The following is a 72,089-nucleotide window of genomic DNA, read 5'->3' on the forward strand; positions in this document are numbered from 1 at the left end:
GAGCACCAAGTCACCTTCTTGAAAGGTTCCAGACTTAACCCGACAGCTGTGATAACGGCATAAGTCCTGTTGGTAAATCGCTGAGCGGGATGCTGCCAAGTCACGCTTTTCATCTAACAGGTCAAGTGCATCCTGACGGGCTTGTTCGTTATTAGCTTCAACGTAAGCCGCCACACGGGGCGAGTCATGACGGATGTCACTTGGTAGAACCACCTCTGCTCCGTAAACCATGAAAAAAGGCGTATACCCCGTAGACCTGTTTAGAGTAGTATTGATGCTCCATATCATAGAGGGTAACTCCTCCACCCAACAACCCTGCGTCTGTTGTAAAGGAACCAGAAGCCGGGGCTTGATGCCTTTCAAGATTTCCTGATTAGCTCTTTCCGCTTGACCATTCGATTGGGGATGAGCTACTGATGAAACATCAAGCCGAATATGCTCACGTTGACAGAACTCCTCCATAGCGCCTTTGGACAGATTAGTACCGTAGTCAGTTATGATGCTGTGTGGAAAGCTAAAACAAAAGATCACCTTTTTCATGAATTGAACCGCCGTGGCTGCGTCACACTTACTAACCGGCTCTGCCTCAACCCACTTTGTGAATTTATCAACTGCCACTAGAAGGTGTGTCTTTTTATCTTTGGACCTTTTGAAAGGCCCAACCATGTCAAGTCCCCAGACTGAAAATAGCCAAGTAATTGGAATCATTCTCAATTCTTGAGCCGACACATGAGCCCGTCATGAGAACTTCTGGCAACCATCACATTTACTGACTAGATCCTCCGCATCAGCGTGAGTCGTCAGCCAATAAAAACTGTGACGGAATGCTTTTGCCACAAGAGACTTTGAACCGGTGTGATGGCCGCAATCTCCTTCATGGATCTCATGAATAACTTCTTGACCTTCCTCAAGAGAGACACATCGTTGAAACGCCCCAGTGACACTGCGATGATGCAACTCACCATTGGCAATTGTCATTGACTTAGACCGTCGGGTTATCAGTCTAGCCAAGGTTTCATCCTCAGGCAACTCGCCCGGGTCATATAAGCCAAATATGGCACTGTCCAATCTGGGATGACGTGAAGAGCCGCCACCAATTGAGCCTCTGGGTCTCGAACAGCCAAATCTTCCTCCGTGGGTAACTTGACAGAAGGGTTATGCAGAATATCTAAGAAAGTGTTAGGTGGCACCGGCTTACGCTGAGAACCCAGCCGACTTAAAGCATCCGCCGCCTCATTCTTTCTGCGATCAATGTGCTCCACTTGGTAGCCCTTGAAATGTCCAGCAATGGTATCAACTTCACGACGATAAGCCGCCATGAGAGGATCCTTGGAATCCCACTTGCCTGATACTTGTTGAGCCACCAAATCTGAATCGCCAAAGCACCTTAGTCGGCTTAAGTTCATCTCCTTAGCCATCCGAAGACCATGGAGTAAGGCTTCATACTCAGCTGCATTGTTAGTACAGGGAAACATCAACCGTAGCACATAACAAAATTTGTCACCTCGAGGGGAAGCTAAAACAACTCCAGCCCCCAAGCCCTCCAATTGCCTGGATCCATCAAAATGAATAGTCCAATATGTATTGCCCGGCTTCTCTTCAGGCATCTGCAGCTCTGTCCAATCGTTGATGAAGTCCACCAATGCTTGAGACTTGATAGCGGTGCATGGCACATACTTCAAACCATGAGGCCCAAGTTCAATGGCCCACTTGGCGACTCGTCCTGTGGCTTCTCTATTTTGAATGATATCTCCTAAAGGAGCAGAACTAACCACAGTGATGGGATGACCCTGGAAGTATTGCTTAAGATTCCGGCTTGCCATGAATACCCCATAAACGAGCTTCTGCCAATGTGGATATCTTTGCTTGGACTCAATAAGCACCTCACTGACGTAGTAAACCGGCCGTTGAACCGGATATTCTTTGCCCGCCTCCTTGCGCTCTATGACGATGGCCAGACTAACGACACGTGCGTTAGCAGCCACATATAACAATAATGGCTCCTTATTCAATAGGAGCAGCAAGGACTGATGGCTCAGCAAGCCGTCTCTTCAAATCTTCAGAGGCAGCGTTAGCAGCATCACTGCAGACAAAGTCATCTATCTCTTTCATCATCTGATACAACGGTATAGCCTTCTCACATAACCGGCTTATGAACCATCTTAAAGCAGCAATGTGACCCGCCAAACGCTGAACATCATTGATACATGCCGGCTTAGCCAAAGAAGTGATTGCCTTGATCTTCTCCGGGTTAGCCTCGATGCCTTTGTTAGGAACCAGAAAACCCAAAAGCTTGCCCGCTGGCATCCAAAAACACATTTGGCCGGGTTAAGCATCATCTTGTAGACCTGGAGGTTATCAAAGGTTTCCTTTAGATCATCTATTAAGGTCTCCTTCTCTCTGGACTTCACCACAATGTCGTCCACATAAGCATGGACATTGCACCCAATCTGACTGTGTAGACAGTTCTGCACACAGCGCTGATAAGTCGCCTGGGCACTCTTAAGCCCAAAAGGCATAGACACATAGCAGAAGGCTCCAAACGAAGTAATAAAAGCCGTCTTCTCCTGGTCCTTAACTGCCATCTTGATCTGATGATAACCAGAATAAGCATCCAAAAAGCTCAAACGCTCACAACCCGCTATAGCATCAATGATTTGATCAATACGATGGAGAGCGAAAGGATCAGCCGGACAAGCCTTGTTTAAGTCCGTGTAATCCACACACATACGCCAGGTGCCATTCTTTTTAAGCACAAGCACCGGGTTAGCCAACCACTCTGGATGAAAAACTTCAATAATGAACCTGGCCGCCAAGAGCCGGGCCACTTCCTCACCAGTGGCCTTATGCCTCTCCTCATTAAACCGCCGAAGAAACTGTCTGACCAGCTTAAACATCGGATCAATATTGAGAGTGTGCTCAGCGAGTTCTCTTAGTACACCCGGCATGTCAAAGGTTTCCATGCAAAGATGTCCCGGTTCTCACGTATGAACTCGATGAGCGTGCTTTCCTATTTGGGATCCAGATTAGCGCTGATACTGAACTGCTTAGATGAATCGCCTGGAACAAAATCAACAAGATTGGTTTCATCAGCCGATTTAAACTTTAGCACCGGCTCATGTTCTGTGGTTGGCTTCTTCAAAGACGTCATGTTCGCCGAGTCAACATTGTCCTTATAGAACTTCAACTCCTTTGTTGCACACACAAATTTAGCGTAAGCAGCATCGCCTTCCTCACATTTCAAGGCTATCTTCCGACTCCCATGCACTATGATGGTGCCCTTATAACCCGAAATCTTGAGCTGCAAATAAACATAACACGGTCGCGCCATGAAATTGTCATAAGCCGGCCGTCCAAACAGGGCGTGATATGGGCTGTTGATTTTGACCACTTCAAAAGTTAACTTCTCAGCCCTAGAATCATGCTCATCTCCAAAGGCTACTTCTAGTTCATTCTTACCCACTGGGTATGCTAATTTACCAGGCACCACTCCATGGAAAACGGTGTTGGACGTCTTAAGATTCTTATCAATCAACCCCATACGACGGAAAGTCTCATAATACATGATGTTGATGCTACTGCCTCCGTCCATGAGCACTTTAGTGAATTTATATCCACCAACCTGGGATGCCACCACCAAGGCCAAGTGACCCGGATTGTCAACCCGGGGAGGGTGATCTTCCCTACTCCATAGAATAGGCTGCTCCGACCATCTCAAATAACGAGGAACTGCCGGCTCAATGGCGTTCACAACCCTTTTATGAAGCTTCTAGCATCGTTTGCACAAACTAGTGGTGAACACATGATATTGTCCACTATTCAGCTGCTTTGGATTGCTCTAATAACCAGATTGCTGCTGCTGACCTCCCTGGCCAGATTGCTGATTACAACCACCTTGACTTCCTTGAGAGCCTTGAGAGTCGGAATTTGAACCGCCACCCGGGCCGTGAAAACCGCCGCCACCCGAGCCGCTGCCCGGCCCATGGTTGCCATCGAACATGTTAGAGTTCTTGAAAGACTTAATGATCGTACAATCCTTCCATAGGGGAGTGGCCGGTTTCTGCTGAGTATCATGCCTTGGACAGTGCTCATTGAGCAACTGTTCAAGAGTGGGACTTGACCCGCCGGACCGAGGAGGTGGTCTCCCCTTACGTCGTTGATTGTTACCCTGTGCATTGGTGTTAGCAACAAACTCCGGGCTACCGTCAGCCTTACATTTATTGCCTCCCTAATTCGCCGGGTTATGCTGATGACCATTGGCATTGTCATTCTTCTTTCCCTTCCCTGTCTTATCATCGTCAGACTTGGGATCCTTGGTATTATCAGAGTCGGCGTACTTGACCAAAGCCGCCATTAGCTGGCCCATGTTGTTACAATCGCGCTTGAGCCGCCCCAGCTTCTGTTTCAGAGGCGTAAAACGACAATTCTTCTCCAACATTAAGACTGTAGAGCCGACATCCATCTTATCAGATGAATGTATTATGGCCTTGACCCGGTTCACCCAATGGGTCATGGACTCACCTTCCTCTTGCTTGCAATTAGTCAAATCCACAATTGACATGGGCTGCTTGTATGTGTCTTTGAAGTTCTGAATAAACCAGTCCTTTAACTCTGCCCATGAACCAATGGAATTAGGCGGCAGCCCCTTCAATCAAGTGCGGGCCGTTCCATCCAACATCATGGTGAAGTACTTGGCCATTGCCACGTTACTGACCTCCGATAGCTCCATGGCCATCTCATAGCTTTCAATCCATGCTCCAGGCTGCAAGTCGGCTGTGTAATTAGGCACCTTTTGAGGCCCCTTGGAATCCTTAGGTAAACGTTCGTTATGCAGAGCTGACACCAAGCAAGGGACACCTCCAGTCCTCGTGGTCACGCCTGCCTCAAGAGAAGTCGTCGGATAAACTGGAAAAGACTGGTAAGCTTCTCGCTGAGCCGCCCGCTCAGCCTCTTGGCGTATCCTGTCCGGGTCAACAAAGTTAGGAGCTCCAACACGCGCCGGGTCATGCCCGCACGGCTGGTCACGGCGCCGGGTGTTGCTTGAAACGACTGTCGAATGTATATGCCTGCTATAACTCGGGCTCCGGCTTGGGCGAGGGGTCGAATGAATCCTGTCTCGACTATAAGAATATGCCTCCTGTTGTGCCAGAGCCATCTGAAGAAGTTCCCTGACCCTTCGTGTTTCAATTGCCGTCGGAGAGTCTCCCTCCACCAGGAGAGCCACCAATCGTGCCGACGCAGCGATCAGGTTCTCCAAAGGGTTAGAAAAATCACCCGGTGGTGTTGGTACATAATGAGGTGGAGAAGTATTCATGCGAGGAGGATCCATTACCCGGGGCTGCACCAGCATCCCAACCCTGGGGGTTGTAACCCGATTCACCTCCGGCGGGTTACTAGGGCTAGCACCGAGTGTGCAGAAGAGGTTTCGAGGATCATAAGTCGGAGGCAGACGGGATTGAGCCTTCTGGTGCCTTCTCCTCATTACCTCATTTGATGCGTTCAGATTCATCGTAAGTTGGAAAGCCTCTGATTGAATCTGTTGAGATCGAGCATCCAAAGCCGCCCGCTCTGCGGCCATCCTGACGTCCTCCGCTGCTTGGCTTGCGCTACCTCCTCGCGTAACCGTGCCATCTCTGCATCATGTTGATCCTGATCCGCCGGATTGACCATGGCGGTTAACAGGGCTGTCATCCTATCCATGAGATCAATCAGCACCTGAGCTGGCGGGCACGCGGGGCCTCCTGCCCCATCTGCCGCTGACCCAGAGGTTATCGCCGCCGCAGCCGTAAAGTTTTGAACGGGTTGCGTGCCAGTCATGAAGATCCCTGCTCTGCTTGGCGGCTCAAAGGGGTCTGGAATACTGCTGCCATCGGAACAGCCCCCAAGTCCACCTTCTTGCAATTGATACAATGAATCTGTCCCACCTGTGGATGACTCACCATCAGAGTTAATGGTCGTCTCACCGCCAGATATAGATCTTTCAGAAAATTCTCCTCCATGGATGCATCCCACAAAGACACGCTTCATGGCGGGCTGAGTTCGGGCGGGTCTTGCACGCTGAGCCGTCTCGACGATGTCGGTGCAGATGTCCGGCTCAGGGCCCGTCTCGCCAATCTGGCCGATGAAGACGTGGATTCCGCCGAAGGGGACCCGGTATCCGTACTCAATTGAACAAACGTCGGGGCCCCAGCCTGCGTCGTCGATGTAGAGCTTGCTGCGACGACTCTTGATCATCCGGCCCACAACGTATCCCTTGAGCCCCGCGAAGCTGCCCTTCAAGAACTCAAATCCACCGTGGGCAGGCCCCACGGTGGGCGCCAACTGTCGTGGAATTGTCACGGTAGATGTCCTAGTGGAAGGACTTAATCGTGGAGCCATCGCAACTAGGAATCTTAAAGGGGTTAAAACGGGACAAAGGACACGAGGGTTTATACTGGTTCAGCCCCTTGCGGTGAAGGTAAAAGCCTAATCCAGTTTGAGGTGATATTGCTAGGGTTTCGATGACCAGGGAGCGAATACGCTAAGTCTGGCTCTTGATCTGTTGTTCTTGTCCCTAAACCATCGCCGGGTCGTCCCTTTATATACATAGGTTGACGCCCGGCGGTTTACAGAATCCCGACCGGCTCATCAACGTGTCCGGCTCGGTTTCTACCCTTTCTTATCTTACAACACAAGTTACACATATATGGCGGTTTATACTTATGGGCCTTGAGCCTCCTTCGGGTCTGGGCCCTCTAGTAAGCCTATATGTGAACCGCCGTACAATCTTGGGCTTCATTATGGTGAACCATCGTAGGGATGACCCGGCCCCTCCTGGGCGCGTCATGCCTAATAGTCATATCCCCAACATTAGGCCCCAGGTTGATTTGAACTTGTTCATGTCAATCTTCAAGACTTAGAAAAAAAATCCTTTCTCATCTGTTGTGAAAGCCTTATAACCCGCCATGGACTATGGAACCCCCTAAGATTCCATAACATTCCATGGAAAAACCACTTTGAACATGGGCAAAAACAGAAAAAGAAAAAACCAGTGAAAACAAAAAACTTCAGAGAATAGAAAAAAATAGTAGCTATATCCCACTACATGTCAATTGCAGTAAGCAGATTCTGGTCAGAAGTAACCTCTTCATACCGTGGCTCTGTTTGTCCCATGAAGTCATACACAACTTGTGCTTAGATCCTAGCTTAATCTCTGTACCAGCATCAACATTCAAGTCGACCAATTCATGCTATCCCTGTGAGTGAAGAGTAAGGCTGCGAGTTTGTTTGGCACTTGGCCGTTTTAGTATCAATCCTGATGGGCATGGGGATAATTTGTACAAATCATCATCGGTTTTGATCAAATTTGAATATTATAAAGGCTAGACAGTCTTGTGGAAAAGAACCATCAAACTGTAATGGATTTCGGCAAATCCATGTTTTTTCAGTGTCCTGTGGCAAAAGCCAAGTTTTAATGGTGTCTAGGGTCCAATTCTGCCAATTTGTTATGGCATGGGATCCTTGTGTTTTGCCTTTGTTAGGAACATGGTACAACGACAACGCATAAATATTTTGCATCCCATGTAGTCATGTCTCTCCATGATCAAGGAGGAAAAAGGACGTAGCATTACAGTTTGGGCTAATCTAATATTTTAAAACACCAGAGACAAGCATATAAGGCTATAGATTATGACATTAAACAATAGCAAGAGCAAGCACCAAACTTGTGACAAAAACCACCTTCATGCCATGTTCTTCACATAACTATCAAACACACATGTTGTATCAATCTGAATAATATCACACATCACCACAATACCTGGCAGATCCTATTAGAACACCCTTATGTGCTGCAAATATTCCTGACAAAAGAACATTAATATGATTAAATTGTTGTACATATAGCATTGAATTACACCGATGGTTGTTATTGAATGTATATGCATGTACCTGAAAAGAGGTTTTAAATGGCCTTATAGACAACCTCTGTCTGAATCCATAGAAAAACAATACCATGTCAATAACCTTCTATATGCCTTGGTATTTGTGTGCATTAGTTTTGGGCTAGCAAGTTAAAGCTTTCTTTTTCCGTTACCAAACTAACATGGTAAGCTTATTTAATATTGTACATCATGTTCTTATAAAGGATAGGGCTCTTCGATAAACTGGTTTCTTAGGTACAGAGTATAAACACATATACTTTCCAATTATTATCAAGGTTCTCACACTTGAGATATTACAAACTCAAGGCACTTTGGAGAATTTCTCATTTGATCGAACAACTAGATACAAATGATCTAATAAATCCTCTTATATAGTTCAATTTAAATGGCTATTTGCATTCATCCATTTGAGAACCATGGTACCGCAAGAAAGGTGATGAAAAATACTTACTAAATAGGAAGAATATGTATGGGTATTACGGATCTTGATCGGCTGGGGCCAGCCTTGATTGATGGTCTCTATCTACATACATGGGAGCTGCACATTAAAGAAGAGTAGAAATGGTTAAGCAGAGTAGGAAAAGATGACCAAAGATAGCGCTGCACAATATTTAAAAGCTGAAGCTCTACATTACTACTTAACCTCAAGATTTTCTATGTTGTGACCAATCAAAATTGTTGTACAAAGTCTGTTAGTGTTATAGTGTGTCATCTCCATCACTACAATACCTCTAGTACTATCGTTTGATACAAAAGGGTATGCCCCATTTACTTAACTGTGTGCTTCCCCTGTTCTTTTCTATAAAAGAAACTATGGACAGGAAGATGGGCAGATTGTTTAGGTACCTATGCTTGCCACAGAGAAATGAATATCTTCTGTACATTACTTCAAAAGAACAAAGAAAAGCTATCAAAAGATAAATATAGAAAATTACTAGTGTACCTTCGCTGAGGTTGTAATCATCACCAATGTACTTCACACCTTGCAAAACTAGACATTCACAAATTGTTCCGGTGGAGGTGTCCTACATGTGCACAAAATAGCATACATGAAGCTAAATAGAACAAGTATTTAAAACATGAAGTAGCATAATCTGGAGAAAATAGACCAGTAGAACATGTACCTTGCACGCTGATACGTCTCCAACGTATCTATAATTTTTGATTGCTCCATGCTATATTATCTACTGTTTTGGACATTATTGGGCTTTATTATCCACTTTTATATTATTTTTGGGACTAACCTATTAACCAGAGGCCCAACCCAGAATTGCTGTTTTTTTGCCTGTTTTAGGGTTTCGAAGAAAAGGAATATCAAACAGAGTCCAAACAGAATGAAACCTTCGGGAACGTGATTTTCTCAACAAACAAGATCCGGGAGACTTGGACCCTATGTCAAGACACAAAAGAGGAGGCCACGAGGTAGGGGGCGCGCCTACCCCCCCAGGCGCGCCCTCCACCCTCATGGGCCCCCTGTTGCTCCACCGACATACTCCTTCCTCCTATATATACCTACGTACCCCCAAACGATCAGATACGGAGCCAAAAACCTAATTCCACCGCCGCAACTTTCTGTATCCATGAGATCCCATCTTGGGGCCTGTTCCAAAGCTCCGCCGGAGGGGGCATCGATCACGGAGGGCTTCTACATCAACACCATAGCCTCTCCGATGAAGTTTGGGTAGTTTACTTCAGACCTACAGGTCCATAGTTCGTAGCTAGATGGCTTCTTCTCTCTTTTTGGATCTCAATACAATGTTCTCCCCCTCTCTTGTGGAGAACTATTCGATGTAATCTTCTTTTTTGCAGTGTGTTTGTTGAGACCGATGAATTGTGGTTTATGATCAAGTTTATCTATGAACAATATTTGAATCTCCTCTAAATTCTTTTATGTATGATTGGTTATCTTTGCAAGTCTCTTCGAAATATCAGTTTGGTTTGGCCTACTAGATTGATCTTTCTTGCAATGGGAGAAGTGCTTAGCTTTGGGTTCAATCTTGCGGTGTCCTTTCCCAGTGACAGTAGGGGCAGCAAGGCACATATTGTATTGTTGCCATCGAGGATAACAAGATGCGGTTTTCATCATATTGCATGAGTCTATCCCTCTACATCATGTCATCTTGCTTAAGGCGTTACTCTGTTTTTAACTTAATACTCTAGATGCATGCTGGATAGCGGTCGATGAGTGGAGTAATAGTAGTAGATGCAGGCAGGAGTCGGTCTACTTGTCTCGGACTTGATGCCTATATACATGATCATACCTAGATATTCTCATAACTATGCTCAGTTCTGTCAATTGCTCAGCAGTAATTTGTTCACCCACCGTATAATACTTATGCTCTCGAGGGAAGCCACTAGTGAAACCTATGGCCCCCGGGTCTATCTTCATCATATTAATCTCCTACTACTTAGTTATTTCCTTGCTTTTTTTACTTTGCCTTTATTTTACTTTGCATCTTTATCACAAAAATACCAAAAATATTATCTTATCATATCTATCAGATATCACTCTCGTAAGTGGCCGTGTAGGGATTGACAACCCCTATTCGCGTTGGTTGCGAGGATTTATTTGTTTTGTGCAGGTACGAGGGACTCACGCGTAGCCTCCTACTGGATTGATACCTTGGTTCTCAAAAACTAAGGGAAATACTTACGCTACTTTGCTCCATCATCCCTTCCTCTTCGGGGAAAACCAACGCAGTGCTCAAGAGGTATCAAGAAGGATTTCTGGCGCCGTTGCCAGGGAGGTCTACGCAAAAGTCAACATACCAAGTACCCATCACATACCCTTATCTCCCGCATTACATTATTTGCCATTTGCCTATCGTTTTCCTCTCCCCCACTTCAGCCTTGCCGTTTTATTCGCCCTCTCTCTATCCTCCCTCTCTTTCTCTATTTGCCTCTTTTTGCCCACTTGCTTTTTGTTTGCTTGTGTGTTAGTTTGTTTGCTTGTCGTTATGGCTAGTCCCTTATCTTCTCCGTTGTCTCCCGAGAATGAAATTCTAAATTTTAAGCAACGGGAGGGAGAAAATCTAAAAGATGCTTGATATAGAATTTGCAATGCTCAAAATAGATCTATTAGGAAGCAATCTACTTCCGTTCTTCTTCGCAATTTTTATGTAGGCATTACTCCTTGGCACAGATATGTTCTTGATACTATTACCGGAGGGAACTTCTTGGGTAGCCATACCTTTGATTCTTATAATGCTATGATAGATTTATTTGGCTCACCCCCTCTTTTGGTTAATGGAACTGTATTAACTTTGGAGCATGTAATGCAAAGGCTTGAAATTATTGAAAATAAGGTTGCTACCGTAGAGTTAATTGAAAATTTGGATAAAAAGATCCACAGCCGTATCTCTCAATATGGATCTAAAGTAGGAGTTACTTTGAAAAATATTAAAGAAAAAGAACCCATAGTTAATGAGAAAATAAATCACGATTCCACTAGGATCGATAAACTTGAGGATATTATTACCAACTTGGGAACCGCCTTTTCTTCCGTAAAGAATACTCCAAGTCCTCCCACTAAAATTTGCAAGTTTATGTATGTTCCTAAAAATAAGGGTGAATCATCTAGTAAGGAAAACTGCGGATCTCAAATATATAAGTGTTCATCCCAATCGTTTTGCTATCATTAAGGAACCATTTGTTACAAATGAATTTTTCGATCTTGTGCCTAAAAGTTTTATAATTAATAAAAATAAAGAAATTCATAAAGATGGTAGATGCCTCATTGAAGAATTGCCAACCAATGATGGCAATACCTAGATCTATCCTTGTTATGCCTAGCTAGGGGTGTTAAACGATAGCGCTTGTTGGGAGGCAACCCAATTTTATTTTTATTCCTTACTTTTTGCTCCTGTTTAGTAATAAATAATTTATCTATCCTCTGTTTTGGTTGTGTTTTTTGTGTTTAATTAGTGTTTGTGCCAAGTAGAACCGTTGGGAAGACTTGGGGAAAGTCTTGTTACACTTGCTGTAAAAAACAGAAACTTTAGCGCTCACGTGAACTGCTGCCATTTTTATTTGGAGAGTGCTATTTTGTTAATTATTTTTGCATATGATTCCTAGGTAAATTAATCACGTCCATAAATTTATTTTAGAATTTTTGGGGTTACAGATCTTGTGCTAGCTACAGATTACTACAGACTGTTCTGTTTTTGACAGATTCTGTTTTTCGTGTGTTGTTTGCTTATTTTGATGAATCTATGGCTAGTAAAATAGTTTATAAACCATAGAGAAGTTGGAATACAGTAGGTATAGCACCAATATAAATAAATAATGAGTTCATTACAGTACCTTAAAGTGGTCTTTTATTTTCTTTCGCTAACGGAGCTCACGAGATTTTCTACTTTAAGTTTTGTGTTGTGAAGTTTTCAAGTTTTGGGTAAAGATTTGATGGATTATGGAACAAGGAGTGGCAAGAGCCTAATATTGGGGATGCCCATGGAACCCCAAAGATAATCTAAGGACACCTAAAAGCCAACCTCGGGGATGCCCCGGAAGGCATCCCCTCTTTCGTCTACTTTTATCGATAACTTTACTTGGAGCTATATTTTTATTCACCACATGATATGTGTTTTGCTTGGAGCGTCTTGTATGATTTGATTCTTTAATTTTTAGTTTACCACAATCATCCTTTCTGTACACACCTTTTGAGAGAGCCATACATGATTTGGAATTTGTTAGAATACTCTATGTGCTTCGCTTATATCTTTCGAGTTATGTAGTTTTGCTCTAGTACTTCACTTATATGTTTTAGAGCACGGTGGTGGATTTGTTTTATAGAAACTATTGATCTCTCATGCTTCACTTAGATTATTTTGAGAGTCTTAAATAGCATGGTAATTTGCTTAAAATCCTAATATGCTTGGTATACAAGATTAATAATAAAACTTTCTTATGAGTGTGTTGAATACTATGAGAAGTTTGATACTTGATAATTGTTTTGAGATATAAAGATGGTGATATTAAAGTTGTGCTAGTTGAGTAGTTGTGAATTTGAGAAATACTTCTGTTAAAGTTTGTGATTCCCGTAGCATGCACGTATGGTGAACCGTTATGTGATGAAGTCAGAGCATGATTTATTTATTGATTGTCTTCCTTATGAGTGGCGGTCGGGGACGAGCGATGGTCTTTTACTACCAATCTAACCCCCTAGGAGCATGCGCGTAATACTTTGCTTTGATAACTTGTAGATTTTTGCAATAAGTATATGAGTTCTTTATGACTAATGTTGAGTCCATGGATTATACGCACTTCACCCTTCCACCTTTGCTAGCCTCTCTAATACCGCACACCTTTCGCCGGTATCATACACCCACCATATACCTTCCTCAAAACAACCACCATACCTACCTATTATGGCATTTCCATAGCCATTCCGAGATATATTGCCATGCAACTTTCCACCGTTCCATTTATTATGACACACTCCATCATTGTCATATTGGTTAGCATGATCATGTAGTTGACATCGTATTTGTGGCAAAGCCACCATTCATAATTCTTTCATACGTGTCACTCTTGATTCATTGCTTATCCCTGTACACCGCCGGAGGCATTCATATAGAGTCATATTTTGTTCTAAGTATCAAGTTGTAATTGTTGAGTTGTAAGAAAAATAAAAGTGTGATGATCATCATTATTAGAGCATTGTCCCAGTGAGGAAAGGATATAATGATGGAGACTATGATTCCCCCACAAGTCGGGATGAGACTCCGCACGAAAAAAGAAGAGAAAGAAAATAGGCCATAAAAAAGGAAAAGTCCCAAATAAAAAAATGAGAGAAAAAAGAGAGAAGGGACAATGTTACTATCCTTTTACCACACTTGTTCTTCAAAGTAGCACCATGATATTCATAGTAGAGAGTTTCTCATGTTATCACTTTCATATACTAGTCGGAATTTTTCATTATAGAACTTGGCTTGTATATTCCAATGATGGGCTTCCTCAAAATGCCCTAGGTCTTCATGAGCAAGCAAGTTGGATGCACACCCACTTAGTTTCTTTTTGAGCTTTCATATACTTATAGCTCTAGTGCATCCGTTGCATGGCAATCCCTACTCACTCACATTGATATCTATTGATGGGCATCTCCATAGCCCGTTGATACGCCTAGTTGATGTGAGACTATCTTCTCCCTTTTTGTCTTCTCCACAACCACCATTCTATTCCATCTATAGAGCTATATCCATGGCTCACGCTCATGTATTGCGTGAAGATTGAAAAAGATAGAGAATGTCAAAAGTATGAAACAATTGCTTGGCTTGTCATCGGGGTTGTGCATGATTTAAATATTTTGTGTGGTGAAGATGGAGCATAGCCAGACTATATGATTTTGTAGGGATAACTTTCTTTGGCCATGTTATTTTGAGAAGACATAATTGCTTTGTTAGTATGCTTGAAGTATTATTATTTTTATGTCAATATTAAACTTTTGTCTTGAATCTTTCGGATCTGAATATTCATACCACAATTAAGAAGAATTATATTAAAATTATGACAAGTAGCACTCCGCATCAAAAATTCTGTTTTTATCATTTACCTACTCGAGGACGAGCAGGAATTAAGCTTGGGGATGCTTGATACGTCTCCAACGTATCTATAATTTTTGATTGCTCCATGCTATATTATCTACTGTTTTGGACATTATTGGGCTTTATTATCCACTTTTATATTATTTTTGGGACTAACCTATTAACCGGAGGCCCAACCCAGAATTACTGTTTTTTTGCCTGTTTTAGGGTTTCGAAGAAAAGGAATATCAAACGGAGTCCAAACGGAATGAAACCTTCGGGAACGTGATTTTCTCAACAAACAAGACCTGGGAGACTTGGAACCTACGTCAAGACACAAAAGAGGAGGCCACGAGGTAGGGGGCATGCCTACGCCCCACAGGCACGCCCTCCACCCTCGTGGGCCCCCTGTTGCTCCACCGACGTACTCCTTCCTCCTATATATACCTACATACCCCCAAACGATCAGATACAGAGCCAAAAACCTAATTCCACCGCCGCAAATTTTTGTATCCACGAGATCCCATCTTGGGGCCTGTTCCGGAGCTCCGCCAGAGGGGGCATCAATCACGGAGGGCTTCTACATCAACACCATAGCCTCTCCGATGAAGTGTGAGTAGTTTACTTCAGACCTACGGGCCCATAGTTAGTAGCTAGATGGCTTCTTCTCTCTTTTTGGATCTGAATACAATGTTCTCCCCCTCTCTTGTGGAGAACTATTCGATGTAATCTTCTTTTTTCGCGGTGTGTTTGTTGAGACAGATGAATTGTGGGTTTATGATCAAGTTTATCTATGAAAAATATTTGAATCTCCTCTGAATTCTTTTATGTATGATTGGTTATCTTTGCAAGTCTCTTCGAATTATCAGTTTGGTTTGGCCTACTAGATTGATCTTTCTTGCAATGGGAGAAGTGCTTAGCTTTGGGTTCAATCTTGCGGTGTCCTTTCCCAGTGACAGTAGGGGCAGCAAGGCACATATTGTATTGTTGCCATCGAGGATAACAAGATGCGGTTTTCATCATATTGCATGAGTCTATCCCTCTACATCATGTCATCTTGCTTAAGGCGTTACTCTGTTTTTAACTTAATACTCTAGATGCATGCTGGATAGCGGTCGATGAGTGGAGTAATAGTAGTAGATGCAGGCAGGAGTCGGTCTACTTGTCTCGGACTTGATGCCTATATACATGATCATACCTAGATATTCTCATAACTATGCTCAATTCTATCAATTGCTCAACAGTAATTTGTTCACCCACCGTAGAATACTTATGCTCTCGAGAGAAGCTACTAGTGAAACCTATGGCCCCCGGGTCTATCTTCATCATATTAATCTCCTACTACTTAGTTATTTCCTTGCTTTTTTACTTTGCCTTTATTTTACTTTGCATCTTTATCACAAAAATACCAAAAATATTATCTTATCATCTCTATCAGATATCACTCTCATAAGTGGCCTTGTAGGGATTGACAACCCCTATTCGCGTTGGTTGCGAGGATTTATTTGTTTTGTGTAGGTACGAGGGACTCGCGCGTAGCCTCCTACTGGACTGATACCTTGGTTCTCAAAAACTAAGGGAAATACTTACGCTACTTTGCTCCATCATCCCTTCCTCTTCGGGGAAAACCAACGCCGTGCTCAAGAGGTAGCAAGAAGGATTTCTGGCACCGTTGCCGGGGAGGTCTACGCAAAATTCAACATACCAAGTACCCATCACATACCCTTATCTCCCGCATTACATTATATGCCATTTGCCTCTCGTTTTCCTCTCCCCCCACTTCACCCTTGCCGTTTTATTCGCCCTCTCTCTCTATCCTCCCTCTCTTTCTCTATTTGCCTCTTTTTGCCCGCTTGCTTTTTGTTTGCTTGTGAGTTAGTTTGTTTGCTTGTCGTTATGGCTAGTCCCTTATCTTCTCTGTTGTCTCCTGAGAATGAAATTCTAAATTTTAAGCAACGGGAGGGAGAAAATCTAAAAGATGCTTGATATAGAATTTGCAATGCTCAAAATAGATCTACTAGGAAGCAATCTACTTCCATTCTTCTTTGCAATTTTCATGTAGGCATTACTCCTTGGCACAGATATGTTCTTGATACTATTACCGGAGGGAACTTCTTGGGTATCCATACCTTTGATTCTTATAATGCTATGATAGATTTATTTGGCTCACCCCCTCTTTTGGTTAATGGAACTGTATTAACTTTGGAGCATGTAATGCAAAGGCTTGAAATTATTGAAAATAAGGTTGCTACCGTAGAGTTAATTGAAAATTTGGATAAAAGGATCCACAGCCGAATCTCTCAATATGGATCTAAAGTAGGAGTTACTTTGAAAAATATTAAAGAAAAGGAACCCATAGTTAATGAGAAAATAAATCACGATTCCACTAGGATCGATAAACTTGAGGATATTATTACCAACTTGGGAACCACCTTTTCTTCCATAAAGAATACTCCAAGTCCTCCCACTAAAATTGCCAAGTTTATGTATGTTCCTAAAAATAAGGGTGAATCATCTAGTAAGGAAACCGCGGATCTCAAATCTATAAGTGTTCATCCCAATCGTTTTGCTATCATTAAGGAACCATTTGTTACAAATGAATTTTTCGATTTTGTGCCTAAAAGTTTTATAATTAATAAAAAGAAAGAAATTCATAAAGATGGTAGATGCCTCATTGAAGAATTGCCAACCAAAGATGGCAATACCTAGATCTATCCTTGTTATGCCTAGCTAGGGGTGTTAAACGATAGCGCTTGTTGGGAGGCAACCCAATTTTATTTTTATTCCTTGCTTTTTGCCCCTGTTTAGTAATAAATAATTTATCTAGCCTCTGTTTTGGTTGTGTTTTTTGTGTTTAATTAGTGTTTGTGCCAAGTAGAACCGTTGGGAAGACTTGGGGAAAGTCTTGTTACACTTTCTGTAAAAAACAGAAACTTTAGCGCTCATGAGAACTGCTGCCATTTTTATTTGGAGAGTGATATTTAGTTAATTATTTTTGCAGATGATTAATAGGTAAATTACTCACGTCCAGCAATTTATTTTAGAATTTTTGGGGTTCCAGATCTTGTGCTAGCTACAGATTACTACAGACTGTTCTGTTTTTGACAGATTCTGTTTTTCGTGTGTTGTTTGCTTATTTTGATGAATCTATGGCTAGTAAAATAGTTTATAAACCATAGAGAAGTTGTAATACAGTAGGTATAACACCAATATAAATAAATAATGAGTTCATTACAGTACCTTAAAGTGGTCTTTTATTTTCTTTCGCTAACGGTGCTCACGAGATTTTCTACTTTAAGTTTTGTGTTGTGAAGTTTTCAAGTTTTGGTTAAAGATTTGATGGATTATGGAACAAGGAGTGGCAAGAGCCTAATATTGGGGATGCCCATGGAACCCCCAAGATAATCTAAGGACACCTAAAAGCCAACCTCGGGGATGCCCCGGAAGGCATCCCCTCTTTCGTCTACTTCTATCGATAACTTTACTTGGAGCTATATTTTTATTCACCACATGATATGTGTTTTGCTTGGAGCGTCTTGTATGATTTGAGTCTTTAATTTTTAGTTTACCACAATCATCCTTGCTGTACACTCCTTTTGAGAGAGCCATACATGATTTGGAATTTGTTAGAATACTCTATGTGCTTCGCTTATATCTTTTGAGTTATGTAGTTTTGCTCTAGTACTTCACTTATATGTTTTAGAGCACGGTGGTGGATTTGTTTTATAGAAACTATTGATATCTCATGCTTCACTTAGATTATTTTGAGAGTCTTAAATAGCATGGTAATTTGCTTCAAATCCTAATATGCTTGGTATACAAGATTAATAATAAAACTTTCTTATGAGTGTGTTGAAAACAATGAGAAGTTTGATACTTGATAATTGTTTTGAGATATAAAGATGGTGATATTAAAGTTGTGCTAGTTGAGTAGTTGTGAATTTGAGAAATACTTCTGTTAAAGTTTGTGATTCCCGTAGCATGCACGTATGGTGAACCATTATGTGATGAAGTCAGAGCATGATTTATTTATTGATTGTCTTCCTTATGAGTGGCGGTCGGGGACGAGCGATGGTCTTTTCCTACCAATCTATCCCCCTAGGAGCATGCGCGTAATACTTTGCTTTGATAACTTGTAGATTTTTGCAATAAGTATATGAGTTCTTTATGACTAATGTTGAGTCCATGGATTATACGCACTCTCACCCTTCCACCTTTGCTAGCCTCTCTAATACCGCGCACCTTTCGCCGGTATCATACACCCACCATATACCTTCCTCAAAACTACCACCATACCTACCTATTATGGCATTTACATAGCCATTCCAAGATATATTGCCATGCAACTTTCCACTGTTCCGTTTATTATGACACACTCCATCATTGTCATATTGGTTAGCATGATCATGTAGTTGACATCGTATTTGTGGCAAAGCCATCATTCATAATTCTTTCATACGTGTCACTCTTGATTCATTGCTTATCCCTGTACACCGCCGGAGGCATTCATATAGAGTCATATTTTGTTCTAAGTATCAAGTTGTAATTGTTGAGTTGTAAGAAAAATAAAAGTGTGATGATCATCATTATTAGAGCATTGTCCCAGTGAGGAAAGGATATAATGATGGATACTATGATTCCCCCACAAGTCGGGATGAGACTCCGCACGAAAAAAGAAGAGAAAGAAAATAGGCCATAAAAAAGGAAAAGTCCCAAATAAAAAAAATGAGAGAAAAAAGAGAGAAGGGACAATGTTACTATCCTTTTACCACACTTGTTCTTCAAAGTAGCACCATGATATTCATAGTAGAGAGTTTCTCATGTTATCACTTTCATATACTAGTCAGAATTTTTCATTATAGAACTTAGCTTGTATATTCTAATGATGGGCTTCCTCAAAATGCCCTAGGTCTTCATGAGCAAGCAAGTTGGATGCACAGCCACTTAGTTTCTTTTTGAGCTTTCATATACTTATAGCTCTAGTGCATCCGTTGCATGGCAATCCCTACTCACTCACATTGATATCTATTGATGGGCATCTCCATAGCCCGTTGATACGCCTAGTTGATGTGAGACTATCTTCTCCCTTTTTGTCTTCTCTACAACCACCATTCTATTCCATCTATAGTGCTATATCCATGGCTCACACTCATGTATTGCGTGAAGATTGAAAAAGATAGAGAATGTCAAAAGTATGAAACAATTGCTTGGCTTGTCATCGGGGTTGTGCATGATTTAAATATTTTGTGTGGTGAAGATGGATCATAGCCAGACTATATGATTTTGTAGGGATAACTTTCTTTGGCCATGTTATTTTGAGAAGACATAATTGGTTTGTTAGTATGCTTGAAGTATTATTATTTTTATGTCAATATTAAACTTTTGTCTTGAATCTTTCGGATCTGAATATTCATACCACAATTAAGAAGAATTATATTAAAATTATGACAAGTAGCACTCCGCATCAAAAATTCTGTTTTTATCATTTACCTACTTGAGGACGAGCAGGAATTAAGCTTGGGGATGCTTGATACGTCTCCAACGTATCTATAATTTTTGATTGCTCCATGCTATATTATCTACTGTTTTGGACTAACCTATTAACCGGAGGCCCAACCCAGAATTGCTGTTTTTTTGCCTGTTTTAGGGTTTCGAAGAAAAGGAATATCAAACGGAGTCCAAACGGAATGAAACCTTCGGGAACGTGATTTTCTCAACAAACAAGACCTGGGAGACTTGGACCCTACGTCAAGACACAAAAGAGGAGGCCACGAGGTAGGGGGCGCGCCTACGCCCCCCAGGCGCGCCCTCCACCCTCGTGGGCCCCCTGTTGCTCCACCGACGTATTCCTTCCTCCTATATATACCTACATACCCCCAAACGATCAGATATGGAGCCAAAAACCTAATTCCACCGCCGCAACTTTTTGTATCCACGAGATCCCATCTTGGGGCCTGTTCCGGAGCTCCGCCAGAGGGGGCATCAATCACGGAGGGCTTCTACATCAACACCATAGCCTCTCCGATGAAGTGTGAGTAGTTTACTTCAGACCTACGGGTCCATAGTTAGTAGCTAGATGGCTTATTCTCTCTTTTTGGATCTCAATACAATGTTCCCCCCTCTCTTGTGGAGAACTATTCGATGTAATCTTCTTTTTTGTGGTGTGTTTGTTGAGACTGATGAATTGTGGGTTTATGATCAAGTTTATCTATGAACAATATTTGAATCTCCTCTGAATTCTTTTATTTATGATTGGTTATCTTTGCAAGTCTCTTCGAATTATCAGTTTGGTTTGGCCTACTAGATTGATCTTTCTTGCAATGGGAGAAGTGCTTAGCTTTGGGTTCAATCTTGCGGTGTCCTTTCCCAGTGACAGTAGGGGCAGCAAGGCACATATTGTATTGTTGCCATCGAGGATAACAAGATGCGGTTTTCATCATATTGCATGAGTCTATCCCTCTACATCATGTCATCTTGCTTAAGGCGTTACTCTATTTTTAACTTAATACTCTTGATGCATGCTAGATAGCGGTCGATGAGTGGAGTAATAGTAGTAGATGCAGGCAGGAGTCGGTCTACTTGTCTCGGACTTGATGCCTATATACATGATCATACCTAGATATTCTCATAACTATGCTCAATTCTATCAATTGCTCAACAGCAATTTGTTCACCCACCGTTGAATACTTATGCTCTCGAGAGAAGCCACTAGTGAAACCTATGGCCCCCGGGTCTATCTTCATCATATTAATCTCCTACTACTTAGTTATTTCCTTGCCTTTTTACTTTGCCTTTATTTTACTTTGCATCTTTATCACAAAAATACCAAAAATATTATCTTATCATATCTATCAGACCTCACTCTCGTAAGTGGTAGTGTTGGGATTGAGAACCCCTATTCGCGTTGGTTGCGAGGATTTATTTGTTTTGTGCAGGTACAAGGGACTCACGCGTAGCCTCCTACTAGATTGATACCTTGGTTCTCAAAAACTGAGGGAAATACTTACGCTACTTTGCTGCATCATCCCTTCCTCTTCGGGGAAAACCAACGGAGTGCTCAAGAGGTAGCACACGCAGTCATGTTTGCAGCCATATCTTTCCAACAACCGCCATTGTTGTCCAAGCACTGATTGACTTGTATGTCTTCTTGATCGGTAGACAATTTATAATAAGCTTACATCAGTAGTTTATAAGTGGTGGTCGTATAGGATTTTGGTTGATATGGTGTAGATTATATATATATTGCCCACTATTCTATGTTTATAAGCTTGTTGCCGTCTATACCATTGTACGCATACATGTGTAGTGTCAACAACACTACAATTGTAGGCTGCTAGCATACACAATGCATTGTAGGAGTTTTTCACAACCCCGGTCTCTACCAGTATACATGCCGTAATGCATGAGGGACTTAGTGCGATATGATTTGGGAACTTAGTGGATAAGAGACATGTGTTTGATGACCATCCTAGCTTCATGGGCTGCTGGTTCGTAAAACTATTGCTTACATACTACCCCTTTTAGTTAATATTTTTTATTTCTCCTTTATTCATGGTAAATATAGAAGACTATGGAAAATCATGGGAACCATCAAATCAAACCTTCATTTGAGAAAATAGATGGTTCATTATTTTCTTGGAAGCTGGCGCATAGAGCTCTAAGAACTGCTCATTTTTCAAGTTTCCCTGGGAAATAGATATTCAATAAGCAGTAAGGCTCCTCATGTATCTACTCCATGATTGAAATTTGAGGGTCAAACACTGACCTCTGTATTGCCTATTGTTGATTAAAAGTGTTGGTAACAAAGTAACATCACTATGAGGACCCTTGCTAATCTGGAAAAATAGAAGATGCCACTGCATTTCAGAGAACTAGCTTGGTAAATGCAAAAACTAAGATAGTGCTCAACTCGTAACCTATGCGTCTTGTTCAGCTTTTAGCACATGATTTTCCTTGTCTGCGTTAGGATCACCGGCACACATGTCAACCTCTTCTTGATTAAGGCCTGCAAAATACATACACATTCACCACAATTATTATAACTGCACTTGAATTTCAAACATGGAGTAGCTGGTGCAACATTAGCATACCAAGTGATTCGATTACACTGCCAGCACATCCTTTATTGTAGTTCATTTCCTTCATTGAGCACCTCATAGCAAAATGAGTCACATAGTCCCACCATAACCAAGCCTTCCCGCCCTCTTTGCATCTTTGAACACACAAAGTTGATGTAATTTCTGAATCACTACATCTTTTCCATCATACCTATCTTGTTCCGGGTCTGGTGCACAATACCTTCCATAGTTGATACATTGGGACCTGCTCTTTATGCTATCTTTATAACTCTCCAGGCAATACCAAGTAATGTAATGAGGAGTGAACTGTGTGTAGCCCTTCTTCTCAAGTGTCTGGGCTACACCTTTAAATTTCTTTAGGAAATCAACCTGCTTATCGCATTTTGGACCACATTCATCATTACCGTTTTTCTAGAATTCATACGCAACACGCTCATCAGGGTACAATCAGGACTCCCCCAGTCGAAGTTTACATTAACCAAATCGCCATTATCAATTGCTTTCTTGAGACTGTTCCCAAGGCTTCTGGTTATAAGTGCTGAAGGAATGGTGACATCCTGTAAATCATTTGTTGCCTGGCTGCTTTCTGATTTGTCGACTGTAAATAATGGTTGAGTTATTTGATCAACAAGAAGAACTACTGCTGCTCCTGCTTTCTGCCCATTCCTCAACTTGGTTGTGAAGTAACATTCTATTTAAAGCAACCATATTGTATTACTCCATCGGGTCATAAGTACATGTGGTATTATAAATAGATGTAGGAGTACTTTAAAACGTATGCATATAGTTTTAAATACTTCAATTTACATAGTTTAATCTAAAAAATGTACATTAATAAAAGTATACTTTTACTCTATTGAAATGCTAAATTGCATTGAGACATTCTAGTTAGGATTATAGTTGCAATGTCCAAAACTATTACCTTTTTTAATGCAAAACTATTACCCGGTAACCATACACACTAATTATGGCCATGATTTACGGTTAACATGGCAACTATGATGACATAACCTAGTAACTAGCGACGGTGAATAAAATTCATTGAAACATGACAACATGAGATCTTATTTGAAGCCCATGCCGAGTCGAACTCACCGGTGAAGACTAATCAGATTAACAGTTTGTGAGATAAATCATTTTGTAAATTCAGATTTAGCAATTATTGCAATGAAGTCAGCATGTGGCTGTAGATTTGTGCATGTATGCACATGCTCTCTCTAGAGTAGCACACATGTGCTAGGTAGATTTTTCCACTTAGTTAATAGAGGTGTATGTAGATTGTACATCGAGTCAACAAAAAATCAAGATAACATCAGCCCTCCTTCATCTTTTTCTTTGTTATACCTTGCAGCATATATTATTTTTTAACCCACAAAAAACATATATTTTGGGGCTATTTGGTTTGAAAAGTTTGCCTAAGGTTGCCACAACTAAGGTTAGTTAAGTTTGACCAACTTAGGTGGATGTTTGGTTCAAGCCACACCTTAGACAAGCCACATCACATACACTTCAAAAGTGTGGCAAGGTTCCCTTAGGCTTGCCAACTTGTGTCTTTCATTTTGAAGTCATCGAAGCTCATGCAGTCCATCGTGTTGCGCCTTGGGTAGACGACCATGCCGGTCATGGAGCCAGCGTGCTGCGGGAAACCGAAGTCGGTGCTGGCACAGCTGTTGGGGATATTACTACTGGAGGTAAACCGACCTTATGTAGCCGGGTTGACTCTTTGAAGATTAGAAGCCCATGAAGATGTAAAGATGATGGCGCTTTACGGAGGGCCAAAAGGCGGGTTACAGTCTGTAAATGTAAACCGGCTAGTCATGTAACTTGTATAGTAAGATAGAAAGAGAGAGGCCGAACCGGATACGTTTATAAACTGGCTTCGGGACTCTGTAGTCCGGCGGGCGTCAACCTATGTATATAAAGGGACGACCCGGCCGTGGTTTAGGAACAGACAACAACAACTCGAGAGCCAGACAAAGCTGATTCGCTCCCCGGCCTTTGAAACCCTAGCAATACCAATCACAACTAGACGTAGGCTTTTACCTTCATCGAAGGGGCCGAACTAGTATAAACTCCCGTGTCCCCTTGTCCGGTTTAACCCCTTTAAGCTAACTCGTTGCGATGGCTCCACGACTAAGTCCTTTCACGAGGACATCTGCCGTGACAAACCCACGACAGTTGGCGCCCACCGTGGGGCTATCGCACGATGGTTTCGAGTTCTTGAAGGGCAGCTTCGATGGACTCAAGGGATACGCTGTGGGCCGGATGACGAAGAGTCGCCACGGCAAGCTCTACATCGACAACGCGGGATGGGTTCCCGAGGCCGATTCAATCGAATACGGTACCGGGTCCCCTTCGGTGGGATTCACGTCTTCATCGGCAAGATCGGCGAACCGGCCCCCGAGCCGGACATATACCGACATCATCGAAATGGCTCGGCGTGCAAGTTCTTCGCCGGTTCAGCCCGAGGCAAGGGATGTTTTCGTAGGTGTCGTCCATGGATGAGGGTACGAGGACGGACCGGTGTCCGATGGGGAAACCGTAGTCTGCTCTGATGACGAGTCTTCTGGAGAAACCAAATCGCTTTACCAGTTGCAGGACGACCGGATGGAGGGAGGATCCGAGGGCAACAGTATTCCGGATTCCCCCGGTCTACCAAACCGGGCCGCCATCTTCATGGCTGGCACACAATTGGCGCCTCATTCATCTACCGCCGCAGCAATGCTCTCCAGTTCAGCGACGGCCACACCAGTAGGGGCAGGAAGCTCGACGCCACCTCTGGCACAAGTCTTGTCTGATTTGTTCAACGGTCTGGCAACATTAATGTCTGCGAAGGTAGACGCAGCAGCCAGGGATCATCACAATGCGGAGATTGCAAAAGTGAAAGATCAGATAGCCCAGGCTAAAGCGGACCTGGCAGCAGAGAACGCCAGGATGGCTACGGAGCGGGCCGAGTTGGAAGCACAGGCTTACCGGATTAGACTGGATCAGAATGCTTCAGAGGAAGTCATGAGAAGAAGGTACCGATCACGTCTCCCGTCGGTTTATGAGCCACATAATCTTTTCAACACGCCAGGTGCAGGAGCTGGTAACTAACCCACGCTAAACCGGGCAGGGGCACTGGGAGCAGGAGCGCCGGTTCAGCCGCGCACGGCGGACCTGCCTCGCCAGAACAACGTTGTACCATCAATGCCGCCCGGGCATTATTCCAACCCGTTGGACAACATTGTGGCCACCGCTTCACGCCTGGCGGCCCTCCCAACCGACGGCGAGTCACCAGTTGCAGTGGAAGCATGTCGGGCCAGGGATCTCATTCAGACAGCACTAAATCAACAGCAAGCATATTCACACAGCCGTGAGAGGATTCATTCCACTCCCCGTCCAAGCCGGAGTTATAGCAGACACATGGAAGACGAACCGGCCGTGTCCAGTAGTGCACGCCGCCGAAATTCGCCACGAGGGAACAACCCGGCTGGGGGAGGTGCGAATGCGCAAGATGTTGTGGACCATGGCCGTGCACGCCGAGAGGCTGAGTTGACAGCTCGACACGAAGCACGACAGCATACTCCGGTTCACGCCACCGCCTCCGTGGAGCCAGGGGCGATGTTCAGTTCCTTAGGGGTACCGTGTTTAACTCCTGCTTTGCGTAATGTGCGACTACCCAAGGATTTCAAGGGACCTCGTAAGGTACCAAATTGTACCGCCGATTTGCAGCCAGAGGCGTGGGTGGAGAGCTATGAGATGGCAATGGAGATGTTAGATGTGGATGAGGTGGTGTGTGCTAAATATTTCACCATGATGTTGGAAGGAACAGCTCGCACTTGGTTGAAGAGCTTGCCGACCAACTCTATTGGATCATGGGCCGAACTGAAGCACCGGTTTATCCAGAACTTCAAGGATACGTGTAAGCAGCCAATGTCAATTGTAGATCTGGCCACTTGTGTCCAAGAGGAAGGGGAGTCCATGACCCATTGGGTCAAACGGGTCTCGGCGATTTTGCATTCATCAGATCGTATCAATGCAGACACCGCAGTGTTAACGTTAGAGGGCAATTGCCGTTTCAAGCCGTTGAAACAGAAGTTGGGAAGGCTCAAACGTCACTGCAACGACATGTCAACACTCATGGCCGCTTTGGTTAAATATGCCGATTCAGATAATACCAAGGACCCGGATTCAGAGGAGGACAAACCGGAGAAGGGTAAGAAGAACGACAATGCCAAAGGCCAACAACACAATCCGGTAGGCCATGGAAACGCTGGTAAGCGCAAGGCTGACAGTGGTTTGGACTTTGTCGCAAATACCAACGTGCAGGAGAATGGCCAGCGCCGTAAAGGCAAGCAGCCCCAGAGGGGTGGAGGTCCAGGAAACAATTTGGAGCGTTTGTTAAATCATCCCTGTCCAAAGCATGGATCGAAGGAGAAACCGGCATCACATCTCTGGAAAGATTGTTATATCATGCGGGATTTCAAGAATTCCAATATGTTCCAATATGACAACGGCCCGCCCGGCAGTTCAGGAGGAGGTTTCCACGGGCCAGGTTATGGAGGCGGTGGTTCTGGTTCAGGGTTTCCAGGAAATCAAATCGGACACGTCAATCAAGGAAACCAAGGCAACCAGGGAGGTTACAACCATCAGGGGAGTCAGCAGCAGCAGCAGTCGGGTTATCAGAGCAATCCCAAACAGCTGAACAACGTGCAATATCATGTCTTCACTACTACTTTGTGCAAACGTGATCAGAAGCTTCACAAAAGGGCAGTCAACTCTGTTGAGCCAGCAGTACCTCAGTATTTACGCTGGTCGGAGCAACCTATTTTGTGGAGCAGAGAGGATCACCCGCCCCGGGTTGATAATCCAGGTCATTTGGCCTTGGTGGTAGCCCCTCAAGTTGGGGGATACAAGTTCACTAAAGTGCTCATGGATGGGGGAAGTAGTATCAATATTTTGTATTATGATACATTCCGCCGTATGGGGTTGACAGATAAGGATCTTAAACCGTCGAATATAGTATTTCATGGTGTGGTCCCTGGTAAGTCTGCATATCCCATTGGTAGGATAGCTTCAGAGGTAGCTTTTGGAGATGACTATGATTCAAGGTCAGAAACATTGGCATTTGAGGTGGTGAAGATCAAAAGTCCATACCACGCCTTGTTTGGGCGGCCGGTTTATGCTAAGTTTATGGCAAGGCCATGTTATGTTTACCTACAGCTTAAAATGCTAGGTCATAAAGGGACTTGTTAGGAATATGCAACTTGTATTCCCATGAGGCCATAGGCCGATATATATATATACATGTACAGGTGTGGAACATATGCAGGAAACCCCTCATACAACAGGATAAATACAAAGGGGTACATGACTTATATTATAACTCTAACACCCCCCCTCAAACTCATGGTGGATGAACAACACTGAGTTTGGAGAGATAAAAGCCATGTTGTGCTCTAGTCTGAGCCTTCGTTAGGAAATCCGCCAACTGTAACTCGGAAGGCACATACTGAAGAGCAATAACCTGATCCTGCACAGCAGTACGCACATAGAAAGCATCAACACCAATATGCTTGGTGAGCTCATGCTTCACAGGATCGCGTGCAATGCTGATAGCACCTGTACTGTCAGATAGAAGCAGAGTCGGTGTAGTGACAGAAACACCAAAATCCTGAAGTAACCACCGTAACCAAGTCACCTCTGCCGTCAAAAGAGCCATTGCTCGCAACTCAGCCTCGGCACTCGAACGGGAAACTGCAAGCTGTTTCTTCGTCTTCCAGGCAATGAGAGAACCACCAAGAAAAACACAGTAAGCAGAAAGTGAACGGCGATCGGAAGGATCACTAGCCCACGTAGCATCCGAATAGGCCTGGAGCTGTAAAGAACTGGAGCGAGGAAAGAATAGACGGTGACAGATCGTGCCTCGAAGATATCGAAGAACACGAAGGAGATGACTATAGTGAACCGAGGTGGGGGCAGAGACAAACTGACTCAGAATATGGACCGGATAAGATATGTTCGGATGAGTGACAGCTAGATAGACAAGACTGCCAACAAGATGACGATAACGCGTCGGATCAGGGAGAGGATCACCATCAGTAGCACGGAGGTGAACATTGAGCTCCATAGGAGTCTCAACAACGCGCTCGTCAGTAAGAGCAGCACGAGCAAGAAGATCCTGGATATACTTTTCCTGGGATATAAAAAAGCCATCAGAGGTAGAAGAGACTTCAATCCCAAGAAAGTAGCGAAGAGGTCCAAGATCTGACATAAGAAACTGCTCACTAAGACGGGCCTTTACAAAGGCAATATAGTCGGGGTCATCCCCCGTGATGATCATGTCATCAACATAAAGAAGAAGAAGTGTCCGACCACGAGGAGAAAGGTGAATAAACAATGCGGGATCATGAGCACTTGCGAAAAAACCAGCAGCAGTGATCATAGAGGCAAAGCGCTCAAACCAGGCGCGGGGGGCTTGCTTAAGGCCATAGAGAGAGCGACGAAGACGACATACCATGCCATCAGGAACCGAATACCCAGGTGGTGGCTGCATGTACACCTCCTCACGCAGCTCACCATTAAGAAAGGCATTCTTAACATCAAGCTGAGATATAGACCAGTGGCGTGCAGAGGCAACGGCAAGGAGGGTACGAACAGTGGTCATATGAGCCACAGGAGCAAAAGTCTCGTCATAATCACGACCATGCTCCTGCTGAAAACCACGAGCCACAAGATGAGATTTGTGACGCTCAAGAGAACCATCGGAGCGAGTCTTAACCTTGTAGACCCACTTACAAGTGATCGAACGGACTCCGGGAGGAAGAGAAACAAGATCCCAAGTACCCGTGTGTTCAAGAGCAGCAATCTCCTCTGCCATCGCAAACTGCCATTCAGGATGAACAACAGCCTGACGGTAAGAAGTTGGCTCAAGAACAGCAGCACCAGCGGTGGGAAAGCCAAAGCGATCAACAGGCGGACGAGGACGAGAACGCAAGCCATAAGTAGGCTGAGAGGAAGATGACGACCCATCCACAGAGGCATCAACTGGTCGTGGACGACGAGTGTAATGCTGAGGAAGAGATGGAATAATAGAAGGAGGAATCGGCAAGGTAGAATCAGGGGGTGGCGACGAAGAAGGCACCGGAGATGAAGGTGTAGAATCCGGTGACAGACTGGGAGAGGAGACCGGGGAGGAAGTCACCGGAGATGAGGGTGGAGAACCCGGTGACATGCTAGGCGAGGAGACCGGGGAGGATGATGGCTGCAAGTCAACTAGATGTGGAGAAGGAGAGGAAGTGGAATGGAGAGGTACAGTGTCGGCAGGGGTGATAAGTGAGTCAGGAAAAGTGAGGAAAGAGATATCCTGCACTGAAAAAGTCGAGGAAGATGGGCGTGGGTAGAAGGGACGAGACTCTTCAAAAGTCACATCTCGAGAGATACGCATCCGACGACCAATAGGATCCCAACAACGATACCCCTTATGCTCATCACTGTAGCCTAAGAAGACACACTCAACAGACTGAGCGGTCAGTTTGGTGCGTTCGCGAGGGGCAAGAAGAACATAGCAAACACAACCAAACGAGCGAAGCATCGAATAATCGGGAGAACGATCAAAAAGTCGCTCGAAAGGAACACCACCCTGTAGAGCAGCGGAAGGCTGTATATTGATAAGATAGGTGGATGTGGAGACGGCCTCAGCCCAAAAATGAGGCGGGAGAGAGGCAGCAATCATCAATGCACGAGCCGTCTCAAGAAGATGTCGATGCTTGCGCTCAGCCACACCATTCTGAGCATGAGCACCAGGACAAGAGAATTGAGAGAGAGTCCCGTGCTCAGCAAGAACACCATGCAACATCTTAGAGATATACTTGCCAGCAGAGTCAACACGAAAAACACGAATGGGTGAAGAGAACTGAGTATGAACCATGGCAGCAAAACGCTTATAAATAGACAACACCTCAGAGCGAGAAGTCATGAAATAAAGCCATGTGTAACGAGAGAAATCATCTATGAAAATAATATAGTATTTATGACCACCTTTCGAAGCGAAAGGGGCCGGACCCCATACATCAGAATGGACTAAATCGAAAGGACGCTTAGACACGGACTCACTATGTGAATATGGTAACTGAATCTGCTTGCCAAGACGACAACCCTGACACTCTAAAGAGACATCTCCTGAGACAGACCCCAGAAGGCCTCGACGAACTAAAGAAGACAACCGAGAACCACACAGATGACCAAGTCGATGATGCCACTGCTGGAAGGAACCAGTGACGGAGGCAACAGAAGCGGGAGAACTGGCGATGGTGGTGGCAGCAGAAGGAACATGAAGCCAGTCCAACTCCCAAAGACCCTGAGAATCACGGCGGCGAGGGCCAGCCCCAACCAGAGTGTGCGTGTGATGGTCCTGGACAGAACAAGAGTCAACGTCAAGGATGACGCGACAACCAGAATCCGTAAGTTGTCCAGCAGAAAACAAATTCATGGTAAGTCGAGGAACATGAGCAACATCAGGAACAGAATAAGAAGGAGTAGTAAGATTGCCTCTACTAGCAACAGAAAGGGGAGTACCATCAGTAGTGAGGACATGAATAGGAGAATCGAGTGATCGAAGAGAGGACAAAGTGGAAGAATGAGAAGACATATGAAAAGAAGCTCCAGAGTCCAGAACCCATGGGGATGTACCTGACTGTGTAGAGGGTGAGTGCTCAGTGCAGGAAGCATCAGTCACAGAACCGGCAGCACCCGTCGAGGAAGAACCTGAAGCCACGAGCAGACGCTTAAGTCTCAGAATATCCTGCTCAGTCAAAGCAATGGCTGAAGCTGTCGAGGTAGACGACGAAGTCCCTGAAGATGATGATCGAGCCTTGCGCAGGTGTTTCTTCTTCGTGTAGCACTGAGACTCAAGATGACCATCATTGTTGCAATAGGCGCAGTGTGGACGGGGGCGACCTGAGCCTCCAGAAGGAGTGGGCAAGAGCGGCGGAGCACTCGAGCGAGAAGTGGTCGATGGAGCAGGTGGCGTAGGAGCACGAGTAGCAAGCACAGAGGGAACCTCCAGCAAACCAGCACCACGTAAGCGAGTCTCCTCTGCACGAATCTCAGAAAGCGCCTCCATAGAGAAATACGGCCACGAGCAAACAACTGAGCACGCCGGGGCTCAAACTCCTTACGGAGCCGAGACAAGAACTCATAGACGCGATGAAACTCCAAATTGGTCTGGACATCCTGGCAACAGGGGCAGGTACGACACCCAGCACTACGAAGAGAATCAAGCTGACGCCAGATAGCAGAACTCTGGGCATAGAAGTCATCAACAGTAGAGTCACCCTGCTGAAGAGCATGCTCCTGACAGATCACAGAGAGGTATAAGGCATCACCAGAGGGCTGATAGCGCTCACGAAGACGGGTCCACATCTCAAAGACAGTAGAAAGACCCAGAAATTCAGAAGCAAACTGAGGCAGAACACTAGCAGTGAGAACAGCTGCAGCACGAGCATCATCATCAAGCCACTGGGTGTAAGCAGACAGAGCACCATGATACAACTGAAGAGCCTCCTCATAAGCCAAAACCCTCTCATCATAAGCACGATCAGCAGCCTCATCAGCAACCTTAGCCGCATCCTTGGCGGCCTAATTAGCATCCGTGGGAAGAACCGATGGAGTTGGCGGAGTAGGGGCCACCGGAGGAACTGGACGTGGCGGACAGCAGACCTCGCCAGAAAGAACACCCCAAAGACGAATGCCACGCATGTGAATGCGCATGAAGCCAGTGAACTCGGTGTAGTTAGTACCATCAAAGATCACCGAACAGCGAGGGACAGCAACAAAACCTGATGCAGCAGACATTTTTTTAATCCGACGAGAACAACCAGATCGGGATCAGGCGCTGGCTACGGGAGCTTCGGAAGCCGCTCCCTGGGCGCCTGCGGGACGGGCGACTGGGACGAGCGGGATGGGCGGCTGGGTAACTCCCGATCTGGACGAGCCGGCAGCCAAGCTCCCTGGGCACCGGCGGGATGAGCGGCTTGGAGGACTCCCGGCGGCTTGAGACGAGCGGGATGGATCGGGACGGGCAGGCAACAGTAGCCCGTGCGAGCGCTCCTGGGCAGCCCTGCGAGCGGCCGGCGGGAGAGGAGAGCAGGGCTCCTGCGGGAGGCTGGGAGAACTCCCGATCGGGATGGGCCGGCAGGAGAGGAGAGCGGGGGCTCCTGCGCTTCGATCGAGAGACGGAGAGGAGATCAAACGCACGAGTTGCAGCGTGCAAAAAAATTGACCTAGCTCTAATACCATGTTAGGAATATGCAACTTGTATTCCCATGAGGCCATAGGCCGATATATATACACATGTACAGGTGTGGAACATATGCAGGAAACCCCTCATACAACGGGATAAATACAAAGGGGTACATGACTTATATTATAACTCTAACAGGACTATCACAGTACATGGAAGTAGAAAGATTGCTTTGGAGTGTGAAGAAGGCGATGCGGCTTATGCTGAGTTGGTTTGTGCCACGGAGGAGTTAAAATTCTATAAGGAGCAAGTTGATCCGGCAGACATGACCTCCTTAAAAAAGCCAACTACGGAGCATGATCCAGCATTGAATTTCAAATCAGCTACAGACATTAAGATGGTTGACTTTGTCCCTGGGGATTCATCCAAACAGTTCAGCATCAGCGCTAACCTGGATCCCAAATAGGAAAGCGCGCTCATCGAGTTCATCCATGAGAATCAGGACATCTTTGCATGGAAACCTTCTGACATGCCAGGTGTACCGAGAGAACTCGCTGAGCACACACTCAACATTGATCCTGAATTCAAACCGGTCCGACAGTTCCTCCTCCGTTTCAACGAGGAAAGGCGCAAGGCTATAGGTGAAGAGGTCACCCGTTTGTTGGCTGCTGGGTTTATTGTTGAAGTTTTTCATCCAGAGTGGTTAGCCAATCCGGTGCTGGTTCTTAAGAAAAATGGCACTTGGCGCATGTGTGTGGACTACACAGATTTAAACAAGGCTTGCCCTGCAGACCCCTTTGCTCTCCCTTGCATTGATCAGATAATTGATGCTACGGCGGGTTGTGACCGTTTGTGTTTTTTGGATGCTTACTCTGGTTATCATCAGATCAAAATGGCAGTTAAGGACCAGGAGAAGACAACCTTTATAACTCCCTTTGGAGCCTTCGGCTATGTTTCCATGCCCTTTGGACTCAAGAGTGCCCAGGCAACTTACCAGCGATGTGTTCAGAATTGCCTTCATAAGCAAATTGGGCGCAATGTTCATGCGTATGTAGATGATATTGTGGTCAAATCCCGAAAGGAGGAGACTTTGATAGATGATCTACGGGAAACCTTTGACAATCTCCGGGTTTACAAGATGATGCTCAATCCAGAGAAGTGTGTTTTCGGTGTCCCGCCAGGCAAGCTCTTAGGCTTTCTGGTTTCAAACAGAGGCATTGAGGCTAATCCGGAAAAGATTGCAGCAATTACGTCCTTGGCTAAACTGGCGTGTATTAACGATGTGCAATGTCTGGCCGGCCGGATTACAGCCTTGAGCCGGTTTATCATCCGCCTTGGAGAGAAGGCCATCCCCTTATATCAGATGCTCAAGAAAACGGATAACTTTGTCTGGAGTGAGGCAGCTGATAAGGCGTTTGAAGATCTGAAGAGGCAGCTCGTGGAACCGCCCGTGCTGGCAGCACCGATCGACAAAGAGCCGTTATTATTATATGTGGCTGCTAATGCCCGGGCTGTCAGCGTAGCCATTGTGGTAGAGTGCAAGGAGCCCGGCAAAGAGTATCCGGTTCAATGGCCGATTTATTATATTAGCGAGGTGCTCATTGAATCAAAGCAGAGGTATCCGCATTGGCAGAAACTGGTGTATGGGGTGTTTATGGCAAGCCGGAAGCTCAAACACTATTTTCACAGTGGTCAGTTTAGCTCCTCTGGGCGACATCATTCAAAACAGAGAGGCAACTGGCCGGATTGCCAAGTGGGCCATTGAGCTTGGACCCCACGGGCTCAAATATATACCTCACACGGCGATCAAGTCCCAGGCACTCGTAGATTTCATCAACGATTGGACGGAGTTACAGGCACATGAGGAGAAACCAGATAATACATATTGGACTATTCATTTTGATGGGTCCAGACAGTTAGAGGGTTCGTGTAACACCCTCGATGTGACTATAGCTCCCACGTGTCGAGGCACGACTTAGAGACATAATCACATTGAAGGCATATGTCGCAAGTAAGGTAATCTTTACAACATCCCATGTAATAAAATAATAAAGGGGAGATAACATAGTTGGCTTACAATCGCCACGTCAATCAAGGTACATAAATAACATTACATCATTCAAAACACTCATGGCCCGACTACGACGCCAAAATAAAAGATAACCCAACATGCGACACGGTCCCGATCACCCCCAACTGGGCACCACTACTGATCATCAGGAAAGGAAACATAGTAACGTTGAGAGTCCTCGTCGAACTCCCACTTGAGCTCGAGCGCGTCACCTGGAGCGAAATCATCTGGACCTGCATCTGGGGTAATAGTAATCTGTGAGCCACAGGGACTCAGCAATCTCGCACCCTCGCGATCAAGACTATTTAAGCTTATAGGTAAGGCAAGGTAAAAGTATATGTGGAGCGGCAGCAAGCGACTAGCAAATATGGTGGCTATCCTGTTCGCAAAAGAGAGCGAGAAGAGGAGGCAAAGCGCGAGCGAGAAACTAGAGAGCAACCTGCGCAAGCATTACTCCAACACTGTGTCCACTTCCCAGACTCCGCCGAGAAGAGGCCATCACGGTAACACACTCGGTTGATTCATTTAAATTAAATTAAGGCTCAAGTTATCTACAACCGGACATTAACAAATTTCCATCTGCCCATAACCGCGGGCACGGCTTTTGAAAGTTCGAAACCCTGCAAGGGAGTCCCAACTTAGCCCATGACAAGCTCTCACGGTCAACGAAGGAATAGACCTCCTCCTGAGACGTTCCGATCAGACTCGGTACCTCGGTTCTTCAAGACACTTCGACAGGTTAAAACTAGACCAGCAACACCGCCCGAATGTGCCGGCAAATCCGATAGGACCTGCACATATCTCTTTCTCAGGGCACACTCAGATTGTCCTAGGTACGGGTAGGCCAGCCCAGAGTTGCCCCTGGTGGCCACCGGCAGCTGACAGGTGGACCAACACTCAGAGGAGTACTGGCCCGGGGGGGTTTAAATAAGATGACCCTCGGGCTCCGGAAACCCAAGGGAAAAATAGGCTAGGTGGCAAATGGTAAAACCAATGTTGGGCATTGTTGGAAAAGCTTTAATCAAGGCGAACTATCAAGGGGTTCCCATTATAACCCAACCGCGTAAGGAACGCAAAATCCGGGAACATAACACCGATATGACGGAAACTAGGGCGGCAAGAGTGGAAAAAAACACTAGGCGAGAGGCCGAGCCTTCCACCCTTTACCAAGTATATAGATGCATTAAGATAACATAGCAATATAATGATATCCCAACAAGTAAATAAATGTTCCAACAAGGAACGGCCTCCAATCTTCAACTACAACTAGCAACGCTATAAGAGGGGCTGAGCAAAGCGGTAACATAGCCAATCAATGGTTTGCTAGGACATGGTGGGTTAGAGGTTTGACATGGCAATTAGGGAGGCTTGAAAGCAAATGGTAGGCATCGTAGCATTGGCATAGCAAAAGAGCGAGCATCTAGCAAAGCAAAGATAGTAGTGATTTCGAGGGTACGATCATCTTGCCTGCAAAGTTGTCAGAGTTGACTGGATCCTCGAAACCAAACTCAACGGGCTCCTCGTTAGCGAACTCGTCTCCCGGCTCTACCCAAACAAGACAAACAAGCAACAAGGACACAATCAATCACGTGCAAGGATCAAACAATATGATGCAAGGATGGTATGCTATGCGGGATGCAATGCGGGATGCATATGCAAGAATTGACAAGGGATGCATGAATCTGGCCTCAACTTGGGATTCCAAGTGTGACACTGGATATATGAGATGAAATCACTTGAAAACGATATAAAGAACGCCGGAATCGGAGTTACGGTTTGGAAATGGCAAGCAATTCAAATATGACACCGGTCTGTGATTTATGGCAAGTAGCCATCTAAATGCAATGAGATGAACATGCCACAACAGCCAAACATGACAACAAAATACATGGTAGGGATGCACTCAAGATGCTTAACAAAAGTCTAGCACTGAGCTACGGCCAATTCATCCATTAACAGGTTCAAACAAGCATGGCAAAAATGCATATGGCAAACAGATCTCAGACTTAGTGAAATTAACACTTGTCTGGAATTTCAGATCAGGTAGCCCTCTTCGGAGCCACAAAACTACATGCTACAGGACCTGAACATGGAAAAGTAAAGCATGGCATGGAGCTACTCAAAGAGCTTAACAAAAGTCCCTTGTGACCTTGAGCCAAAAGGGATCAGAAAATACAATTGCAAGCATGTGAACATGGCAAAAACATAATCAGCTCTCAGACTTTGTGAAAACTGGAGCATGATGAAACAGATATCAAGTAGGTATGTTTACGAGCTCGATGCACTCACTACGGAGCAGGTCATGACAAACTAAGCATGCATCCATCAAGAATACACAAAATACAAGCTAGACATGGCCAGAACAATAGCATAGCATGCACGGATCAACTACAACATCATCGGCAAAATTGCAAACAAGTTGACAATCTGCCCAGATTCACAAAGTAGCAAAAGTAGAGCTCGATTGACTCAAGCTAGGATGCTCCATAATTGCAAACAAAGACATGGATGGATAGAGCACTACAAGGTTAACAAAACATCCTTACTGATCATCCTCAAAAGAGGCACGGATCACTAGGAAACAACATGAACATATGACAACATGAGATAAACAGCTCAAGGACTTAGTGGAAATGCTAAGTCCCTGAAAACAGAATTACCAAGTGCACCACTTTGCAAGCTTGTGCTAGTCACCACACACATCACAAAAATACATGGGTTGCACCTCTGGAAAGATGGAAAAACCCTTAACAAAACATATGTAGAGCTCATGGGCATAACATGCACACAATAATCATGGCAAAAATGACAAATATGCAAATGGAGTAGCAGATCTGAAAATTAACTCAAGTGGCCCTCTTCTAACAGCATTTCGGGCATCAAGATGAACTCAAATGAAAATGATGCAATGGAATGAAATGATGTACTCTTTGAGATGAACATTTTTATATGCTATATGCCCAAATCGGAGCTACAGATGAGGAGATACGATGCTATGAACATGGGAACTTGGGCTAGGAAATTCCGGGGACTTAGTGAAAAAAATCAACCTCTCTCAAATCTAGGGTTGGCACGGAATCCGAGGCGGCGGCGGATCCGAGCTCGCCGGAGCTGTAGATGGCCGGAGTTGGAGGGGGGTCGCCGGATCTGGTGAGGGAGCGGCCGGATCCGGCCGGGCTCCGGTCGCCAGAGAGGAGCGGTGGCGGGGCGGAGCAGAGACGGGGTCGGCGTGCGGCGGAGGAGGCCTCGGGCGGCGGAGGCGCGGAGCGGCCCGGCAATGGCGGCGCGGTGGCTGAGGTGGCCGTCGGCGGCCGTTAACGTGGCCGGATCCGGGGGAGAAGACCCCGTGCGGCGGCGGGGCGGCAATGGGCCTCGGGGCCCGGTCGGGCGGAGGAGAGGGCCGGCCCCGGGCCTCGCGGGCCGGTGGCTGGGAGGCGGCAAAGCGGTCCCCCGCGGGACAGGTGGCGGCCAGCGATTGGACGGCGGCGGCGGGCGGACACGTCCGGCTCCGTCCGGACGTGTCCGGCGGCGGTGGTGGATGGATCTAGGGTTAGGGGGAGAATGGAACCGCGAATTTCGGAGCTGGTCTTTATATAGGCAGAGAAGGAGCTAGGAGACTCCAAATGAGGTGCGGTTTTCGGCCACGCGATCGTGATCGAACGCTCTAGATGATGGAGCAGGTTTAGGTGGGTTTTGGGCCAAATTGGAGGGGTGTTGGGCTGCAACACACACGAGGCCTTTTCGGTCCCCCGGTTAACCGTTGGAGTATCAAACGAAGTCCAAATGATACGAAACTTGACATGCGGTCTACCGGTAGTAAACCAAGGCCGCTTGGCAAGTCTCGGTCCAATCCAGAAATGTTTAATCCCCACACATGAAAGAAAGCTAGAAACGACCACCGGAGGAGAACGAAGCGCCGGAATGCAAAACGGACAACGGGGAAAATGCTCGAATGCATGAGATGAACACGTATGCAAATGCAATGCACATGATGACATGATATGAGATGCATGACAACGATAACAACACACGGAGACAAAGACCCGAACCCGAGAAAATAAAATAACTTAACACCGGAAACGGCAAGAGTTGGAGTACAAATTGGGAAAGTTACATCCGGGGTGTTACAACACTCCACCACTACGAAAGGATCTCGTCCCGAGATCTAGGACTGAAAGAACGCCGGGTACTCAGAACGGAGGTGATCCTCGCGTTCCCAGGTAGCTTCACGGTCGGAATGGTGTGACCACTTGACTTTGAGGAATTTGATTGACTTGTTGCGAGTCTTGCGTACAGTCTCTTCGAGAATAGCAACTGGGTGCTCACGATAGGAAAGATCTTCTTGGAGCTAAATGTCCTCAAAGTTGACGGTGCGGTCAGGAGTCTTGAAGCACTTTCGGAGGTGAGAGACATGTAACACATCATGAACATTTGCAAAGTTTGAAGGAAGCTCGAGTTGATAGGCGAGATCGCCTCTCTTGCTGACAATCTTGAAAGGTCCCACGTATCTGGGGGCAAGCTTCCCTTTGATACCGAAGCGACAAGTACCTTTCATAGGAGAGACACGGAGGTAAACATGATCTCCGATCTTGAAAGCCAAATCACGGTGCTTACTATCATAGTAGCTTTTCTGGTGGGATTGGGCTGCTTTGAGGTTATCACGAATGACTTTGCACATTTCCTCTGCCTCCGTGATTAAGTCATTACCCAAAAGCTGACGTTCACCGGTTTCAGACCAGTTGAGAGGGGTACGACACTTCCTGCCATACAGAATTTCAAATGGGGCCTTTCCCGAACTTGCTTGAAAACTGTTGTTGTAGGCGAATTCAGCATAAGGAAGACAATCCTCCCACTTCATGCCGAAGGAGATCACACAAGCCCTGAGCATATCTTCAAGAATCTGGTTGACACGCTCGACTTGACCGCTAGTTTGAGGATGGAAAGCTGTGCTGAAGCGGATGTTGGTGCCCATGGCCTTCTGAAAAGAATCCCAAAACTTCGAGGTAAAGATGCTGCCACGGTCTGAAGAGATCACTTGAGGAATACCGTGCAGAGAGACAATCCGAGAGGTATAGAGTTCCGCCAATTGAGCTGCAGTGATCGACTCTTTGATAGGCAGAAAGTGAGCCACTTTGGTGAGTTTGTCGATGACAACGAATATAGCATCATTGCCACGCTTGGACTTTGGAAACCCAGTCACGAAGTCCATTCCAATGTGGTCAAACTTCCATTCTGGAATGGCAAGAGGTTGGAGGAGACCAGCTGGCCTTTGGTGTTCTGCCTTCACTCTTCTGCAGACATCACATTCATTCACGAATTGAGCAATCTCGCGCTTCATTCGAGTCCACCAATAAGCCTGCTTGAGGTCCTGATACATCTTCATACTCCCAGGGTGGATGGAGAGGAGAGAATTGTGAGCCTCGTTCATGATCACTTTACGAAGTTCACCTTTGGGTACAACAATACGATCCTCGAAGAAGAGAGTGTCCTTGTCATCAAGGCGGTAGCACTTGTACTTGGGTTGACTCTTGGCAATCCCAATCTTCACCTTTTTCACCATAGCATCAAGAAGCTGGGCTTGGCGAATCTGGTCTTCTAAGGTAGGAGAGACTTGAAGGTTGGCGAGGAAACCTTGAGGAACAACTTGCAGATTAAGTTTGCGGAAAGCTTCACAAAGCTCGGGTTGATAAGGCTTGAGAATCAGACTGTTGCAGTAAGCCTTTCTGCTCAATGCGTCAGCAATCACATTGGCCTTGCCTGGAGTATACTCGATACTCGGATTATACTCTTGAATCATTTCGACCCATCGAGTTTGCCTGAGGTTGAGATTAGGCTGAGTGAAGATGTACTTGAGACTCTTGTGATCAGTGAAAATGTCCACTTTTCTTCCCAATAGAAGATGTCTCCAAGTCAAAAGAGCATGCACAACTGCCACCAACTCGAGATCATGAGTGGGGTAGTTCTTCTCATTAGGCTTCAACTGGCGAGAGGTATAAGCAACAACTTTCTTCTCTTGCATCAATACTGCGCCAAGACCTTGGAGAGAGGCATCACAAAAGACCTCGTACGGCTTGGATTCATCAGGCGGAGTCAGAACTGGAGCAGTGATCAATTTCTCTTTCAAAGTGTTGAAAGCAATGTCACACTCCGGAGACCAAACGTACTTGACGTGCTTCTGGAGAAGATTAGAGAGAGGCTTCACGATCTTAGAAAAGTTTTCAACGAATCTTTGATAATAGCTTGCGAGACCGAGGAAGCTACGGAGTTGCTTCATGTTCTGAGGAGGTTCCCAATTCACAATTGTAGACACCTTCTCAGGATTCACGGCAATGCCCTTGGCAGAGATGATATGACCAAGATAAAGAACCTCATCGAGCCAAAATTCGCACTTGGAGAACTTGGCGTAGAACTGATGTTCCCTCAGCTTATCGAGTACCAAACGCAAGTGCTTGGCATGATCTTCCTTGTTCTTCGAGAAAACCAGGATGTCGTCAAGATAGACCAAAACGAAGTCATTGGTGTAGGCGTTGAAGATGAAGTTCATCATGCGAGAGAAAGTCGGAGGAGCATTGACGAGGCCAAAAGACATGACAGTGTATTCGTATGAACCATAGCTTGTCCTGAAAGCCGTCTTGGGAATATCTTGCTCACGGATTCGAATCTGATGGTAACCCATACGGAGATCAAGCTTGGAGAATACTTGGGCACCTTTGAGTTGTTCGAACAGCTCATTGATGTTGGGAAGTGGATATTTGTTCTTGATGGTCTTCTTGTTCAATGGACGGTAATCAACACAAAGCCGGTCCGTTCCATCCTTCTTCTTCACAAAAAGAACACCACAACCCCACAGAGAAGAACTAGGCCGGATGAGACCCATTTTCTCTTGAATATCGAGTTGCTTCTTCAGCTCCTTCAACTCTTCAGGTCCGAGCTTGTAAGGATGCTTGCACACAGGTTCCGTGCCGGGCTCAAGATCAATAACAAATTCAACTGGCCGGTGCGGAGGCATTCCTGGAAGCTCTTCTGGAAAGACGTCTTGATATTCGCAAACGATTGGAATTTGCGAGATGGCATCGAGTTCACCCTTCTCATTGAGAGAAAACAGACGGATAGTATCATCACGAGCGGCAAAGACAATTACATCCTCAGACGAATGGGTCAATTGAATCTGCCTGGCTGCACAATCAAGATGAGCCTTGTGCTTAGAAAGCCAATCCATCCCGAGAATAAGATCAATATCCGAATTACCAAGAACCGTTGTAGAAGCCAGAAACTTGTAGTCACCCAAGGTGATAGTAACATCCGGAACGATGGAGTTAGCATGCATGCGCTTACCGGGAGAGACAACTGCTAATGGACTAGGCAAAACTTGCGAAACCAATTCATGCCTAGATGTAAACGGTCTCGAGATGAAACAATGCGATGCACCAGTGTCAAAAAGAACTTTTGCGGGAATATCATTAACAGGAAGGTTACCCATGATGACATCTGACGAATCTTCTGCCTGAGCTGCATTCATGAAATTGACCTTGGCGTGCTTGGGGTTATGCTTGACCACAGCTGTACTTGCCGATCTGATAGGAGGAGGAGGAGGAGGAAGACGCCTCTGGTTGAAACACTTGTTGGCATAGTGACCCTTCTGTTGGCACTTGTTGCACGTGACCTCTGAAAGCGGATGGTGATACGGAGCACTCGATCTTGGAGGTTGAGACGAAGTCTTGTTCTGAAAGCCAGGGTTGGGTGGGTGGGAAGATCCACTGCCACCTTTGCTCTTCTGCTGATACGACTGACAGAACGGAGGAGGAGGAAGCCAATACTTCTGCTGCTTGGCCACTTGAGTAGAGGAAGAAGGAGTAACATCTCTGACTCGCTTCTTGGAAGCATCACACCTCAATTGAGCGGCTTCTTTCTTCAATGCCATGTTGTAGAACTCATCGTACCTCAAGGGCTCAAAGAGGACAAGGGCTAGCTGAATTTCTTCTCTGAGACCACCCCTGAACTGGTATATCATGCTCTTCTCATCAGGGACGTCCTTCTTGGCAAAGCGGGCGAGCTTCTGAAACAACTTGTTGTAGTCATAGACAGACAAAGAGCCTTGTTTCAGATTGCGGAATTCCTCACGCTTGCTTTCAACCACGCTCTGAGGGATATGGTGAGCTCTGAAATCTTGACGGAATTCATCCCAGGTGATAACATGTCCACCTCTGGAATCCTTGTACTGCTGGAACCATTCTGCAACTTGATCTTTGAGTTGGAAGGAAGAAAACTTGACAAAGTCCTCAGGCCTGACGTTACTGCACTCGAAATTCTTGCACAGATCCACAAGCCAATCGTCAGCATCGGTTGCGTCAACACAATTGCTGAAAGTCTTTGGCCCATTAGCAAGGAACTGGTTGAGTGTAGCAAAGTGATTCTGATTGTTGCCTTGATTGCTTTGATTGTCTTGATTGTGCTCTTGGAGAATTTGCATGATCAACTGTGTGTTTGCATTGGTTGCGGCCATCACAGCTTGTCATGCCTCCGGAGGAGGTGGAGGTGGTGGCGGATCTTGATTCTGATTCTGACTGGTGCTCTTAGCGGGAGCCATCCTGAAGAGGTTGACCACCGTTAGCACATAGACAGATAAATGAAGCTGAATCCAACGGAATGAAAATTGCAACATATAGTCTTCACATCCGAACAAAATTAACGAATGCATTCCTCTTGAAATGGTCACATATCCATAAATTGAGAAGCCACGTAGAATTAAGGTAGAGAAATAAATCAACAAGGTACGGATCAAGAACGAATAATCAGTAAGAAATCCCAATCTCAAACCAATATCCGTGGAAGAAGAACTAGAGCTACTAGAATTCCCACCTATGAAACTCCCGAACCTTTTCGGTTATGCAATTAGGTGTTGGGGATACAAGGGAAGCATAATATCTCACCCAAATCTAGCAATTCCTACATCCAGCTGTATCCATCCTTCAACACATAACCGAGAAACCTTCGGAAACCATCTACCTCAACCTTCGAAAAACATCCGTTATACAAGTTATGGTGATACTCCCGAACTCCCACCCCAGTACTGGGTGGCGTCGAGGTTATCTCACCAACGAACTGCATAAAAGAGATTTTCGATGTCGGCGTACTAAACTCAGGTATTCCAGAACTGCAACGATAAAGTTATGACGATAACACCTCAGAGCTCAACTCCCCGGGACACTTCCACAAAACCCCTGACAGGAGGCACCAAGACAATGTTCTCGTCATAAAACCATCGGAACGATTCCAAGATACCCGCGTGATCCTAAATTTTTTTTAGTGAAATTTGAGAAGAGAAGAGTCAAAACTCTACGTCAGGATGCCTTACCAGAGCGACGAGGAGACTGGGAAGTAAAAAGAATTCCTAAACTCTCCGATATATAATTCCTAAATGACTCAAAACATTTTTCTAGACACAACTCGGCTGCTAAAAAACGATCAAGCAATGGGGCTCCTAAGGTCGGGGAAGGCTCTGATTACCAACTTGTAACACCCTCGATGCGACTATAGCTCCCACGTGTCGAGGCACGACTTAGAGACATAATCGCATTGAAGGCATATGTCGCAAGTAAGGTAATCTTTACAACATCCCATGTAATAAAATAATAAAGGGGAGATAACATAGTTGGATTACAATTGCCACGTCAATCAAGGTACATAAATAACATTACATCATTCAAAACACTCATGGCCCGACTACGGCGCCAAAATAAAAGATAACCCAACATGCAACACGGTCCCGATCACCCCCAACTAGGCACCACTACTGATCATCAGGAAAGGAAACATAGTAACATTGAGAGTCCTCGTCGAACTCCCACTTGAGCTCGAGCGCATCACCTGGGGCAAAATCATCTGGACCTGCATCTGGGGTAATAGTAATCTGTAAGCCACAGGGACTCAACAATCTTGCACCCTCGCGATCAAGACTATTTAAGCTTATAGGTAAGGCAAGGTAAAAGTATATGTGGAGCGGCAGCAAGAGACTAGCAAATATGGTGGCTATCCTGTTCGGAAAAGAGAGCGAGAAGAGGAGGCAAAGTGCGAGCGAGAAACTAGAGAGCAACCTGCGCAAGCATTACTCCAACACCGTGTCCACTTCCCGAACTCCGCCGAGAAGAGGCCATCACGGTAACACACTCGGTTGATTCATTTAAATTAAGTTAAGGTTCAAGTTATCTACAACCGGACATTAACAAATTCCCATCTGCCCATAACCACGGGCACGGCTTTCGAAAGTTCGAAACCCCGCAGGGGAGTCCCAACTTAGCCCATGACAAGCTCTCACGGTCAACGAAGGAATAAACCTCCTCCCAAGACGTTCCGATCAGACTCGGTACCTCGGTTCTTCAAGACACTTCGACAGGTTAAAACTAGACCAGCAACACCGCCCGAATGTGCCGACAAACCCCAATAGGAGCTGCACATATCTCTTTCTCAGGGCACACTCAGATTGTCCTAGGTACGGGTAGGCCAGCCCAGAGTTGCCCCTGGTGGCCACCGGCAGCTGACAGGTGGACCAACACTCAGAGGAGTACTGGCCCGGGGGGGTTTAAATAAGATGACCCTCGGGCTCCGGAAACCCAAGGGAAAAAGAGGCTAGGTGGCAAATGGTAAAACCAATGTTGGGCATTGCTGGAAAAGATTTAATCAAGGCGAACTATCAAGGGGTTCCCATTATAACCCAACCGCGTAAGGAACGCAAAATCCGGGAACATAACACCGATATGACGGAAACTAGGGCGGCAAGAGTGGAACAAAACACTAGGCGAGAGGCCGAGCCTTCCACCCTTTACCAAGTATATAGATGCATTAAGATAACATAGCAATATAATGATATCCCAACAAGTAAATAAATGTTCCAACAAGGAACGGCCTCCAATCTTCAACTACAACTAGCAACGCTATAAGAGGGGCTGAGCAAAGCGGTAACATAGCCAATCAACGGTTTGCTAGGAAATGGTGGGTTAGAGGTTTGACATGGCAATTAGGGAGGCTTGAAAGCAAATGGTAGGCATCGTAGCATTGGCATAGCAAAAGAGCGAGCATCTAGCAAAGCAAAGATAGTAGTGATTTCGAGGGTATGATCATCTTGCCTGCAAAGTTGTCAGAGTTGACTGGATCCTCGAAAGCAAACTCAACGGGCTCCTCGTTAGCAAACTCGTCTCCTGGCTCTACCCAAACAAGACAAACAAGCAACAAGGACACAATCAACCACGTGCAAGGATCAAACAATATGATGCAAGGATGGTATGCTATGCGGGATGCAATGCGGGATGCATATGCAAGAATTGACAAGGGATGCATGAATCTGGCCTCAACTTGGGAATCCAAGTGTGCCACTGGAAAGATGAGATGAAACCGCTTGAAAACAATATAAAGAACGCCGGAATCGGAGTTACGGTTTGGAAATGGCAAGCAATTCAAATATGACACTGGTCTGTGATTTACGGCAAGTAGCCATCTAAATGCAATGAGATGAACATGCTACAGCAGCCAAACATGACAAAAAAATACATGGCAGGGATGCACTCAAGATGCTTAACAAAAGTCTAGCACTGAGCTACGGCCAATTCATCCATTAACAGGTTCAAACAAGCATGGCAAAAATGCATATGGCAAACAGATCTCAGACTTAGTGAAATTAACACTTGTCTGGAATTTCAGATCAGGTAGCCCTCTTCGGAGCCACAAAACTACATGCTACAGGACCTGAACAATGCAAAGTAAAGCATGGCATGGAGCTACTCAAAGAGCTTAACAAAAGTCCCTTAGTGAACGTGAGCCAAAAGGGATCGGAAAATACAATTGCAAGCATGTGAACATGGCAAAAACATAATCAGCTCTCAGACTTTGTGAAAACTGGAGCATGCTGAAACAGATATCAAGTAGGCATGTTTACGAGCTCGATGCACTCACTACGGAGCAAGTCATGACAAACTAAGCATGCATCCATCAATAATACACAAAATACAAGCTAGACATGGCAAGAACAATAGCATAGCATGCACGGATCAACTACAACATCATCGGCAAAATTGCAAACAAGTTGACAATCTGCCCAGATTCACAAAGTAGCAAAAGTAGAGCTCGATTGACTCAAGCTAGGATGCTCCATAATTGCAAACAAAGACATGGATGGATAGAGCACTACAAGGTTAACAAAACATCCTTACTGATCATCCTCAAAAGAGGCACGGATCACTAGGAAACAACATGAACATATGACAACATGAGATAAACAGCTCAAGGACTTAGTGGAAATGCTAAGTCCCTGAAAACAAAATTACCAAGTGCACCACTTTGCAAGCTTGTGCTAGTCACCACACACATCACAAAAATACATGGGTTGCACCTCTGGAAAGATGGAAAAGCCCTTAACAAAACATATGTAGAGCTCATGGGCATAACATGCACACAATAATCATGGCAAAAATGACAAATATGCAAATGGAGTAGCAGATCTGAAAATTAACTCAAGTAGCCCTCTTCTAACAGCATTTCGGGCATCAAGATGAACTCAAATTAAAATGATGCAATGGAATGAAATGATGTACTCTCTGAGATGAACATTTTGATATGCTATATGCCCAAATCGGAGCTACGGATGAGGAGATACGATGCTATGAACATGGGCACTTGGGCTAGGAAATTCCGGGGACTTAGTGAAAAAAATCAACCTCTCTCAGATCTAGGGTTGGCACGGAATCCGAGGCGGCGGCGGATCCGAGCTCGCCGGAGTTGTAGACGGCCGGAGTTGGAGGGGGGTCGCCGGATCTGGTGAGGGAGCGGCCGGATCCGGCCGGGCTCCGGTCGCCGGAGAGGAGCGGTGGCGGGGCGGAGCAGAGACGGGGCCGGCGTGCGGCGGAGGAGGCCTTGGGCGGCGGAGGCGCGGAGCGGCCCGGCAATGGCGGCGCGGTGGCTGAGGTGGCCGGCGGCGACCGTTGGCGTGGCCGGATCCGGGGGAGAAGACCCCGGGCGGCGGCGGGGCGGCAATGGGCCTCGGGGCCCAGTCGGGCGGAGGAGAGGGCCGGCCCCGGGCCTCGCGGGCCGGTGGCTGGGAGGCGGTGAAGCGGTCCCCCGCGGGACAGGTGACGGCCAGCGGTTGGACGGAGGCTCCGTCCGGACGTGTCCGGTGGCGGCGGTGGATGGATCTAGGGTTAGGGGGAGAATGGAACCGCGAATTTCGGAGGTGGTCTTTATATTGGCATAGAAGGAGCTAGGAGACTCCAAATGAGGTGCGGTTTTCGGCCACGCGATCGTGATCGAACGCTCTAGATGATGGAGCAGGTTTAGGTTGGTTTTGGGCCAAATTGGAGGGGTGTTGGGCTGCAACACACACGAGGCCTTTTCGGTCCCTCGGTTAACTGTTGGAGTATCAAACGAAGTCCAAATGATACGAAACTTGACATGCGGTCTACCGGTAGTAAACCAAGGCCGCTTGGAAAGTCTCGGTCCAATCCGGAAATGTTTAATCCCCACACACGAAAGAAAGCTAGAAATGACCACCGGAGGAGAACGAAGCGCCGGAATGCAAAACGGACAACGGGGAAAATGCTCGAATGCATGAGATGAACACGTATGCAAATGCAATGCATATGATGACATGATATGAGATGCATGACAACGATAACAACACACGGAGACAAAGACCCGAACCCGAGAAAATAAAATAACTTAACGCCGGAAACGGCAAGAGTTGGAGTACAAATTGGGAAAGTTACATTCGGGGTGTTACAGTTCGGGGGCTGGAGTCGTATTAACTTCCCCACGAGGTGATAAGTTTTGTTATGTCCTCTGTTTAATGTTCCCTTGTACTAACAATGCGGCTGAACATGAGGCTTTACTCCACGGGCTTCGGATGGCTAAAGAGATGAATTTGAGCCGGGTTAAGTGCTTCGGCGATTCAGATCTAGTGGCTCAGCAAGTGTCTGGCACTTGGGATTCTAAGGACCCACTCATGGCTGCATATCGGCGAGAGGTGGACGCAGTGGCTGGTCACTTTAAAGGTTATCAGGTGGACCATATAGACCGGCGGAAGAATGAAGCGGCGGACGCTTTAAGTCGTCTTGGTTCCCAACGTAAATCGGTTCCGCCCAATGTCTTTCTTGATGTATTGCACAATCCGTTAGTCATAATACCAACCGAAGAAGATTTGGCTATTCCTGATCCGGAGGCTTAGTTGGTGGCAGCTCTGCATGCCATACCGGATTGGACGATCCCATATCTAGATTACATGAACCGGGGCGAGTTACCAACTGAGGAAACGTTGGCTCGACAGATAATCCAGCGTTCCAAGTCCATGACCATACTCAACGGGGAGTTACATCATTATAGAGTTTCAGGAGCAATTCAACGATGCGTTTCTCCTCAAGAAGGTTGTGAGATTTTGCGAGAAATTCATGAAGGGGATTGCGGTCACCACGCCGGTTCAAAGTCGTTGGTTGCTAAAGCTTTTCGCCACGGTTTTTACTGGTTGACGATGCATGCTGATGTGGAGGATTTAGTCAAAAGATGTGATGGATGTCAAAAGTTTGCCCGCCGTGCGCACGTTCCGGCTCAAGAGTTGCGGATGATTCCAATTACATGGCCATTTGCAACTTGGGGGCTGGATATGGTTGGACCCTTCAAGCGCTCCAAGGACAAGAAGACCCATCTGTTAGTAGCAGTTGATAAATTCACTAAATGGGTAGAGGCAGAACCAGTCAGCAAGTGTGATGCAGCCATGGCGGTTCAATTCATCAAAAAGGTGATATTCCGGTTTGGCTTTCTAGATAGCATTATAACAGATAATGGCACTAACTTGTCAAAAGGAGAGATGGAAGAATTCTGTCAACATGAGCACATCCGGCTTGATCTAGCATCAGTGGCTCACCCCCAACTAATGGTCAAGCGGAAAGGGCAAATCAAGAAATTCTACGGGGTATCAAACCAAGGCTTACGGTTCCCTTAAAGCGGACGCCGGGTTGTTGGGTCGAGGAGCTACCTTCTGTGTTATGGAGCATCAACACCACACCCAATAGGTCTACGGGTTACACGCCTTTCTTCATGGTTTATGGAGCGGAGGCGGTTCTTCCTAGTGACATCCGTCATGATTCGCCCCATGTGGCAGCTTATGTTGAAGCTGATAATGAGAAGGCACATCAGGATTCTCTGGACCTGTTGGATGAGGAGCTGGATCTTGCAGCAGCACGTTCGGCGATTTATCAACAAGATCTTCGACGTTATCACAGCCGCTGGGTTAAAACTAGAACCTTTGAAGAAGGTGATTTGGTGCTCTGGCTCATCCAGGATCAGACTGATATGCACAAGTTATCCCCCCCATTGGGAAGGACCCTTTGTGGTCAGCAAAAATCTGCACAACGGATCCTACTACCTCATTGATGTTCGAGAGCATGAAGACTCACGTCAATCAGAGGAGGAGACAAAGCGGCCATGGAACATAGCTCTCCTTCGGCCTTACTATACTTGAAGCCATAGGCTCTTCACCTGTACATATTTATGACAGTGTATATACCATATAATAAACCGGAGCCTCCATTATAAGCGGGGTATCTGTTCTTTCTTATATCATGTGTGTGCTTTTCCAAGTTAACGGTCAAAGCGGAGTATTTGTTAAACCGGCTTTAGCAGCTACATAAAGATACGGAAAATCACTAGGGGGCTTGGTCATGTTTGAACCACAGCTACACCTCTTGATAGGCATTTCAGCCACACAAGGAAAAATTTGTGGAGCCAAAGAGAGTATTGTACACAGTACAAACTCAAACATAGGCACACACTGAGCATCGCTCACAAAGTTACTTGGGGGCTCTTTTTTGCAAAGCAACAAAGAGTTTGAAAGGACCCTGGTAATTGGCTATCAAGCCACGACTTGGAAGCCTGGTGTATTCACCTAAAACCCCGGGTTAACCTGCCTTCATCAAGTAAGCCACTCCTATCCAGGTAATCCTGGCATGACCCATCGAACGTTTGACAAGTCAATCTTTTACAGACCCTGAACTTGTCACAGTTAAAATGATGATTGGTTAATTGGAGGCCCATCTTAAAAGTCTTTGTTAAATGGTTTAACTCAGAGGCCTGGCATCCCATGAAAAGCCTCGATTTGGAGCCTGGCAGCTCGTAAAAAGCCTTGCATATTTTCCTATTTGAATTTTGTTTACAATCATATGTATTTTTTGATAAATCGGCGTCCTTGACCCGGCTTGCTTTCCATCCACCAGTTGTTGGCACATGATCATTTATAAACCGGTGGTCATTAACCCGGTATGGTTTGACTAAATCACCAGTGTTATGAAGAAAATCCGGTAGTTATACTGGTCCGGTTTAATAGATAGACCGTCATTATGAAGATGAAATTATCAAACGTATCGGGTTGGTGTTAAACACCTTTGCTGTATACACGTTTGGTCAATCAATGAGGTATGTTCTGTACATTATTTTTTGTACAAACACTTGATTACTCAGCTCAAATATTATATACTTCTTGGATATTATGACATGTTTAGCGGTAAACCGCTAGACACTTTTTAAGTTTTTTGGACCCAGGAAGGCAAGTCATCATAGGCTATGCATAAAATATATCCTGAAGGGCGGCACAGATTGTCACAAAGTGTTATGAAACATGCTCGATGGCATGGCAGATAAACAAAGTTTCAGCTGTACTATTACATGAAGCTTCAAAGTGGCTCAAACAGTGCCATTGTTTTTCACAGTAGCCATGTAAACTGGCGACCGGATCAGGACTCTTCATCACGACGGTTTGGCGGTTGTGGATCAGTTGGTGTAGGCACTTCTTCATCCCTCCCCAGCCGCTGGAAATGAGCCATTGACCAATCGATTCCGGTTAAAGCATGGCACACTGCTTCCTCATGGATAAGATCAGAAGGGTTAATATCAGGGGCATAAGTGTGCTTATGAATCGGAGGCACAAGTTCTTCGACTTCATGGATCTCAGCCGGCTGTCTTCTCCCTTCTACATCATAAAATGGTTGAAAATGGGACAAATCGGTGTCCTCAGCCTATTTGCTGGCCGCTGGCCGCATCTGCTTGGTCAGCCGCCGAAGATCATCATTGTCAAAGTTTGAACCGTCTTCTTTAACACCTGGATATCCTTTAATGATATCCTCCACTTCAAGGTCTAGAATCCAGGCCTTGGCTCGAATAAGGGCGGTTAATGCTCCTGCTCTCGCAGCGGCTCTTTTCAACTCGACAATACGCGCCGGTAACATGCTCATCTTCTCAAGGGTCTCTTTAATCAACGTTGGCGCCGGTTTGTTATAAGCCGCCGTACTAATGGCTCGCTGAGATCCAGAGTATAGCTGCTCAACCAATGTATATGCCGCTTTGAGCTTCATCCGCATATCTGCACCAAGATGGGTGATCCGAGTTCCTGCCAAAGATTTTAACAGCATTTTGGTCAGTTTTAAGATTCATTGAATGGTGCAACATACATAGGCAGATACTTACCAAAGATAGCAGAGGTCATAGCGTTGATTTGGCGCTTCAAACCGGCTAGTTCTTCAACCACCGGTTTCAGGGCTTCCTCGGCATCTACAACTCTTTTGGTCAAACCGGCTTTTTCAGTTTCCCATTCAGCACGATCTTGATTAAAGGATTCTTTCAATTTTTCCATTCTGGCCAGGGCCTGCGTCAGCTCCTCTTTGGCTTTTGCAGCTTCGGCTTGTTGAGACTTAACATTTTCTTGCAAGTCAGAGTTTTGGGCATCTTTGCTTCTCAGTTCAGCCTGCAACATTGAAGATATATTCAACAAAACAACATATTTATGCACTAAGTATAAAGCATATAACAAGTTATCCACTTCATACTTGGGGGCTAATGCCTATTTGCTCTCAAATACTACCCTCTATGCAAGTCTCCAGAATAATGCAAGCATTATCCTTGACACTTGGGGGCTAATGTATGTTTGTTCTAAACCGGCGGTGTGGATTAAAAAACGGATTAACTTGCCAAGTTAAACGGCCTTTGGGGGCTATGTTGCAGAACGTTATCTAATTTTTCAAACACGAGTCTTATCTATGATTGAGGACACGCCTTGGCAAGGATCAATGATGGGATGCTTAAAGTGTTATAAAGACCCGGTTTATGATTGACAATCATAAAACGGCTCTTGGAGGCTACTTGGAATAGTATTTCAGCTATAAATCAATGTGCAAGGGAGAAGCATTTACCTCATATCGTTCTTTCATCAAATTCACCAAACCGGCTTCATAATCCCGGTTTGAGTGCAGACGGTTCAAGAAGCCGGAATGAAGCTCATTAGCTTTAAGATGAGCATAGTTTGATAAGTCGCTGCTCCATTTACCTTTATCCCTGGCAATTTGCTCTTCTTTGGCACTATGCTGAGCGAAAATGACGGGATGACCAGGAGAGCTGTGGCCTTCTCCAGTAATAATAACGTCGTCACCTTGGCCTTCAGGATTTTTGGTGGATGATAATGGAATTTCAGTGTCTTTCATTGGATTAACCCGGTTTGGTTCTGCCGGTTCAGTATCACGGGCGGCAGGCTCAACATCTATTGGTTCGTCAGTATGTTGGCCGTCAAGGGGCAGATCATCAAAAGTTGTTTCAGGATGGAGGCATTCCGGTTCACCAGTCTGCTCCGGTTCACCTCTTGGTTCTTCTTCTTCGGCAACAGGGTCTTCTGGCGGATTGGCGACCCGAGCTTTCTTGTTGGGTCTGGCTTTGGCCCTACAAACAGAATAAAAAAGGATTAATATCCTGTTCAAAAGATGTAGGGCACATTGAAAGGAAAGGTTTTTCATAACTCACCCGGCCACAGTTTTCAAAGGGGGGAGTTGAGTTGCCGTCGATTCACCAGAAGAGGAAGGAGGTGTCACCTGATAATTTGAATCAGATGGATTAAGAGGCTGTCTGAAATAACCTACCTTGGGGTAAGAATGGTCAGAATTAGGAGAGACCTCAGACCGGCGCTTCCGAACCAGAGTATCAGGTAAACCGGTAGAGGTGACCTGTTGGCCACTGTGCCGGGTTGTCCGGCGAGCTTCATGCTGTTGAGTCTTCAAAATAAATTTTGGATCCAAGTGAGCAAGAGGATGAGAAAAGCTTACTTTCCGGATTGTTTGGCGAGTTTTTTGTGTTGGCATAGATTCTGAACCGGAGGAAAGGGTAATTACCTCTATGTCCTCAGCCTGACTAGCTTCTGCCTCCTCCTGAGGAAGATCATTGTTAACAAGATGCATAAAAAGAGAGCCAAGTGAGTCAAGTTCTACCTCAACTTCTGGGTCATCAGTATCATCATCAAGTTCCATAGTAATCCGATCAGCCGTTTTCTGCTTTGACGTCCGTTTTACGGCTTTGGTCTTTGGGCGGGTTGGTTTGACCACTTTATCTCCAGTTGGCTTTGCTACTTTCTCTATGGATTTCCGTTTCCAGAAAGGGTCATCACCCTATACATATAAAGAAGAAGGGTTACAGCTTGTATAAGTCAAAGATATTAGAGATGAAGAGGAAGTGTAATGCTTACAGCAGGCGGTTTGTTCTTGGTGTAGAAGGGATTCAGACCGGTTTGACTACAGACCAGTTCTGGTTCATTCAGAATTTTCTTTACCCCTTCAGTAACTTCTTCCTCAGATAATTGGATGTTGCAGTGGTGTTGAGGATCGTCAACTTCACCGGTATATTCGCACATCAAACCGGGACGCTGGCTTAGCGGCAAGATACTCCAGGATATCCAACAGCGCACAAAATCCACACCTGTTAAACCGTTTGCCATAAAGGCCCGGAGCTTGGAGATTTGAGGAGCGTATTTTGCCCTTTCTGAAGAGCTCATGCATTGTGGCATTGGGTGAGTATTGGATAATCTATGATCACGGAAGCGGGGAGGGGATTTTCATCCTCAGGCGAAGTGTCTCTGCAATAGAACCATGTTTGATTCCATTCCTTTGGGTGGCTATGATGTTTGGCATGAGGAAATTCCACTTCTTTCCGCTTTTGAATCGAGACACCACCAAGCTCTGTGTTCGGGCCATTCACAAACTCTGTGCACCGGTTTAAGTGAAAGAAATCCCGGAACAGTTCTGCAGTTGGTTCTTCTTGTAAATAGACTTCACAAAAGACTTGGAAATTGCATAAGTTGGAGACTGAGTTGGGACCAATATCTTGTGGATGCAGTTGGAAGCTGGCAAGCACGTTGTCGGTGTCAAAACCGGCGGATCTCGGGTAGGGGGTCCCGAACTGTGCGTCTAGGCCGGATGGTAACATGAAGCAAGGGACACGAAGTTTTACCCAGGTTCGGGCCCTCTTGATGGAGGTAAAACCCTACGTCCTGCTTGATTAATATTGATGATATGGGCAGTACAAGAGTAGATCTACCACGAGATCGGAGAGGCTAAACCCTAGAAGCTAGCCTATGGTATGATTGTTGTGTATGAATGTGTCGTCCTACGGACTAAAACCCTCTGGTTTATATAGACACCGGATAGGGTTAGGGTTACATAGAGTCGGTTACAATGGTCAGAGATCCACATATCCATATCGCCAAGCTTGCCTTCCACGCCAAGGAAAGTCCCTCCCGGACACGGGACGAAGTCTTCTTGTATCTTCATAGTCCAGGAGTCCAGCTGAAGGTATAGTCCGGCCATCCGGACACCCCCTAATCCAAGACTCCCTCAGTAGCCCCTAAACCAGGCTTCAATGACGATGAGTCCGGTGCGCAGATTGTCTTCGGCATTGCAAGGCGGGTTCCTCCTCCAAGTACTTCATAGAAGATTTTGAACACAAAGGTAGTGTCCAACTCTGCAAAATAAGTTTCCACATATTGCCATAGAGAGAATAATATTTACACAAATCTAATCTGCTGACGTATTCCGTAGTGTGACATAGCACCACGGCCAAGCCTTTATTCGAATCGTTTCATTGTCCCACCTCAGCGTGTTATGCGAGGCAGTTTCCTTGGCACGTCTTGTTAAAGCAGAGATCGTGTCCCCTTATTCCGGGATTCTCATCAATACGGGCGTGGGTAACCCGACCGCGCCATTGATTACGGCGCTTGGGAGATAAGCAAGTTTTACCAGGCTGGTTGGGACGCATAGTCGCGTCCACCCATATAAGGGGATAAGGATCCACCTTTGTACCTACGCCTTCTTCCTCCTTTGCCTATCCATTTTCGCGCACTCGAGCTCCAGCGCCCAAGTCCGCACTCCCCACCTCAACCTTCTCCAGCCATGTTCGGAGCGGGAGGCAAGTGGATGGTCTCCTCCGTTACGGAGGGACACATCAAAAGACTAAGGAAGGCCGGATACTTGTCTAACGACATCGCGCACAGGCTTCCCGAAGAGGGGCAGCTCATCCCCACCCCTAGGCCCCATGAGAGGGTGGTGTTCCTCCCCCACTTCCTCCGCGGACTGGGCTTCCCTCTCCACCCATTTGTTCGGGGGCTCATGTTCTACTATTTCCTGGATTTCCACGATTTGGCCCCGAACTTCGTCCTCAACATCTTGGCGTTTATCGTCGTGTGCGAGGCCTTCCTCCGCATCCGCCCCCATTTCGGCCTGTGGCTCAAGACTTTCAATGTCAAGCCGAAGGTGGTGCGCGGCAACCAGGCGGAGTGCGGAGGCGCCATGGTGGGCAAGATGCCCAACGTCTTATGGCCCGAGGGCTCCTTTGTGGAGACCCTGAAGGGGTGGCAATCGGGGTGGTTTTACATCATCGAGCCGCGCGACCCTAAGTGGGTTGCAGCCCCCGAGTTCCGGTCCAGACCCCCAACGCGGCTCACGTCCTGGAAAGAGACGGGCCTGTCGTGGGGTAAAAAAGGAGAGCTGACCGGACTCCAAACATGCATCCAAACCCTGGTGGACAAGCAGCTCAAGCTCATCAACGTAGTCCAGGTTATGCTCATCCGCCGGATCCTCCTGTGTCGACAACGGGCTTTCAACCTGTGGGAGTTCGACCCGGCGCGGCACCGAACTTTGAGCAGGCTCTTCGACATGACGTACGAAGATGCCTGGAAGGTGCTTTTCAAGGGCACCGAGGCCCCCGCATTCGCTACTGAGGATCTCGGCTTCAGCATGCAGCGTCACGCTCGTGTGGTAAGCTGTTTTTACCTTTTATAGGGTATTAGTTTTTCATAGTTTGACTCCATGCGGGATCTAAGCTCCCTTACCTTTGACAGGATTGGCAGGAGACGTCCGGACAGATCAACTGTCCCTCTCCTTTGCCCAAAGGCCCAGCGGACGCTCACTTGGCAAAGCTGCTGGTTCCGGCACCCTATGTGGTGCCGGAGAAGAAGGCCAAGAAGAAGGCCAAGGGGACTCGAAAGAGTGCCCCGCGCCCGGAGGTGTCGGATGCATCATCCGACGGCTCCAAGATGCACTCCTCCCACGAAGACGAGGAGGAGGAAGAAGAGACCTCTCCCCCTCCAGCGGGGGAAGGGAAGAAAAGGAAGGCCGCCCCAACTGGGGAGGCCGAAGGGTCCAAGAAGGGGAGAACCCTTCCTCCGGACTACTCCACCAACGCGGACGACGGCGAAGAGGAGTGGCCGCCCAGGGCCAAGCCCCTGGCGAAATCGTAAGTATCCGGATACCAGAGTAATTCATAGTATGCCTTTATTGCACAGCTTTCCCTTATGTCGAATATGATTATGCAGCCCATCCAAAGACCGGCTCGACGCGTCGTCGAGCGGTTCACTGGACTCGTCGGATGTGAATTCGCTTCCGACGGCTTCCTCCCCCCGCCCTACGAACGACGCCGAAGTGTTGTACCAACAGGTTCCCAGCCAGGCGAAGGTGGTCCTGGAGGCGCCGCAAGGCGACCTCCCGGACTCCAGGAGTAAAGGGGATAAAACCCCCCAGGGCTCCAAGTCCGGCTCTAGGCCGGACACCGCTCTGGAACCTTCAAAGGTTCCAAAGTCCGGCGGGTGACCTCCTTCCAAGAGGAGCAAGCCCTCCGTGCCGGTGACCCCCGTCCAACCGGAGGCGCCGGACAATCTGTTGGAGGCGCTCCAAGGCGCCTCCATCGATGAGGAGCACCACACCAGTATGAGTGCGGTGGTTCAGAAGGTTCAGTCCGCCAAGAGCGGACTGACTAAAGCTTGTGCTAGCCTTTTAACAGGCTTTGAGGTAAGTAAAGAATGTGTAAATAATATTACCGCATAGACAGTAGCCCCTGATGCTCTATTTGGCGTTCGGGAAGAAAAGCCGAATAGAGGATCAAATAAAATTCGCAGGAGTCTAACAAAAAGGAGTCAATATGCGTATGCAGGCTTCTCTGCTGGCATCCGCCGCACTGACTGCGGAAGTGGACACGCTAAAGCAGAACCTCGAGCAGTCCGAGCAAGAGCTCGGGCATGCCAAGAAGCAGCTCGAGGAGGAGGAAAGTAAGAAATACCTTGTTTAAATATATATATAAAAAGTGCAATTGCAAAAAATGACAGGATTATCGTGGTTATTGTAGGGGCCACGTCTGAGGTGGCGTCCCTTAAGCAAGCGCTGCTCGAGGCCGAGCAGAGGGCGGCCACGGAGCGCACCGAGCGGGAGAAGTATGAGGCCGAGGTTGGCAAGGTGCGGCAAGAGCTCCAGGCTCTCATGGAAAAACATGAGTGTTTGGAGCTTGACTCAAGGACGCGAGCGTCCGAGCTCGTAGTGGCTATTGAAAATGCCAAGTCTGCCAAGGCCGAATCCCAGAAGACCCTCCAGGAGTTGGATGAGGTGAAAAAGATAGCGGCGGGTAAGGCATTCTTTATGCAAAGCAAACACATAAACATGAGTTACTTGTTACTTACCCGAATCCAGAGCTCTCCAAGAGCATTCGCAGATCTTCCCTGGAGCGTGTCCGATGCCGCCGCATTCTATCGAGCTGAGGAGGGCCGCTCGATAGAGAAGGTGTTCTGGTCTCAGTATGCTGAGGCCGGACACCCCGTGCCCCTGAGCGACCAGCTGAAGCAACTGGTCGAGCTCCACAAGGTGGCCGAACAGGCCATGAAGGGCCTCATAGTTCGGCTGTGGCCTGGAGAGGCTCTGCCTGGGAGCTATTTCGGGCTGGTGCGGTGGCTGGTGGGGGCCTGTCCAAGGCTCGACATCATCAAGCGCTCCGTCTGCATTGAAGGTGCCCGTAGGGCCCTTGCCCATGCTAAGGTGCACTGGGGCAAGCTGGATGCTAAGAAGCTTGTGAAGGACGGGCCACCGCCGGGGAAGGAGCATCGCAAGCCCGAGAATTATTATAAGGATGTTCTAAAGGGTGCCTGCCTTATGGTGGATGAATGTTCCAGGGATGTAATTTTTGAGTAAAACTCGCTCGTTTTGTCCTGTACGTTGAAAACTTGTTCATATGCGCTAAGCAATGTTGTTGGAATTTAAAATATTACCTTCTGTGCGGCTGTTTATCAATTCTGAGAGATGGCGAGTCGTCGGCTTCTGTCCCTGTGCCGCTAGTGCTGGGGTGTTTGGGGATAAACCTGAGCACTCTTTTTCCCATGTTTGGGTCCTTCGAGGGAGGCGCTCAGCACAACGAACAAGGTAATCGGACTATAATGCGTGAACACTGTCACTTAGCCATAGAATTCTATAATTTTAAATTTCGGCGAAGCCCCTGGTATTCGGAAGACCGAGTTCGGGGCGCTATCCACGCCTTGTCCGGACAGAGCCGACTCCTCGCTCTAAGCGGCATAAGTCTTTAGGGACTCGAAAGACCTCTCAAACAGCGACCAGCTCTCGCTTCATCATGACAGTCAGTTTTAGCTTTCTCTACTAAGGTGCTCGACCCTGCTCAACTGGGGCACAATCGCAGTAGTTCTCCTAGTGCTACCTTAGCCGATATAGCGGAACGTAAGGCACCAAAACATAGGAGCCGGGCAAACCCAACATTTGACCAAAGACATGATTCGGAGCCGATGCATATAATGCTATAAGTTCGGGGTGCCGCACTTGTTAAAGTGTTCGGACTTCTCACACCATAGTGAGGGGTACTGAAGCCCCTGGCGTATTTTGGCCGTACCAAAGTGTACGGGTGCAACATGTCGTTAAGGAACATATATTTGTAAAAAAAGAGTAATGCAAAAATAGACAAAAGCTATGCATTGTTTATTAAAAAGGGGTGCGATCAAAGCAGAACAATACAAATAATGCGATAAGCAAAAGGTTGGACTATTTAACATGTCCGTTCCAGGGGAAGGTTGCGGAATGGTATGCGAAACAGGTATACTGCTCGTGATAGAGACCACCTGGGAGTTCCGTAATGTGGCATGGCTTGTCTCCTTCCCTGGTTCTTGCATCGTTTGTGCGGCAATTGAACTGCCGAACAGGGCTTCCGAAGAATGGAGTCCTGAAAGTAAGAAAAAATTAAAAAATCGGCAGCCCCTGGTGCAGTTTAAGCCGTGTTTCGGGCGTGCCGTTATGGTGCCCCTCCCCCTGTACCCATGGTATTTCTAGAGCGTAGTTATGTACGCGAAGCACTGGTGTCGCATTTTTGCGAGGGCTGGGGTTGGGGCCGCATTGCTACGCCTGCTCGGAACGTGCCAGGCGGTCTTGTTGTAGGTTACTCCGGGCGCGCTTGGCGGTGTTCGGACGTTTAATGGCCGGACTGGAGAACTGCCTGGAGAGGCTGCTTTGTGCTTCCGCTGCAAGGGCCGCCATGTGCTCCTCCGTTCGGAGGGAGCGTTCGGTGTTTCCATTGACCGTAATTACTCCTCGAGGGCCTGGCATCTTGAGCTTAAGGTATGCGTAGTACGGTACCGCATTGAACTTGGCGAATGCGGTTCGCCCGAGCAGTGTGTGATAGCCATTGCGGAATGGGACTATGTCGAAGATTAACTCCTCGCTTCGGAAATTATCCGGAGATCCGAAGACCACTTCAAGTGTGACTGAGCCTGTACAGTTGGCCTCTACACCTGGTATTACGCCTCTAAAGGTCGTTTTGGTGGGCTTAATCCTCGAAGGATCTATGCCCATTTTCCGCACTGTATCCTGGTAAAGCAGGTTCAGGCTGCTGCCGCCGTCCATATGGACTCTAGTGAGATGAAATCCGTCAATAATTGGGTCTAAAACCAATGCGGCGAATCCGCCATGACGGGTGCTAGTGGGATGGTCCCTTCGATCAAAGGTGATCGGGCAGGAGGACCATGGGTTGAACTTTGGGGCGACTGGCTCTACCGCGTATACGTCCCTTAACGCGTGCTTCCGCTCCCTCTTGGGGATGTGGGTTGCGTATATCATGTTCACTGTCCGCACTTGTGGGGGAAAACCCTTCTGTCCACTGTTGTTCGGCGGCTGGGGCTCTTCATCGTCATCGCTATGCAGCCCCTTGTCTTTATTTTTGGCATTTAACTTGCCTGCCTGCTTGAACACCCAACAATCCCTGTTGGTGTGATTGGCAGGCTTTTCGGGGGTGCCATGTATTTGGCACAAGCGGTCGAGTATTCGGTCCAAACTGGACGGGCCCCTAGGATTTCTGTTGAATGGCTTTTTCCGCTGACCGGATTTATAGCCTCCAAATCCGGCATTAACTGCCGTATCCTCAGCATTGTCGCCGTTAATGCGGCGCTTCTGCTTGTTATGACGCGACCTGCCACTACTGTCCCTGGTATCCGAATTACCAGGGTTCTTGGTTATATTGTTGCTACGAGCAAGCCAGCTGTCTTCTCCCGCGCAAAAGCGGGTCATGAGTGTCGTGAGTGCTGCCATAGATTTCGGATTTTCCTGTCCAAGGTGCCAGGCAAGCCACTCGTCGCGGATATTCTGCTTGAAGGCTGCTAGGGCCTCTGCATCCGGACAGTCCACTATTTGATTTTTCTTTGTTAGGAACCGTGTCCAGAATTGCCTGGCCGATTCCTCTGGCTGTTGAATTACGTGGCTTAGGTCATCGGCGTCTGGTGGTCGCACATAAGTGCCGTGGAAGTTGTCGAGGAATGCGGCTTCCAGGTCCTCCCAACAACTGATTGATCATGTTGGCAAGCTGTTAAGCCAATGCCGAGCTAGTCCTTTAAGCTTGAGTGGGAGGTATTTGATGGCGTGGAGATCATCGCCGCGGGCCATGTGGATATGAAGGAGATAATCCTCGATCCATACCGCAGGATCTGTTGTGCCATCGTATGATTCGATGTTTACGGGTTTGAAATCCTCGGGGATTTGATGATCCATTACTTCGTCTGTGAAGCATAGTGGATGTGCGGCGCCTCTGTGCTGGGCTATATCATGATGTAGCTCCAATGAGCTTTGTCTACTGTGTTCGGCCCTACCGGATTTGTGTCCGGCGTGACGGTTATCGTCTCGAGTCGTGGGGCGCCCACGCGATCCGTAGATCGATCTTGTTTGCCTTGCCTTGTCCTCCAACATATCTCGCAGGTCTGGCGCATTTTCCCATGCCTTGGTACGGGGTGCGGCTTGAGTGGAGGGCCGAGAGGCCTCTCTGTCGTGGCCACGAGGTGGCCGGTCGGCCGTATCAAGTGCTGGTGATGTAGGTTTAAGAGCTTCCTCCTCTAATCGGGGTAGCAACCTGCGCTTTGGGTAGCTCTTGGAGGGGCGTTCGAGTTTATGCTCTTCGGCCGCAAGGACTTCAGTCCATCTGTCAACTAGCAAATCTTAATCAGCTCTAAGTTGTTGCTGTTTTTTCTTGAGGCTTCTTGCCGTGGCCATAAGCCTGCGTTGAAAACGCTATTGCTCGACGGGATCCTCTGGCACGACGAATTCGTCGTCATCGAGGCTTGCCTCGTCTTCAGAGGGAGGCATATAATTATCGTCCTCGACCTCTCTGTCTGCCGCTCTCTCATGAGGGCTGGCTTCTCCATCCTCCTGCGCTGAATCTTGCTGGAGGGGGTTTTCTTCGGCACTCTTCGGAGTATTATTATCTCCCGTGCTGGAGTCGCCGTATTTGCTTGGGCGGGATTTTGAGCGGCGCCACTGACGCCGACGCTTAGGTTGTTTCTTGGAGGGGTCATCCTCCGCTGTTCCATCGCCATCTCCTTCTTTTGGAGTGTCCACCATGTATATGTCATATGACGAGGTGGTTTTCCAGGGCCCAATAGGCGCTGGTTCTTCATCGTCTCCTGCATCGGCGTCCATACTGTCGATGTCTTTGAAGTCGAAGTCGAGCATGTCGGTTAAATCGTCGACAGTGGCTACAAAGTGGGTGGTGGGTGGGCTTTGAATTTCTTCATCGTCCGTATCCCAACCTTGCTGACCGTAGTTCGGCCAAGGCTCTCCTGATAAAGAGAGAGACTTTAGTGTCTTCAGAATATCGCCGAAAGGCGAGTGCTGAAAGATGTCCGCGGCAGTAAACTCCATGATCGGCGCCCAATCGGATTCGATCAGCAGGGGCGCGGAGGGTTCGGAGTCCGGAGAGGAGTCCGGCTCCTTGGAGTCACGAGTCTCTCGGAGTGCGGGGCTGGTGTTCGGCTCGATCGCCGTTGGGATCACAGCCCCCGAGGTGGCGTCCAACCATCCATCCTCGATCGGCGCAGTTGGCTCCGAATTAAGGGTCGAAGCCGATGCGGGTGCGGCCTCCAGGGCACTGTTCGGCGGCAGAGCCGGATCATGCTCGTCGTGACAGTGCGGCGCGCTCGGCAGTGGCTCGAATCCGTCGAGGATCAAGTCCCCGCGGATGTCAGCCGTGTAGTTTAAACTTCCAAATCTGACCTGACGGCCAGGGGCATAGCTTTCGATCTGCTCCAGATGGCCAAGTGAATTGGCCCGCAGTGCGAAGCCGCCGAAGACGAAGATCTGTCCAGGGAGGAAGGTCTCACCTTGGACTGCATCGCTATTGATGATAGTAGGAGCCATCAAGCCTGATGGCGACGACACAGAGGAACTCTCAATGAAAGCACCAATGTCGGTGTCAAAACCGGCGGATCTCGGGTAGGGGGTCCCGAACTGTGCGTCTAGGCCGGATGGTAACAGGAGGCAAGGGACACGAAGTTTTACGCAGGTTCGGGCCCTCTTGATGGAGGTAAAACCCTACATCCTGCTTGATTAATATTGATGATATGGGTAGTACAAGAGTAGATCTGCCACGAGATCGGAGAGGCTAAACCCTAGAAGCTAGCCTATGGTATGATTGTTGTGTATGAATGTGTCGTCCTACGGACTAAAACCCTCCGGTTTATATAGACACCGGATAGGGTTAGGGTTACATAGAGTCGGTTACAATGGTCGGAGATCCACATATCCGTATCGCCAAGCTTGCCTTCCACGCCAAGGAAAGTCCCTCCCGGACACGGGACGAAGTCTTCTTGTATCTTCATAGTCCAGGAGTCCGGCTGAAGGTATAGTCCGGCCATCCGGACACCCCCTAATCCAGGACTCCCTCACACATCTCGATAAAATTTTGACCCTGGCGGTTTGAAACCACGGCCTATATGGTCAACAAAGATTACCACTTTGCCTTGTCTTGGGGTTGGAGGATTCTCAGTTCCTGGAACTCGCCATTTGATCTCACTTTTCTTAGGCAGAGAGCCGATGCTAACCATCTCATTCAGTTGAGCCTCAGTAACGCGGGAACGAGCCCAGTTGCAGGCAGTGAATTGTTTGGCCATTGCAAAGCGAACAAACTGAAAATGAAAGGCCGGTTTACAAATTATGCATGATTATACACAAGAGACAAGGGAGTAAGAAACATACTGATATGATAAATGGTACAACCCAGAGACTAGTATAATGAGAAAGAAAGGTAATGCTAGTGCAGGATTGATCAGACACTGTTAAACCAGAGCATAATTATGAAGGTAACATGCTCTTCCGGTTTATCAGAGGGCTAATGGCATAGACTATTTATACAATGATAAACCGCTTATATTGGTGCGAGGAGAAACGGATCTCACAGGAACATAGAAACAGATCTCACAGTGATGTATAAAACTTTCAGATCTAAAGATAAGACAGAAAAGAAAAAATAATTGGATCTTGAAGGGGTGCAGAACTGAAGCAATTTTTGACAGATTAGATCAGTTCTTTGCGCATAAGGATTTGTGATGACCATGGTAGGTAAGCTACGACAAGAGATGCATCAAGCATGAAGTGTCCATCTATTAAAGGAAGAACAGGGAAGAATAGCACTAATGAACTTCGCAAGAACTGCGAAGAATGTCGAAACCCTAGAACAGATCTATGGTGAAAAAAGCAGAGAACTTACCGGAGCTGGTGAGGAAGCGGAAGGGCGCCGCAGTTTTCTGGTGCGTTCAGGGCGATGCAGCGGCCAAGGTCGGAGCAGAGACGACGGTCGACGGTGGCGGCGGAGTTCCAGAGGCTGAGCGGCGCGAGGAAGACGACGTGAAGAGGCACGGGGGGAAACAGTGAAAATGACCCCTTGGTCCTATGTATAAGGCGAAGTGAAAAAATGGCAAGTACGGGAATTGAGGAGCCCAAAAATGGTTAAGTTAATAAAGATGTCGCCTCGATGACTGGATATATATTAAATGAAGGAAATCTCCGACATCAACGGATGGATGACATCAGGACGGTTTATCGTAATTTTGAAGTATGACGTCACGGCGGTTTACAAGATCAAAAATGAAGATAAGAGAGAAGATTTTTTCTAAAGTGTGGAAGATTGACATGAACAAGTTCAAACCAATCTGGGGCCTAATGTTGGGGATATTACTACTAGAGGTAAACCGGCCTTATGTAGCCGGGTTGACTCTTTGAAGATTAGAAGCCCATGAAGATGTAAAGATGATGGCGCTTTACGGAGGTTCCAAAGGCGGGTTACAGTCTGTAAATGTAAACCGCCCTAGTCATGTAACTTGTATAGTAAGATAGAAAGAGAGAGGCCGAACCGGATACATTTATATAAAGGGACGACCCGGCCGCGGTTTAGGAACAGACAACAACAACTCGAGAGCCAGACAAAGCGGATTCGCTCCCCGGCCTTCGAAACCCTAGCAATACCAATCACAACTAGACGTAGGCTTTTACCTTCATCGAAGGGGCCGAACTAGTATAAACTCCCGTGTCCCCTTGTCCGGTTTAACCCCTTTAAGCTAACCCATTGCGATGGTTCCACGACTATGTCCTTTCACGAGGACATCTGCCGTGACAAACCCACGACAACAGCCGTATGTGCCCTCGAGCTCCGGTGGTGACATCACCCTCAGGTGGTTGTTCCTCCGGGGCACGGACTGCCCATGGCAGCAGCCGAAGATCGCTGCCCAAACGATCACTAACCTCAGCATGTCGGCTGTATCGATTGGATTACAGAGCTAGTGATGCTAGCTGCTGCTCTTGTAAGTTCTAAGTTGTAACTAGGTTCACGGGATGGATGGAGAAGAGGAAAAGAAACATGGCGGGGAAAACAGAGGAAGAGAGTGGCCGGCCGACAGCGAAATGTTGGGGATGGCAGCGACAGACGTCTTGGTAATTTCCGGGCGTTTCTTCTTGTGGGGTGTTTTTGCGGTAAGTAAATTAACTATGCAGCATTGATTGAACAAGATGTCAAGAGTACAATCCTATAATGCTCTCCCTCTGTCTCATAATTGTGAAAAACACCCTTATATTATGGGACGAGGGAGTAGTAAACATTTCTGCAATTGAGCATCATAAGTCCTTGTACCCCCTAAATTTGAAGTATGTTGGTAGATATCTTGAGCTTGTGCCATCCCAGAATCGATCTTTTGGATCTGCTGAGTTTTTATCAATGTCTCTTTGTGCCTTTGTTGGTTTGGATCTTTGTGGAGTTGGAATATTTCCTTGGCAATATGACAAAGATTTGGTGGCTCACAATTTGGACTTCAAGGGGCTATATGAAACCTTTATTGATAATCATGTTCATGCAGTTATACAAAGTGGTGGTGTAACCGCTCTGGTCTAATTGTTGTGTTTTTGTTGATGCCATGGTAGAATGTCGTTTTTCACAAATCATTACCTCGAAGCATGTGTATCAGAAAGATTTTATTGTAATTTTTAGTTTTCTACAAGTTATGTCGTAGTTTCTTGAATCTTTGATCAAAAAACATTGTACCTTTAATGGTTACTAACTCAATGGTCGTGTGTTTGTGATTTTCTAGTCAAGTGATTGTTGGGACGTAGGACAGATGTGCCAATTGTTTTATTTTTCCTTTTCCTTATAGTTTTGAAAAGTCAACATTGCAAGTTTGACAACATTTTAAGTAAGTTTTGCATGTTGCTGTTTTTGGTAAGTTTTGCATGTTGCTATTTTTTGGCAATTTTTGCATGTTGCACTCTGCTTGACCATGCAAGACCCACTCAACGTAGGAAATAACATACTGTTTTCAATTAAAAGGGCATCTACATGTCGGATCCTCGGCACTAGCTAGAAGCAACAAAATAAATTACTTGATATGCTTAAGATGGCGAGCCAGGGGCGGTGTCGTGGTTCTAAGTCTGACAGTGATGTAGGGGGGTAAGTATGGAGAGGCAAGATCTTAGCTATAGAGGAGTTGTAGGAACGCAGGATTTACGAGTTCAGGCCCTTCTCGGAGGAAGTAATAGCCCTACATCTCGGAGCCCGGAGGCGGTCGACTGGATTATGCGTGTGTGAATTACAGGCATGCGAACCCTTGTCTCAGAGGAGGGGGCGGCTTATATAGAGTGCGCCCAGACCCCAGCCAGCCCACGATACAAAGGGTTCACTGTACATTAAGGCAGGGCGTTACTGGTAACGCTAGTAATAAAGTGCTATGATGACCATAAAAGCTACTTAATAACCGACCGTTAGCATGCGGAGCGCCTTTAGGTCACCTGACCGTCGAGTGGCTTGGTCTTGGTCGAGTGATTGCTTCTTGGTCGAGTATCTTCAAGTCTGTCGAGTGAGATACCTTCAAGTCGATTGAAAGATGATTTCTTCTGGAGATGTCCTTGGGTAGGTTAGTTTGGACAGGTCCATGACCCTACCCTAGGTACATAGTTTCATCATTAGCCCCCGAATGGATCGAGGTTTGAGTGGGACAGGGTTTGAGCATTTTTCCGACTCGTTTTTCATGCCGCGAGCATACCTTGTTTCGGATCAATGAACCCGAGTGTTGACAACGACTTCCTTTCCAGTCGCCTTGATCCATTCTTAATTCTTCATCGAGTGAGTTTCTTTACTCGAAAGGCTCCGAGTGACGGTGCAGAGGAGATCTTTGGTTTGACAAGTTGTTCTGCTGTCCGCGGATTTCGTGGGATCCGAATTTTGGGAAGCGCGCGGGACAGGGGAGGCCGCAGTAATCGGATGGGATAGAGCGGAGCCGCCTCGATCCCCGCGCCACCTTTCTCGCCACGTATCGCGCGCGTGATTGTTATGGGATTTGACAGAGCCGCCTGGGCCTACCCGTCACCACTCGGAAGCGGCCTCATATAGGGCGTTGGATCGGAGTCTCCCGAACAGTGCGTTCCCATTACCTCTTCTCCTCTTCACGCCCCTCCGCTGCGCTCGCTCTCGCCCCAGCGCCACTGCTCCGTACGCGTCTCGCCGGCGACAATGGGGAAGGAGAAGACGGCGGCTCTGGAGCGGGCAAAGAAGGCGACGGCGAGGTCGAAGGGGAAGGCGACCAGCCGGGGCGGATCTTCCTCGTGAACCGGCCTGCCGAAGGGCTGGATCCAGGGCGACTGGATCCACTCGAGGATCACCCAAGAAGACCTCGACGACCTGGCCGAAGGGGGGCTGATCCCCTATGACTCGGCGCGGCTTCTGGGGAAGGAATCTGAGCCGCAACCTCGGGAGGGTGAGCGTGTTCTTCTTGCCACCCACGTCGACCGTGGATTTTCCTTGCCTCCTCACCCTTTCTTTCGAGGGTTTCTGAACTTCTTTGGGGCACAACTCCACCACTTTACTCCCAACACAATCGTTTATCTCGCCGCTTTCATTTCTTTGTGTGAGAACTTCCTGGGTTGCCGGCCTCACTAGGGTCTTTTCAAGCACATTTTCACTTGTCGCTCCCAGACGGTGAAAAAGGCTAATCCGAGTGACGAGAGGACGCAAGTGATTCAGATGTGTGGGGGTCTTGGTATCCAAATGAGAGGAAAAAGTTCTTTTCCGGCTATGATTCTTCCCGACTCAGTCCACGGATGGCAGTCGACCTGGTTTTACTGTAAGGACCAGTCGACGCCAGGGCAGTCGACTGGCCTCCCTCCCTTTACCATGGACCGAGTGAGGAAACCCTCCCCTTTAAAGGTGCTCCCGGAGGAGAAGGTGCGGGTGAGGGTGCTGGTCGATCGAGTGGTCCAGCTTATCCGTGACGGGGTCACTGGTATGGATCTCTTGGAGGTCTTCCTTCAGCGGCGCATCCAGCCTCTTCAAGCCCGAGACCATCCGATGTGGATGTATTCGGGTCTTGAAGACTCCACTCGGATCCACCCGGAGGAGGTCGACGATGACACACTGGAGAAGTGGCTGTCGGGCATTACCGGGAACAAGGACAACCCAGGGGAGCCAGGAGAGTCCCTCCATTCGACCAGTCTCATGCACCAGAGAAGGTCTGATTCTGAGTTTTTGCTTTGTAATTTGAATTCGCTCCTGCATACACTGCGTCGACTGACTTTGTTCTCTCTGCTTTCTTTCAGGCCATTATTGAAATGTATTCAATGCCCAACGGAGAGTAAGAGCAAGCTCTGGAAGGCGAGGCGAGCGGCGGCGACAGTGGCGAGTGGACTTCCGATGGTGAAGGGGGTGGAGGAAGCGACGACTCAAGTGATGGAGAAAAAGTCGAGTCACCTCCTCGCCGGGAGAGGCGATCCAAGCTCGACCAAGAACGACCGAGTGCCCGTGAAAAGGTAACTCCTCAGGCTGGTCAGTCTTCGAAGCGTCCTCGGGTCTCTTCACCAACCCCGACTGAGAAAGCGCCAAAGCACCCCAAAGTTGTAGAGCTGAAGACTCGGAAGGCATTGCCGAAGATTAAGATTGACATCCCCGTTGCTTCCGCGTGAGTGTCTCCTTTCATATTCACTCGACGCTTCATGCTGTTTGTTTTTCTTGTTTTAACTAGTCGGATTTTGGGATTGTCAGTGCTGCCACTTCCAGGACCTCAGCTTACAGGGACGAGGACGAGGTGATGGAGGATGCGGTCACTTCTAATCTGGGTATGATTTCTGCCGTACTATCTTTGTTTGGTCGATCCAATTGCATGTGCATCATTGGGTGATGTGACTTTGGCAATTGCACCCTACACAGCTCCCAACGTTATTGACCTCCCTGACGATGATGAAGAGCCCGAGAGGCCTTTGACGAGGAAGAGTAGGCAAGCTCCTACAAGCGAGGCTCTACGGTCGACACAGAGGGCGGAACCAGTTGTTCAGGACGCTGGCGACGCCAATCGGGGTTCTGTTACCATGCCACTGTCGAGTGCCTTGCCTTCTTCGTCGACTGCTCAGGCCCCTGTCGACCCACCTTCGGTTTTTGCGACCCATCATGTCCCATAAGACGAAGTGAATGCTGCCAGGGAAGCTATACGCCAGGCGGGTGTCATGATGGAGAAGATGAAGATGGTGTGAGACGCCAGTCAGGCTGCCTACGACGCCAGCTCGGCTCTCCAAAGCAACGTTCAGGTTAGTTGGTCGCCGCTTGTTCTGTTGGGATATGATATCTGAAGACTCCTTTCTGAAAATCTTTGCGTTAGTACACCCACTGGGTGCGTTGCTTGAACTTTGAATTAGTGGGGGCACGCTGAGTGCACCCACTGGGTGTAGTCCCCGAGACTGCGGTGGACTGTGGGCAGTCGACTGTAGTCTTTGTATCTTGTCGAGTGTAAACCGAATTGATAGTTTGTCTCTTCCACTCGGTCTGGTCGAGTGGGGTCGAAACCGGTGGGGGCACGCCAAGTGCACCCACTGGGTGTAGTCCCCGAGACTGCGGTCGACTGCTGGCAGTCGACTGTGGTCTGAGCTCTCCTTTTTTGACTCCCTGCACTCGACTCTGGCGGGCCGGTCGAGTGGGCTCAGAACCGGTGGGGGCACGCAAAGTGCACCCACTGGGTGTAGTCCCCGAGGCTATGGTGGACTGCGGGCAGTCGACCGTAGCCTTAGTAACTTTTTTTGCTGTAAAAATAACTTCTCCCCTTTGATTTCAGAAATCTTGTGATCTTGGGGCTCGCTTTGCTGACTTAGAGAAACAGCAGATCCAACTGAACCTTGACTTGGAGCTGGCCAAGACAGAGCTGCAAAGGGTCAAGGACGACGCCACTGGTAAGACGAATTTGTCGACTGGTCCGTCCTAAGCTTGAGTTCCCTTCTGCTCTTTCTGAATCAGGCATCATTTCTTTGTAGAAAAACTGAGAGAAGCTCTGGTGAAGAAGGACTAGGATTTGGATGCTGCTCGAAAGGAGGCTGACGACAAAACCGCTCTAGCTGCACAAAAACTGGCTTCAGTCGGCCAGTTGGAAGAAGAGAATACCAGGCTGAAGTCTTCTCAGAATGACGCCAACAAGGAGTGCTCGCACTGGAAGAAGGAGAATCTCATCCTGGGCGAGAAGATGGAAAGCATTGCTCGTAGGAGGGACGATCTGGAGAGCTACCTGAGGAGTCTTGCCAAGAAGTTGTTCATCAAGCTTGAAGGTGCACATTTTGTTCCGACTGATTTTTTTGTGTCGACTCGGCATATGTAAATTGACTTATCCTTGGATCATGATGCAGAGTTTTGCCAGAACTTCGAGGAGGAGACTGGGCGGATCAAACCTAGTTTGGATCCAATCAATTCTCCTGTGAAAGATGAAACTGCCATGAATCTGCTCCGACTGGAATCCCGCATTGACGGTGTCGTGGACTACTTGGCTCGACTGAAGGTCGCCATGTCGCGGATTGACCCGGCACTTTGGCCAGAGGCTGTGCTCCACAATGATCTTGAGTCCCTGATGACTCGACTAAATGAAATCCCAGACCGAGTGCAGGAGTGGAAGAAGTCTGCTGCTCGGTGTGGCGCTGACGTGGCTCTGTATTTGGATCGTGTCCACTGCAAGGAGGTGCGACAAGACAAACTGGCAGCAATCAAGGTCGCCAACACCCAGAAACATGACTTCCAAACTTTTATGGAGACTTTCATCGCTGCAGCCACTCGGATAGCCAACAGCGTCGACCTGGATGAGTTCATCGAGCCTGCCAGCCCTCCTCCTGTGGAGTGAACAAACTTTTATGCCTCACCTGAAATTTGCCTCGGAATGTCGAGTGGTTTTTGTAACCGTTAAACTCTTTCAGGCTGAATGCCCGAGTACTTTGATCTGTGGTCCGGAAACCTTTAGGATTTATCTGAACTTGGTTTATCGTCGAATATCTTTATGCGTTCCCCGTCGAGTGGAAATCGTTCTTTATTCGAGACAACTTTTGTATTTGCAGCGCAGCTCTGAAGGAGACG

General features: G+C 46.9%; 2 pseudogenes; both read right to left on the reverse strand.

The window, feature by feature from the left end:
- Positions 1–21,500: 21,500 nt before the first annotated feature.
- LOC125506771 (vacuolar-sorting receptor 1-like) lies at positions 21,501–29,170 on the reverse strand (annotated as a pseudogene).
- Positions 29,171–30,581: 1,411 nt separating this feature from the next.
- LOC147968005 (uncharacterized) lies at positions 30,582–32,358 on the reverse strand (annotated as a pseudogene).
- Positions 32,359–72,089: the final 39,731 nt, after the last annotated feature.

The sequence above is a fragment of the Triticum urartu genome, chromosome 5A (assembly GCF_056163025.1).
Source record: "Triticum urartu cultivar PI428250 chromosome 5A, HENAU_Tu73, whole genome shotgun sequence".
Lineage (NCBI taxonomy): Eukaryota > Viridiplantae > Streptophyta > Magnoliopsida > Poales > Poaceae > Triticum > Triticum urartu.